We start from the raw sequence: 51,088 nt of genomic DNA, 5'->3' as shown, positions 1-51,088 counted from the left end.
TTATCAGGTGTTTGATAAAGGCTGTGAAGCGGCCGAAACGTCACAACTTTTTTGCACGTTAAGTTCACTTGGCTGTGCCCATTAAAGGGTTTTTTTACCGGACATGCTGCCTCCATTGCCTTTTTTCGGATTTACTATGAGGGAGCCCTAAAGAATCTTGGACTCCAGGTGGGCTGTTGCATTTCGGTTGACCGCAAGATCTGGTGAGTGCGATTCCAATACTTTATTTTTTACTACTATATAATTTAATGTGTCAGTTTCCTCTGTTACATCTGTAAAATATCTGTGATTCCAGCAAGCGAGCCGAGGGGACTTCACTCTACAGGAGACACTGCTGAGAGGAAATGTTGAGGGCTTGTTTATAGATCCATAAATATACTTGTCAGTCACTTACCAGCTCATTTATTATTTTTACATTATTTCCATTAATGTATTATGCCTTTTTTTCTACCCAGCTTCATTTTTAGATATCATCGATCATTGACGATTAGTGTAATCACATGTACGTTTAAACACAGATTTACGTTGTGTTTCTTTGAGTTTAGCAATTTACAGTATATTTTTATCAAAGGGAATCTGTACATTTACTATATTAAACTCGTATTAATAAGTTTTATACAAGCTAGTGCAAAGGAACAGTAAAGTAGTGGCCTATATAAACTAATCAGATTCCGCCTTCTATATTTCAGAATCAGTTTTCTCTGCACTAGTTTGGATAACTCTCCCCTTGTACGTCTGTGTGATCACCAAACCTCGATCTTAGGCCTCATGCACATGACTGTTGTTGTGTCCCTTGTTCCGTTTTCCGTGATTTTCTGCGGACCCATTGACTTTCAATGGGTCCGTGGAAAACTCGGCTAATGCACTGTTTGTCATCCGCGTCCGTGATCTGTGTTTCCAGTCCGTGAAAAAAATATGACCTGTCCTATTTTTTTCACGGACAACGGTTCGCGGACCCATTCAAGTCAATGGGTCCATGAAAAAAACACGGATGCACACAAGATTGTCCGCTTCCGCGTCCATTTTTTTCCTATCATTTGCATGGCAAACTAAACTTAGATTTTTTTTTACTTTCCTTCATGTTTGGAGATTCTCCAAAAATAAAGGAAGACACACGGAAACAAAAACGGGGACGGATCACGGAACAACGGAACCCCTTTTTGCGGACCACAAAAAAATACTGTCGTGTGCATGAGGCCTTATAGACAGACCGGGTCGGACTGGCCCATATGGGAACAGGTGTATCCACCGCTGGCCCCCTGAGTAAGCCCGGCCCCTAGCCCCCCACGCTCTGCACAAGTGACACATGGCACAGTAGTCTGACTGCGCTTCATATACACAGGCAGCACAAAGCATCTGTCAGCCTATGTTCATATAAAAAACTGGGTAGATATTTGACAAACTGCCCAGTTTAATGTTATAGATGCATTGAATGGCTCAGGTGACTTGTAGGCACAGAAGCAGGCCAGCCAGTATCCTCTTTCAGAAAAAAACGGACAAGAATAGAATATGTTATATTTTTTGCGGGTCCGCGGAACTGACGTGTTGATCAGTAGTGATGAACCGCAGGGGCAATATTCGAATTTGCGATATTTCGCGAATATTAGGTAGAATGTTCGTCATATATTTGCAAATTCGAGATTATTTTCTTGATCGCGAAAAACGGCAATGTAATATTCACGTAATGCTCGCAAAATACAGGCGTGGGTCACTATAGCTACATTTTTCAAGCTGCTAGAAGTTTCCTGAGACTGGAGAAAATGGTTGGCACGGCAGAACCTTACAATAGCTTTATATGCAGATAGAGTGCTCCAATATATTCGTGATTGCCAAATCGGCACCAATGATGCAAATATTTTGGCGCAATACGTGCAACTTCACATTTTAACAGGTCTGACTACTTATTAGTGATTGGTGCACTAAGTATTGTCGTGAACTTGTGACATCACAGCACTATGTATGTATGGACAGCAGAACAATCAGCTACACTATATCAGGATATAACCTACACTGACTATCTCCCCCTAACTATCTGTAATATATATATATATATAAGCTAACTAACTATCTAATGTAATAACACTGCTGTCTCTCTCAGATCTGCAAAATACTGCATACAAGGGCTGCTGGGAGGTTCTTATATAGTAAAGGGGAAGGCAGCTTTCCTATTGGTTGCTAGGGATGTTGCTAAGCTCAAACAAAGACATTGCAGCCTTCTCATTGGCCCACAAGCAAGAAGGGAGGTTACTGATGAAGAAGAAAAAAAAAAAGACTATTCAAAATTCCGAATATACAGTATATCACTATATTCTAAATATTCGCGAGTTCTCAAAGTGCCGATATTCACGATTAATATTCGCTGTTCGAATATTCGCGCCCAACACTATTGATGAGGACAGCACACTGACAGCATTTGTGGCCCCATTGAAATGAATTGGTCCGCATCAGATCCGCATAAAAGGCAGACAAAACAACGTTTTTGTGGACAAAAACTACAGTCATGTGTATGAGTCCTGTATGTTGGTTTATACAGGGTCAATGAAGGGATTAACATTAGACTGATTTTTGCGCTTACAAGAAGCAATCGCTACCCACTCAACCCTTTTTGTCGTTGTATGATTTATGTAAGGTAGATCAAGGCACACATGTTCTTGCTGTGGTGTTCCTGCTCGTTCTCTGCTTAGGAGTCCAGTCGGCGAAATTTTTTACTGATTGACAGCCTTGCTTGTAATACATGTCAGTCACTGCTAAATCCACCCACATGACTCCTAAATCGAGAAAGAGCAGGAATTAAAATACAAGTTTGTATCACTCTATAACATGTGGCCTTCAGACATGTTCCCCTTAAAATGTACCTGTACTTTTGATATGTTATAGTGACATATAACGGTTTTGATTAATGGGGGACTCCGATTGCTACCAATGAGGAGCTACTGTCACAGCTGTCATGGTCTGGTGGTAGTGGACGGTGACACTTTTGTCGTGCATGCTTGTTGCTGGTGGCAACGTGTTGTTAGCATGATTTTAAACGTCCCCTTTATGGCTGGTGTTCCTTCCCATTTTGTTTAGGGTTAAAGGAGTGTGCAAGGTGGAGCTGGGTGTTGCCTCATGGCTCTTCTTATACTGGAGTTGTGAGCGTGAGGTTAGTGGCATGTCTACCTTTGTATGACTGTGTCACCTGTCCATGATGGCCTCCTTGTGGAACATCAAGGTCTTTGGCAATGTCATCCTGATGTTTCCCCTTACCCTTCCACACCTGTTTATGATGTTTGGTGTGCGTTTATGTACAGGGTGTTTGTTGTATGTCATTTGGTGTTCCATGTCTGGTCTATTTGGTGTTTTTAGTCCAGCATGGTTGTTGGACATTTCCCCTGTCTGTGCCTGTGGAAGTGGGCTCCATGGTTTCCCGGAGGGGTGAACCACAAGTCAGCAAGCTGTAGTTGTTCCGCCCAGTAGTTGTGGCAGGAAAGTGGTGGTTGTTCCAGTGCGTGTCGTTTGCGCTGGGCTCTTACCTGTCGTTATGAGTTTATGCTTGCTCTCTGCTCCTTCCTTGTTGCTAGGCCTGTGGGAGACTCTGGTTCTTCCGTGTCTTGGAGGAACCGGTTGTCTCTTTCTCCTGTCAATAACATCAGGGATCATCAGGGCGAATTAGGGTCCTAGGTTCCAGGTATGAGCCCCTCCACCATCAGGGTTGGCTCATACAGTCAGGAGGTCAGGGATTGTATTTAGGGATGCATAGGAGGTGACCTCTTATCCTGGCTTCCAGGCCTAGTGGCATGGTCTATATAGACATTGTGCGGTGGTTTTTTTCCCCCCCACTCTCCACCATGACAGCTTCTGTAGAAGCGCTCACTGTTTCTACTCACTGCTGAAGAAGGGCTTCGTAAAAAGTCTATGAGCTCGTCTTTAGTAGCAAAGAGAGACAGCCCTCTGTATGAGTCCTTTTGTCTCCATGTTTCAGGGATCCATGCAGGTCTTAGCACTCAGACCCTCACCAATCAAAACTTTTGATATGTCACTATGACATCAAAATTATAAAAAAAAATTTAAGTACACGTGCCTTTTAAAGGGGTTATCCCATGATTAATAAAAAATAAATAAAAAATGAAAATCAGACAGCATATAGTACATGACAATGTATTTTTCCAAAGTTAGAACTAGTTCTATACCTCACATAGAGCCAGTAAACAAAAGGGCGAAAAAGCAGGCGGAAAAAACGTCTTTGATGTGATGCATTTCTGGTGAAGAAGGTGGAAAGAAAGGCATGCAAATGAGCTCTAAGGCTACTTTCACACTAGCGTTCGGGGCTCCGCTTGTGAGTTCCGTTCAAAGGCTCTCACAAGCGGCCCCGAACGGATCCGTCCAGCCCTAATGCATTCTGAGTGGATGCGGATCCGCTCAGAATGCATCAGTCTGGCAGCGTTCAGCCTCCGCTCCGCTCAGCAGGCGGACACCTGAACGCTGCTTGCAGCGTTCGGGTGTCCGCCTGGCCGTGCCGAGGCAAACGGATCCGCCCAGACTTACAATGTAAGTCAATGGGGACGGATCCGCTTGAAGTTGACACAATATGGCTCAATTTTCAAACGGATCCGTCTTCCATTGACTTTCAATGTAAAGTCTGGACGGATCCGTCTGAGGCTACTTTGACACATCATTTTTTTTTACAATATAATGCAGACGGATCCATTCTGAACGGATCCACCGTCTGCATTATATGAGCGGATCCGTCTCAGACGGATCCACTCTGAACGCAAGTAGCCTTAGCAAGCTCTGCCTCTAATGCCACCAGATGTAAGGCAGCTATCCTAGAAATCAATGTTAGACTTTAGATAGGCATTGAGACATGACTCAGATATTAACTACACCAGCACCTCATCTGCAGACAGCTGTTTCAGGGTGATTACCCCTTCTCAGTGCAGAGCAGAGAGTATTGGCTGAACTGGGTGTGAGGACTAAGTCAGGATTTGGGAGGTACTAGCTCTCCTTGGGGAGACAGCGCCTAAGTCGACGTGAGGAGACTTATAGGCCATACATGCTCCTCTGGAATTCTGGGAAGAAAGGGATGCAAATGAGCTCTTAGCAAGCTCTGTCTCTAATGCCACCAGATGTAAAGCAGCTATCCTGGAAAAGAAGGTGGCACGCCTTCAAAACTTGTCACATTAAAGAAGTTACCTTCTGCGGTTACCTGCTGTTCCCTTCAGAGTACCTACATGTGCTTTTCAGAGTTGTGCCTGGATTTGCACAACTCCATCTGGTGAGCAGTAACCTGTTCCCTGTCGGTCCAGAGCCCCGATTGAATGTACATCATGGAGCGCCTTATGTCGTGATTTTCTTTTCTCACATTGACCCAGGGCTCTCCCCATTCATTGCTCCAGTTGCTCTGAGAGATTTACTTCAAGCTGGTAGCTCAGAGGGAGTGTCCTTTCTGCTGTAGTTCTCTTCCTATCACTGTCATAGCTTCTAACAAAAGATGGGGCTGGTGGCAGTTAAAAGATGGAACTGAGCATATGCGTCCACCTCAGTGAGGTGGACAAAGAAATAAGGAAAATAACAAACAACAGATGACCCTACACAGATACAGTACATTTTATTGAATAACTCAGCGGCTATACTAAATTTTTAATTAAATGCAATTATGAATGTTTTCAAATCCAGGTGCTGGTTTGAAAAAATTATGAATATTTGTAGTGGGAAAACCCCTTTAAATGTAATATAGTGTAGCTTCTACTAGTGTAGTATGTATGTTTTGATAGGAAGTCAATTGAAGAGCAATTAATTCACATTTACAAATTTTTCAACACAGCTCAGAAACAGTAGTAGTCTTATCTGGTGCCGAGCAATCATTCAGCACCAGTTCATTTTATAAATGGCAATCTTTCTCATATACTATTAGGAAGTCATACTTGAGGTGTATATGCATATACTGGCAGTTTAATATATTTTTGAAGATTATTCCTGGAAACATGGACGCTTCTCCTTAATTCTCCCTTTAGAGGAAAACAAAGCCGAGAACAGATTATCTCTGGGATCAGGTAGCACAATAACAAGAGCATCTTATCATGGTGGCATCCGTACGACACCTCTGACCTACTATTGGCAAAGCATTATCAGCAAGATAAAATAACAGACAGATGCCATTTCCCAAATGTTGCTTTTATTAAAAAAATTTAAAAAAATGTTCTTACTTGGAATGTTATTACATAGATGGGATCTCTCAGTCTCTATTCAGAAATCCTTAACCACTTCAGTGCAATAGAGACAGCAAGGACAAAAGGTGAGCTCACTGTAGCAAGTGTTAGATTATGCTTATTAGTATTGGTATTGTAATTACAATATTGAAAAAAGCCCATGAAACCCCCCAGGGGTGGAATAAGCTCTTTTGGCATTGCTGTGTAACCTCTCCGGCACATATCAGTATTTCTATAATAGTACAAGTGCATTGCTGCCATCCAAATTACGGTGCCAATGTCAGTCACATTGTTTTATAAGAGGCTACAGTACCTATAATAAGAGTTTCAGCTCCATAAGGCCTCTTTCACACGGGCGAGATTTCCGCGCGGGAGCAATGTGTGAGTTGAACGCATTGCACCCGCACTGAATCCGGACCCATTCATTTCTATGGGGCTGTGCACATGAGCAGTGATTTTCACGCATCACTTGTGCGTTGCGTGAAAATCGCAGCAAGCTCTATTTTGTGCATTTTTCACGCAACACAGGCCCCATAGAAGTGAATGGGGCTGCGTGAAAATCGCAAGCAAGTGCGGATGCGGTGCGATTTTAATGCACGGTTGCTAGAAGACGATTAGGATGGGTAACCGATCATTATTATTTTCCCTTATAACATGGTTATAAGGGAAAATAATAGCATTCTTAATACAAAATGCTTAGTAAAATAGGGCTGGAGGGGTTAAAATAAAATAAAAAATAATTTAACTCCCCTCATCCACTTGTTCAGCTCGGCTTCTCTTCTTTCTTCTTCTTTGAGGAAAAGGACCCGTGGTGACGTCACTGCACTCATCACATGGTCCGTCACATGATCCATCACCATGTGATGGTCCGTCACATGGTGATGGACCATGTGATGAGCGCAGTGATGTCATCAAAGGTCCTTTGCCAAGGTCCTGAAGAAAGAAGAGAAGCCGAGCTGCGCGAACAAGAGGATTAAGGTGAGTTAAATAAAAAAACATTTTACCCCCCCAGCCCTATTTTACTAAGCATTCTGTATTAAGAATGCTATTATTTTCCCTTATAACCATGTTATAAGGGAAAATAATTACATCTACACAACCTTAAACCCAAACTTGAACTTCAGTTGAGAAGTTCGGGTCTGGGTACTACATTCAGTTTATCACACGCGTGCAAAACCCATTGCACCCGCGCGATAAAAACAACAACAGAACGCAATCGCAGTCAAAACTGACTGAAATTGCGTACCTACTCGCACATGTTTGCCGCAATGCACCCGGGACGCATCCTGAGCCAAAACGTGACGCCCGTGTGAAAGAGGCCTAAGAGTGCCATCCACAGTGACCCAAGAGTGCCAGTAGCAGTGACAGAAATGAGGAAGCATAGCACTCAGCTTCTTGCTTCTGCCCCATCATTTTAGGTGTTGGGAGTCGCACTACCCTGGCCCCAACTATTGAAGTCTGTAAAGATCACAGGCACACTTCATGGACACCACACCGATGTATCTATGTCTACCAGTTTTTTTATTTGTGTAGGTTAAAAATACCTGGGTCTTCATTAAAAAAAAATCACAATTCAACCAGTTATATTCGGTTGCTTTTTAATTCACATTTGGTTTGGTGCTGCTAAAGAGACCAGGGACGGCGATTGCGTGTTCTGCATTTTCTGACTGAGTTCCATCAGTGAGAGGCAGGTGAAAGCCCAGTTGTAAAGATGCTCTGCTGGGATAGAGCCATGTTTCCAGACCGCTCCTCTGGGAATACCTGAAACATATTGCTCATGTATTATAAGGTGTCTTTGAAATCTAAACCAAAAGAACTCAACTTGCAATAAAATCCCTTGGTTTGAACAAAGGAATTCTTCTTCAACCCCATAAAAAAAAACTATGTGTAACTGGCCAAAATGTGTGGCTAAATCATCACTGTGTGGTGAACACATTTTCCTACCAGTTTACCTGTTGCCGCCCTAGCAATGTATTCCTGAGTATAAATTGCCAAATAAGACAAACATCTTAAAGATTAGGCTACTTTCACATTGGCGTTTTCTGCGGATCCGTTATGGATCTGCAAAAACACGTCCGTTACCATAATGCAACCGCATGCATCCGTCATGAACGGATCCGGTTGTATTATGTCTTCTATAGCCGTGACGGATCCGTTATGAACACCATTGAATGTCAATGGGGATGGATCCGTTTTCTATTGTGTCAAAAGAAAACTGATCTGTCTTGCTTCACACCACATCGCGGACAAAAAAACAAAACTTGCAGCGTTATTCTGTCCGCCATGGGAGTGCAACCAAACGGAATGGAATGCATTTTGGTGCATTTCGTTTCGTTCAATTCAGTTTTGTCCTTTCGACAATGAATGGGGACAAAACTGAAGCGTTTTCTTCTGCTATTGAGATCCCATGACGGATCTCAATAGCGGAATTGAAAACGCTAATGTAAAAGTAGCCTAAGGGTACTTTCACACTAGCGTTTTTCTTTTCCGGTATTGAGTTCCGTCACAGGGGCTCAATACCGGAAAAAAACGGATCAGTTTTATCCTAATGCAGTCTGAATGGAGAGCATTCCGTTCAGTTTGCATCAGTTCAGTCCCTCTTACGTTTTTTGGCCGGAGAAAATACCGCAGCATGCTGTATTTTTCTCTCCAGCCAAAAATCCTGAACACTTGTCGGCATTAATTTCCATTGAAATGTATTAGTTCTGGATCCGGCATTAAAATTGCTGCATTGACGGATCTGATCTTCCGGTCCGTGCATGCGTAGACCTTTAAATCCATGGGAAAAAAATACCAGATCCGTTTTTCCAGATGACACTGGAGAGACGGATCCGGTATTTCAATGCATTTGTCAGATCCGTCTGACAAATGACACCCGTTTGCGTCCGGATTGCCGGGTCCGGCAAGCAGTTCCAGCGACGGAACTGCCTGCCGGAATCCTCTGCTGCAAGTGTGAAAGTAGCCTTAGTTAATAAGACAATATCAATCTAAAAGTCAAATGTGCAAATCCAGCCCTGGGGCTAACATTTAGTGCCAATGATGAGATCAAATTCCATCCCATAGGATTAGGAGGTCTTCCCCAATTCAAACTTTGGAAAAGGCTTTCCTGATCGAATGGAACAAGACAAAACCCCATACTGGGACCTAAATACTGTATATTGTTCCTGCATGGAGCAAAATCAGTTCAAGGGTGCTCTATATTTACCTTTAATATACTTTGCCAGGATCTCTGGGTTCAGCTGTACAGACTGGGCAGTGGGGTCAAAAGACAATATCTTCCGTATCAAATCACTATTTACCTTCTACAAACATAAAAATAAATGATTTTAATGTTAGATTATTATAGGGACCATTCACCAAGGACTTCCAATGACCACATCATACACAGGTTGTGTCTTATAGAGCAATCAATTCTCTCCTGAGAAGGTGTGAATCCAACGTCCACTACGTTATCTATTTTGTTAATTTAATCAGTGGAGCTTGTAACAGATTATTCCTAACATTACCAGTATTTTATTACTTTTTCTAAATGTTGTTTAGCTGCAATTTCACATTGAAACCCAATTAAAAGGAACCCCTCACCAGGATTTACCCCTTTCAGGCATCACCACCACTTTGTCAGACATGAAAAGAGCTTCCTAAAGGTATATCTATTGGACCATCTATTACCACATATCTTAATAAAGTAACTTTGCAAATCTCACAGACTGTATACTAATGATTGCTCAAGTGTCATTGGGTGTATTCGGACCATCTAGGTGTTGAAACTTCATGGGTAGATCCTGAGGACACGTTCCCCTTAACATGCACTGATACTGTGCTGCAGTCTGTATTACAGTCCAGAGCTGCGTTCCGAATACCGCTGGTTGCTACTGGACACATAAATCAGGTTGGTCAAATAAATCACTAACAGCTTACAACTCCCATAACTGAAAATGACAATTTTGTCTACTGTACAGTGCCCAGTGTGAAGTCTACACCCAGGGTCTACATATGATCATTCCATACAGTATCTACAATCTGTGCCTATTAGGAAAGGGCCACATGTGCCATCTTAAAAGCAGTTTCCTACTGGTTACATTTATTTCATAAAAAGGGTCTAAGCTAATGGATTTCATGCCTCACAATTACTTGTGAACTGTTGGATACATAATGGAGTGTGTTATACTGAGCTATTTAAATGCAAGAGGCCCAGGGGCAGAAATACAGCAGTAGTAGCCATAGCGGTTGCTACTGGGCTGGCAGTATCAGTAGCTGAAACCACAGCCTGGGTTGCAGTACTAGCCAGAGATACAGCCTTAGAAAGCTTAGATTGTCAGCTTTAAAACAAGACCAAGCACATGTCTCTAGGTGCTATACAGTATGAGATAGAAAAGGTTAAAGAAGCCCCCCTTCTTCAGCCTTCTTTGCTCTTAACCAGCGTCAAAGAGGAGAGGGGAAGCCAGTGAAGAACGTGATGATCGGCTGACGGGAGAGGACAGACATATAGTTCCTCCTTTCCATGTGTAACTATTGTACATAATCACGGTGGAGAGGGAAACATGGACTTCTGTGCAAAATTAAAAACTGCAAATATTTGTTATTGCTATAATTATAACGACCTAGAGAATAACACATTTATGCCACATGGTGGGAAGGAATCCATTCAAAAGTTTGCTGCAGGATCCAGCCATTTCTAGTTGGGCCCCTGGAGGGGCTCAGAAAACCTTGCTGTTTGTTCTCCACCCTTGACTACACCAACACATCCAAGGAAGCAAATCACCAGACCAAGCTCTGAGCAGACATCCGTAATATGGCATTGAAATGTTCTTTATTATTTGTGAGGGATTATGTGCACTTATCTCACATTTGACTTACCAGTTTGCACTGATTCCAGCTGTGAATCTCCTCGGACTCATCCCAGGCTGGACAGAACAGGAGTAACACAGCCTTGAGGATACTATGCACCATGACTGGAGGCTCCTTGTAGCTCTTCAGTTCAGCAAATGACTGGTGGTCCAGCTTACTGACGCACTGTCTCAGGTCTTGCAGCATGAAGCGATGGAACAGTACTCCCACTCTCCTGTCTCCTGGCCCTCGTTCTGCCTCTGCAGTCATATAATACAAAAATGAGGAAGGTTATAACCATTTTCTTGTTATCCTGCATGTCAGAAGATACATCCTCATTTGAAACCAAATCATCAATTTTAACCATAGTATTAGAGCAAAAGTGAAGTTTCACGTTAAGGTCCCTTTTGCTTTCTTAACCTGGGCAGCATTTTTGATTCACGTTCTGTGTATTTTTAAAGCATTTATCATTAGTATAGGTCATCACTATCAGATCGCTGGAGTGCCGAGATGCTCCGCCAAGTGCTGCATCCTCTTCATTGTTTACCAGGCAGAACGCCATACTTTTCACTTGAACGGGTCAAAGTTGCAGTAATCTGTAATACCGGGCACAGCCACTAATCAAGGTATGGAGCTGTGTCTGATAAACTATGAAGGGGACACTGGACCACCATCACCTCTTCAATACTGATGGCATACCTGGAACAAACAAAACCCCTTTTAATTTTGTGTTACATTTTTTTAGTACCAGTAGGAGACTCAAATTTTTTGTATCTTTTCATTTTAATGGTATCTCTATATTCCAGTACATTATTGCCTAGAAAATAAAATATAAAATGCGTTTTGTTAGGATATACAGAAGGGTATGTCCCAAACACTACCAGAAAGTTATGCTGCCTTCTGCTGGCAGCTGTTGTAGATATATCGTAGAGGTGGTTTCAAGCTAAACAATAATTAGTGACAATAATTGGGGTCAGAGGGTTTTAAAAATATAAAAGAAGAGATCCTAACTTCTACCGATCCCCCTGCTACTGCCCAGGTCCCCATTCCTCTTTACATTCCTCTTTATGGCTCCTGTCTTGAAATGTCCTCAAAGATAATCACTGGCCACAGCAGGAACCCTGCGGCTGAGAAGACGTTTTGAGGTATCTCCTGCATGTGGAGATGAGAGCAAGGAGTAGACCCAGGCCGGGTCAGACTGGACCAACAGATTATCAGGGGATCCTCTGGTGGGCCCAAGTTCTGATACAATAATGGATCCCTACGCAGAAAATAAACTCATTTGGAGTTGACCTTGGACTCAACTAAAATACCAGTACAGTCTTCATTTTAGGACATGGTCAGATATCATGGTCAAGTATCAAAATAATGCCAATGTGACACCTGACCCTGACACTACCAGATATCTTATCCTTATTCATATGTCCCGCCTGTCCAACGATAAAACTTATTTGAGTGAATGAGTATACGTCCTGTGTACACAGAAGGTGGGCCCTCAGAATATATTCCTTTGGTGGGCCGTCTGACACTAGACCCAGGCCTTGGAAAAGCAGCGGGGGGAGATCAGTGGAGGTGAATGTCACTTCTTTTATGTTTTTAAGCCACTCTGACACAGCTGCCATTATTTTGTTTTGCTGGAAAACACCTTTAAAGGAATTACTATTTTTATAATATCAATTGGTGTGACGGGCTGTAGGCGCTTGGAAGGCATAAAGGAGAGGGTTAACCCACTGTAACCCCTGCCTATAACTGTGGATGTCATTCAATTTACATTATATTACTTGACGATTGCCTAGACCAGATCAGTTTTTTTTTTAAATCCAGAGGTAAGAGAAGCATTAGGTGGGAAGAGATTTGAAACCCCTGAATGTACATGAAAATATTACCATTCATTGACACCAGCAGAGATCCTGAAAATGTATATTTAACACAAAGTATATTACAGTGCTGCATACATATTCATTATACAATGATTTCCCTTTAATTTCATAAGATTGGACAACCCTATAGCGACATTCTCTTTTATCTTACATGCTTCTCCACTTTCAAACAGGATAATACTGCTCTCTAGTGGTAAGTATAAAAAATGCAAGCATTATGATTGTAGGCAGAAAAGATTTTAGGTCTCTTTTTTTCCTCTAGGTTGTATGTCTCACCCAGATGAGGATTTTGTCTCAAAAAGTTGATGCACTTAAATAATCCAGCAGTAACATGTAGAGCTAATTAAAATCTTACCTAAGACTGCCTTGTTTTGGATATCTGAAGATGGTTCTTCCTCCAAAATTTCATAACAAGCTCCCTGTAGCATCTGCAGCATTTTCTGTAAGTCCTGGTATTCGTGGGCTGGTAAATCCCTGCAGTGACCTGTGTTTAGATCCAGTACTCCCAGAGCTCTTCCTGATGGATCACGGATGGGTACAGCAATGTGGCGTTCTCCATAGGCATCTGTTGTGATAACCTCTGAGCTATCTGCACATTTAAATAGATAGTCCCTGTCCAAGCAGACATCCATTATTATTCTCATCATAGCACATAATGATGTCATGTTGATAGGAATGCAGAGTAAGCCTAAAGTTAAACTTAAAGCCATTTGTGATAGGACAATATAATAATATTTGCAAATATTATTATATTGTCCTATCACATCCACATAATTGCTATCTTGTGTAGGATGTTTATTAGGGTCCGCTGCGGGCATCCTCCATTGTATGCATTTTTGCTGGGGATCACCATTAGCAACCGGCTACAAGTGCAGGATTTGCTCCCCTGTATATACATACACAACTGCATATGGGTTTGAGCACTTCCTTCCTGTTTAACACCATGCCATTTTTTCAGTTCATTTGTGATAGGACACTGACCTGAACAGGTTGTCCCTTCTACGCAGAGTGGCTGGAGAACTGTAGATTTCAGACACTCCTGTGTTGTTGTCTGTGTGCATCATGTTTCGAAATACATATCCTTGTGCCTATGTAAAGATTAATAAGGAAGTTTGAAAACTTGAATTTTTCTGTACAATTATACACATAAGAGTGCCAACTAGAAACAGCTTGTTATGGCAGCAGTAGATGACCAAGTCACTCATCTCCAAACTAGTGCTGCTCCGTCCGCTCCATGCAGGCTGCAGCCTGTTTCCTGCTGCTGTGCCTACTCTTGCCTATAGGAAGCTCACATACTCTCTAGAGTTCTTAGAGGATCTGCGCAAACGCCATAATCCGTTCCAGCCTAGGGAAGACCTCCTTAGGGTATTTAATGAACCTTCCCACGGAGGGTGCCTGAGCAATAGGTTCTAGTTGTCAAGGTGCGCTGCTTAGTTTGTTTCATTCACTACAATTTTGCCTGACCCTCCATGGGTCAGCAGTCTACTGAGCAGAGACTACTCCAAGAGGTAGCAGCTTTGAGGATCCCACGCAACAAAGTTCAGATCCCTGTTAAAGGGTAAAGACTAGGGGAGCCACCTAGAGTACGTCCTTAGGAGTAGCACCAAGTTAAAGGGCATCTGTCAGCAGATTTGTACCTATGACACTGGCTGACCTGTTACATGAGTGCTTCGGAGCTGAAGACATCTGTGTTGGTCCCATGTTCATATGTGCCCGCATTGCTGAGAAAAACTATGTTTTAATATATGCAAATGAGCCTCAAGGAGCAATGGGGGCGTTACTGTTACACCTAGAGGCTCTGCTCTCTCTCTCTGCACTTTGATTGAAAAGGCCAGGAGTTATGATGTTTTCCCTGCCTGGCCCCTGTGAATAAAAATGCAGAGGGCACCGCAGTTGCCGATAAAGTCTGCTTTGTGACACAGCTTCATGTCTGTCGCATACAGTTATACCCAGTATACCAGCCTGATAACTATGATTAGTCCGTTTACATCTCTCTCTTGGTTACCACAATTCTGTGAACAGTTTATATTTGTGTCATGTCCTGCACATATTCCCAATGCAAACCCTATTCTAAGGCCATACAGAAATTCAATATCTTGGATCTCCATATAGAAAATATCAGTGGCAGACTGTATGACCAAATAGTAGTACCTTTTCTGCACACGGTTCCATTAGGTAGGTGTTGATGGCCCGAATATTGGGAGCACGGCTGTAGATCCAAGCGAGTGCACTGCTCACCAGCTGTACGAGATTTCTTTGCCTCTGGACGTGGTGGTATGCAGTACTGAAAGCATTTGTCACCCCCTAGGGAAATGAAATCAACAATACGATATTCTTTCCAAAACAGTTATTGTTTTATAGAAAGAGTGTTATGAGAACCAGGCATACATAAAGAACACCAGGAGGTACATTTACTATGAATTATACGCCACTTTTTGGTGTATTAATGTCACAGATTTTGTTGCAATGATTATTTTCAGATTTTGCCACTCAAGCCACTTTTCCCGAGGGCTGAAAAATGACTTAAATCTATGCTAGGGAGCTGGCATAGATTTTAGTATGTCGCACGGCTTGCTGGAGGAAGTGCCAAAGTTATTTAGAGGCCTGCGCTTCCACATAACTTTGGTACATCCACCGGCAGTGCAGAGGTTTTAATAAATGCCCCCCTAATACTTTACAATGATATCTTAAAGCTTAACAGGAGTTCTACTTTAAACACAGTTCACAAATGACACCCTTTATTGCCTTGTCTACTGCTCTGATGGTCCAAAAATGAACTTTGAAGCCAAATGCAAACGAGCTTAAAAAGTGCCCAGGTGCATTGTCTTTTGCTGAAATTGCTCAGGCCCCCGCATTACTGGGTGCTAACAACTTGGTAGCCCACGATCTTATTTATGGGATGCCGATGGGAGACCACTTTGATGACACAGTCATTATTAACCACGACATTTAAGGGGCTAAAAGGCCCCGATATGCATTTCTGCCGATCCAGACCGTTAGAGCAGGGGCCCAGCTCGCGTGTAAGAGCTGAGCCCTCGCTGCATGGGAGCGCTGTGCAACGCTTAGACTAGGCCGCTGTAAAAAAGATTGTGGTCTAGTCTAAAACTCCTTAGTGACTCTGGTAAAAAGGCATATTGGTGATCATTAAGGGGTTAAAGGGGTTGTGCTGAGTTTTGAATTTATCTCTTCTCCACAGGATAGAGAATAACTGACTTATCTATAGGACCGCTGGAAATAGTTGAACGCTCTACTTGGCTATCTCTGACAGTCCCATGGAGAATGAATGGAGCTGCATGGTGCATGCTCAATCTGCCGCTCCACAGCGGTCGGACCCCCACTTATCGGTTATATCCTGTCCTGTGGCTAGGGGATGAATTTTGAAGTCACAACCCTTTGCACAAGCCCTTCAATGGGCCAATGTTTTTTTTTCAAGTGAAGCGACTTTTTTAATAGTCTTTATATCATACCATTTTATGTCTACAGCTCTAATGCTCCCTCCTTCTAAACTAGTTTGATGCCACAGTCGCTATTTACCATGGCAATTAAAGACTTAAACGGCTTTGATCTGCATTTCTGGGTGGGGGTCCGACTGCTAATGCTGAGTTTAATATTGTGTCCCATTTGTTCTCTGCTTTCTAACTTACTTGCTTGATGTACAGTCAGGTCCATAAATATTGGGACATCGACACAATTGTAACATTTTTGGCTCTATACATCACCACAATGGATTTGAAATGAAACGAACAAGATGTGCTTTAATTTGAGGGTATTTACATCCAAATCAGGTGAACGGTGTAGGAATTACAACAGTTTGCATATGTGCCTCCCACTTGTTAAGGGACCAAAAGTAATGGGACAATTGGCTTCTCAGCTGCTCCATGGCCAGGTGTGTTATTCCCTCATTATCCCAATTACAATGAGCAGATAAAAGGTCCAGTGTTCATTTCCAGTGTGCTATTTGCATTTGAAATCTGTTGCTGTCAACTCTCAAGATGAGATCCAAAGAGCTGTCACTATCAGTGAAGCAAGCCATCAATAGGCTGAAAAAACACAACAAACCCATCAGAAAGATAGCAAAAACATTAGGCGTGGCCAAAACAACTGGAACATTCTTAAAAAGAAGGAACGCACCGGTGAGCTCAGCAACACCAAAAGACCCGGAAGACCAAGGAAAACAACTGTGGTGGATGACTGAAGAATTCTTTCCCTGGAGAAAAAAACATCCTTCACAACAGTTGGCCAGATCAAGAACACTCTCCAGGAGGTAGGTGTATGTGTGTCAAAGTCACCAATCAAGAGAAGACTTCACAACAGTGAATACAGAGGGTTCACCACAATATGTAAACCATTGGTGAGCCTCAAAAACAGGGAGGCCAGATTATAGTTTTACAAACGACATCTAAAAAAGCCTTCACAGTTCTGGAACAACATCCTATGGACAGATGAGACCAAGATCAACTTATACCAGAGTGATGAGAAGAGAAGAGTATGGAGAAGGAAAGGAACTGCTCATGATCCTAAGCATACCACCTCATCAGTGAAGCATGGTGGTGGTAGTGTCATGGCATGGGCATGTATGGCGGCCAATAGAACTGGTTCTCTTGTATTTATTGATGATGTGACTGCTGACAAAAGCAGCAGGATGAATTCTGAAGTGTTTTGGGCATTATTATCTGCTCATATTCAGCCAAATGCTTCAGAACTAATTGGACATCACTTTACAGTGCTGATGGACAATGACCCAAAGCATACTGCAAAAGCAACCAAAGAGTTTTTTAAGGGAAAGAAGTGGAATGTTATGCAATGGCCAAGTCAATCACCTGACCTGAATCCGATTGAGCGTGCATTTCACTTGCTGAAGACAAAACTGAAGGGAAAATGCCCCAGGAACAAGCAGGAACTGAAGACAGTTGCAGTAGAGGCCTGGCAGAGCATCACCAGGGATGAAACCCAGCGTCTGGTGAGGTCTATGCGTTCCAGACTTCAGGCTGTAATTGACTGCAAAGGATTTGCAACCAAGTATTAAAAAGTAAAAGTTTGATTTATGATTATTATTTTGTCCCATTACTTTTGGTCCCTTAACAAGTGGGAGGCACATATGCAAACTGTTGTAATTCCTCCACTGTTCACCTGATTTGGATGTAAATACCCTCAAATTAAAGCTGACGGTCTGCAGTTAAAGCACATCTTGTTCGTTTCATTTCAAATCCATTGTGGTGGTGTATAGAGCCAAAAATGATAGAATTGTGTCGATGGCCTAATATTTATGAACCTGACTGTATGTTAGCAAGAATTATAGGGCATTTTTTTGTAAGTATGGCTAAAGGATCAGACACACAGGGTTTGTTTGTAGTCAGTTACCATGGAGACACATTTTGAATGCAGTGGAGCAATAAACTTTTGATTGTAAAGGTGGATAGATATTTTTTAGTAGTTTAATATTCTAAAAAAACATTTGCTTTGACATCATATGATCGGTGATGACCTAACCATCATCCCGAAGCAGAGGACTGATGATATACACACCTGATAAAAACTGATTTCGTGTGCGAGAAATATGTTCCTGTCTCTCAGTTCTCTCAGGGTGTCAATGCTCAGGGTACCGAATACTCTCTGCTGCACGTCCATGAGGGGCAGCACAATGAGTGAACCCTTTCTCTCTTCTAGAGGCCGCTCTGTATTCCAGAAGTGAATATTACCGTGATATTGAACACGAGGCACGTGTTGTGGTATACCACTGTCCACTGCTGCAAAACTGAACAATACATGGAGTGAACATAGGGCATACATTGGTACAAATAAATCTCTACCAAACCTCGAAAATATTAAACAATAATCTAGAAAGCAACACATATTACAAGAGTATTACTAATACAAACTATTAGAGGAAATAAATATAATAAGAATTGGGCCAACATGTAATGAAACAGAAAATTATGAAAAACTGTTAACAAAGGATTCTTATTCACTATTATATGACCATATACAGTATCGGGTTTGAATTTTCTATGTCTTCCAGGTTCTATTGTGTCAGGTTCCATCTTAATAGACCCTTGTTACTTTCTTACCTCACACCCTTCATATCTCTGGTCAGTGTCTTGTTTAGTACATATATGGCATCTTCAGAAGTACATGCAACGTAACGTAGAACTTCATTCCATCTTTCTCTCACGGAGCTTTGCTCTAGAAGGGCAATATTGGCACTAATCTTCTTGTTGTTCCCATGAGCCTCTGCGTCCTGAATGCAAACAGAGAATAAAGCTTTAGACATTTACAGATGTTGATGTTTAGAGCATCCTTCACCATGTTGATCTAGACATGCCTTATACAGGGCCTCAAATACAGCTTTGTACACTGGCTTAATTCTTCCACCGCTGGTTTCAGCCACCGTCTGAATGTGCTGCAGCCACTTCCTGCGAGAAGCTCCTCGTAGTTTCTCTGCCTGAGTCCGCTCAACACTGGTGGTTAGAAACTCGACCATATTTTCATATACTTCTTCTTCTGGACCTGGAAGCTGACGGATCAAACCCAGGATGTACCTGATGAACTCAGTCACTGACAATTTTCTTGATCCACGCTGAGACTGTGATGAGCTTAGATTTTCCTTTCCTAAAACAGAAGAAATTATAACAAATATTTTCCTGGACAAATATTCATCTATGTGATCCAGCTAGAATTCATATACAAAAGCAATACATATTTTTTCCCTCTTCTGGCTGCATAGCTAGATGCATTTCTCTCACAAATGGGGGGGGGGGGGGCGCTCCCATCTATGGGATCTGCCAATACTGTACTACAGTGACCTCACTTCCTTTACTTCTCACTCACTATAGGTGTTGAGGAAGTGCTTCTATCAGACCCAGGAGCTTAGCTAGCTCTGGCACGCTCATTGCCTGCCTGTGAACCATCTCTCATACCAGGGACGGATCTTGCCTGACAACAAGCAGTGGACTGAAATAAGCTAGAAGTGAGACCCCTAGTTGCCATGACTTCACAGATTTTTTTTCGGGTGAATGCAGGCAGATTTTTTTTAATGACGTGATTAAGAAATTTGCTAATTACACCATTTCTATTAAATTGTGTGAAAGTACAGTGACTCTTTAAAATGTCAGGCCTATGTTAGCTGGACAGTACTCAGTTTGTAGCTGATTACTTCAAGTTATATAAACCTGCTCAAAACTACAGTGGCATGCATGGAGATAATTTCATCTTCAACTTGCTTACCTGTTCACAGTAACAGTAATTGTGGACTAAACTTTCGCATGCCACTGTACATACTGTACCTTGCCCCAGCAACAAGGTTCCTGACTTTGCCTTTGGATTGCTGCCTATATCTGTCTTACCGTGTTGCATGAAATCTGCTAGCCCTGGCCCTGGATTTGTACGATCATGCTTCTATTTATCAATTCTGGTCTTTGCTTGAAAAATCTGAATGCAAGCCATCACCAGTTTCTATTGGTGACCATTACAGGGATGTGGGTTGGGGATTCCTTGCACAACGGCCATTACCCTCATGAGATTGCAATGTCCCTTGGACTCTGCCCCCTGGTTTAGCCAAAATAAATCTAGTAGTGGTCCATGCTACTGTACCTAGGTCTGACCCTGAAAAAAATATTGTAGCGACTGTGTATGATGTCTCCATCACAAAATTTAATATGACCTTGACTTTGATGCCATGTAGTATAAAAGTGTGACTCTAATATGTTTAACGCAACTGGACATAAAAAGTGCGTATCTTCTGATATCCCTAGTCGGCTCTTAATCTCATTCAGTTCAAAAACCGCATATTTCTTTTATCATTGCTTCTTAATCCATATAAACATCCAAATTCACTTTAACAAGTGCATATTCCAAAATAGAGGATGTCCATACATTACATAGGGTCCAATATGTGTCCTTTGGGTTACATCAGGGATCCAGCGCCTGTAGCGCACTAAATAACAAGCAGGTAGCAGCTATCTTTTGGGGGTCCGTCCACCCCCTTACTTTCGGGCAGAACCCCAAAACGTATCTCCTAGTGTACTTTATGTAATGTATGGACATTCTCTCATTTGGAATAGACGCTTGTAAAAAGTGAATTTGGATTTTTTAATATGGAATTTAGATAAAGAAGTGATGACGAAAGAAATGTGCGTTTTCTTTAACTGAATGCAGTAAGCTTGTACATGAAAACAACGTAGGTTTAGAGAAGCATCTCACCTCTAGTCACCGCCTCAGATTCCATCCCTTCTTTATATTTGGCTAAGACTCCTTCTATCTCTTCCAGCTCTAGGAATCCTGAACCATCGTTGTCCCATTTCTCAAACAGGGCCTGTAGAACTAGCCTCTGTCGTGCAAGAAGAGCATCACGCCGCACCTTTGGGATGCAATGTAGAATATTATAGTTAAATGTTATCCTCTAAACAACAGACAACGCACTTTGTGATATGAAAACAATAAAATGTAACAGTAATTTTGTCTAAATTACATTTTGTTACATTTACATTCATAACATATTCATTAAAAGGGTTGTCAACTCCTATACTGTTGATGGCCTATTCGCAGGATGGTGGGGGTCCGTTACCCTCACCAATCAGCCGGTTGACAGTAGCTCAGGCACCAGAGGTAGATACTCAAACTACACAGCTCCGTCCATTGTGTAGTGACCGAAGCTGGTTTCTGTAGCTGAGGTTCTTTTTAGCCCTTTATGCTCTAGACATCCTATAAGTGGTGTACAGAAATCGTTGTAGGTTGAGTACCCAAAGGCTAAAAGCCCAAAGGAAAATATGACACAAAACCAAATATATTAGAGCATGTATTCTGAAGGAAATGTAGCATACTTTAGCCAATAATGCCATTTTTTCCTCTTCTGTCTCCACATATTCCCTCTGTATCAAAGATGTGAGCTCCTCCACAACTGCCAGTGGAGCATCTTCTCCCACAAATGTCTCCATCAGCTGAACAAACTGAGGCAGGTTGAGGGCACTGTCATTGAAAGCACTTGGGATATGTGATGGACCACGGGTATTAATATCTGAGATGATGGTTCGTAAGTCTGAAAATTAAACAAATTAAAGTTCACTTTAGAAATATATATAAAATATTATACATTATATCATTATAATTTATGTATAGGATAAATGATTTATACAGAGCTGTAGCTAGGATTTGCTTCACCCAGGGAACAGGTTCAGTTCACTGCCTTAGGCCTCATGCACACGACCATTGTGTGTTTTGCGATCCGCAAAACACGGATGGCGTCCGTGGCCTTTCAGCAATTTACGGAACGGCACAGACAGCCTTTAATATAACTGCCTATTCTTGTCTGCAAAGCGCGGACAAGAATAGGACATGTTATATTTTTTTTGCGGATCACGGAACGGAGCAACGGATGCGGACAGCACACGGAGTTATATCCGCATCTTTTGCGGCCCCATTGAAGTGAATGGGTCCGCATCCGAGCCGCCAATACTGCGGCTCGTATGTGGACCAAAACAACGGCCGTGTGCATGAGGCCTTAGTCCTATATCTAAATACTCTATGCAAGTTATAGTGGACTTTTTGCCCCTCTGACACCTGGGTTTCTTGCCCTGGTAGCCCCTCCTCTAGCTTTGCCCCTGATTTATAAATCAATTATAACTTGAAGTACGAAAACTGTAGGAAGTGTAAAATCCTCTTTACACGGGCCGACACAGCAGGCTATTATTGGGATCAAACCATTCATAGTAGCCATCCCCTATACACAGGTTTGGGGTGGAAAACTACTCTGTGATATACTTGAGAACTGTGCCTACTGTTTGTATTTACACTATGACCCCTATCATCTACTCAGACCTTATTTTACTATAACAAAGCTGGCCTGGTCATTGGTCTACACTTCTGACCCTGGGCCCCTGTTTTCCTGCTTTCCACCCCACTACCTGAACACAACACCAAGGGTATCCCAGCCTCCACCAGTCCAAGGGTGTGACCCAAGCCACTGCACCTGTGGCCCGGGGAGGGCACTAGAGCAGGTTTAGCCACTGTGAGGAATAATACCACCCTCGTTGTTGCTGTCACCACTCCTATCTTCACACCCTCTACCTGTGGGCTGTCAAACTAGACTTGTATTAGATGATTGTCTATCTTCCAGTCATGGGAGTTAAAACATTGAAACATTATAAGAGGGACATTTAAAAAAAATAATTTTGGAATATTTGCTGTGGAGTTAGGCTACTTTCACACTTGAGTTGTTAATTCTAGTATTAAGATCTGGCAGAGGATCTCAATACTGGGATTAAAAGGATCCGTTTTTATTTTGCACATCAGGATGCATCCGTTCTGTTAGGATGCGGTTGTGTGAAATCAAAACTGAAAAAAACGGATCCGTCACTAAATGTATTGAAAGTCAGTGGGTGATGGATCAGTCACCATTGACTTACATTGTTTTCAGTGCCATCATCGTTTTTTTTTTCCCCCCGTTTTTATGACCGGACGCAAGACCGCAGTTTGCAACAGTTTTGTGTCTGGTCAAAAAATGGAATGCTGCCGGAACGGAAGACATCCTGATGCATCCTGAACTGATCTCTTTACATTCAGAATGCACGAGGACTAAACGGAAACGTATTTTTTTTTTCTGGTATTGAGATCGTCTGCCGGATCTCAATACTGGAAAACAACGCAAGTGTGAAAGTAGCCTTAGTCTACTTTCAGAAAAAGGGGGGGGAGAAGCTTAAAGTACCAAACTTATGATTAGAAAAATACAAAATGTTTTTATTATGAAATACATGATAAAAAAGTACACATGTAATACATGCCACAGACAGGGTAAGGGAACAGGGAAGAAAAAAGAACGCCACCCTGGAAAGACACACTGGTCACAATGGAATATATAAGGCATATAGTAGGAAAAGATTATAATGTTGTGAGCATGAGGAACATACAGCAGTGTGTGGTACAATGACCACCTCATGAACACACAGTATAAAGGAAGAGTAAGTAAATGGATAAATGGAGGGTGGGTGAAGATCACAGAGTCTCAACCGGCATGGCAGTAATGCACAGAGTACAAAAAACCAGATAAATGCAAATATATCAATTGCAAAGATGATGAAGAGCCGAGTGAGGAATCTCAACAACGGCAGCATAAAGTCATGACGGGAGAGCTGCGATCTAACACTCACCTAAGAAGGACCAGATGTGAATAAGAAACAGGGTAACGCCACCCTGTTTCTTATTCACATCTGGTCCTTCTTAGGTGAGTGTTAGATCGCAGCTCTCCCGTCATGACTTTATGCTGCCGTTGTTGAGATTCCTCACTCGGCTCTTCATCATCTTTGCAATTGATATATTTGCATTTATCTGGTTTTTTGTACTCTGTGCATTACTGCCATGCCGGTTGAGACTCTGTGATCTTCACCCACCCTCCATTTATCCATTTACTTACTCTTCCTTTATACTGTGTGTTCATGAGGTGGTCATTGTACCACACACTGCTGTATGTTCCTCATGCTCACAACATTATAATCTTTTCCTACTATATGCCTTATATATTCCATTGTGACCAGTGTGTCTTTCCAGGGTGGCGTTCTTTTTTCTTCCCTGTTCCCTTACCCTGTCTGTGGCATGTATTACATGTGTACTTTTTTATCATGTATTTCATAATAAAAACATTTTGTATTTTTCTAATCATAAGTTTGGTACTTTAAGCTTCTCCCCCCCCTTTTTCTGTTATTACGCTCGGAGCTTGTACCGAGTCACCCTTTGTCGGGTACCCCCCAGCATCTGTATGGTACACACATAGGCACTGTCCCTGTATTTTCATCGGGGGTTACCTGGGGTCATTCCCTTTTTTCTACTTTCACACTAGCAGTTTGGATTTCCGTTTGTGAGATCCATTCAGGGCTCTAAGACGCTGTCCAAAACGGATCAGTTTTGCCCTAATGCATTCTGAATGGAAAAGGATCAGCTCAGAATGCATCAGTTGGCCTCCGATCAGTCTCCATTCCGCTCTGGAGGCGGACACCAAAACACTGCCTGCAGCGTTTTCTGTCCATCCTGGGATGCAGAGTGAGATGGATCCGTCCTGACACAGAATGTAAGTCAATGGGGACGGATCCGTATTCTCTGACACAATAGAAAACTGATCCGTCCCCCATTGACTTTCAATGGAGTTCATGATGGATCCGTCTTGGCTATATAAGACATAATACAACCGGATCCGTTCATGATGGATGCATGCAGTTGTATTATTGTACAAGAGAAACACTGCAGATTATGCACAGTTTTTCCCTTCATGGATTTACGTGTGGAAAAGGCCTCATGTACACGACCGTTGTGTGCATCCGTGGCCATTGTGCCGTTTTCCGTTTTTTTTCGCTGACCCATTGACTTTCAATGGGTCCGTGGAAAAATCGGAAAATGCACCGTTTGGCAGCCGCATCCGTGATCCGTGTTTCCTGGCCGTGAAAAAAATATGACCTGTCCTATTTTTTTCACGGCCAACGGTTCACGGACCCATTCAAGTCAATAGGTCCGTGAAAAATCACGGATGCACACAAGATTGTCATCCGCTTCCGTGATCTGTGTCCGTGATCCGTGTCCGTTTTTTCCTATCATTTCAATGGCAAACTTGACTTAGATTTTTTTTTTCATTTTTCGTGTCCGTGGATCCTCCAAAAATCAAGGAAGACCCACGGACAAAAAAACGGTCACGGACCTACGGACCCCGTTTTTGCGGACCTTAAAAAAAAAAACGGTTGTGTGCATGAGGCCAAAGCCACAGATTAATACAGTACCTGCAAAGTATATGGGATTAGACAAATCTCATCTACACTTTGTGGAAATTGACCTGCAATGCAGACTTAGAAACCCGCAGCAAGTCAAATGTTTGTGTGATTTTTTTATTTATTTTTGCCGATTTCACCGTTTTAAATTAATAGGTGAGATCATCGTCAAAACCGCATCAAATCTGCACCAAAAACTGCAAGTAAGGCTACAAGCACATGCCGCAAAAGATGCAGACAGCACTCCGCATGCTGTCCGCATCCGTTGCTCCGCAAAAAATAAAAAATAACCTGTCCTATTATTGTCCATTTTGCGGACAAGAATAGGCAGTTATATTAATGGCTGTCCGTGCTGTTACGCAAATTGCAGAACGCAAACTGACGCCATCCCTGTTTTGCGGATCCGCAATTTGCAGACTGCAAAACACACAACGGTCGTGTGCATGTAGCCTAACACAAACTTTTTTAGCGCGAGAACAGATTTTCTGTCTTGTGCCAGCTTGCACATAACAAAAAAGTTTCATTTTAAAGGCTCTAGGATCTTTATGTTGTGAAGCAGTTTATTTCTGAGAATCCATTTTCTTCTAAAATGGAGAGATTATATTTACATTCACTCTGCCAGATGCTTCCTTTGATCTTGTTACTAATGAAGCAGAAGAATATCAGTGAATGACCACTTCAAAGTAAATGTCAGAGGGCGCACACACTAATTTCACATGGCATACAGCATAAAGGGCTGCAGATTTTATGAACAGATCCTATTGTTGTGGCCCACCTGCACAGATGAGGATAATACGTTTAATCATGTAATATTCTTAAAAGCCGGAGCTGAAATCACTGCAGTTTTCAGAGCAAAAATATTATAAACTTTGCCTGCAGCATAAAATATTAAAGGGAACATGATCTCTAGACTTACAATAGAGGAGCACTGGCATCAAATTTTCCTGCCGACAAACCATGATTTTATGTGCCGCCTAAAAGGTGATCTCCCAATGAACAAGGATTTCTTCGCTCATTGGGTGATCGGCAGCACATTGACACAGGGCAATTAAGGGGAACGAGCATCTGTACAAATGCGCATCCCAGATAATTGCCCCAATCCTCAGCCCATGTAAAAGTCCCTCAAGGGGCATCTCCTTCTCCCTGGCTGCGACGCTCTCCGCTTCGATTGGGCAGCTCACAGCCAGGGAGAAGGAGATGCCCACTTGAGAAACGCAGCCGTATAGATTTTTCTCCAGCATGGACTGTAGTTGCAAACCAGATCTTTTCTCACATTGTGTAAAACCATACAATGTACATCTTAGAATAAGGCTGAGTTGCCTTCTGCAGCGGAGGTTCTGGATAAATATAATGAATAAGATCTGACAGTGTCCTGCATATGCCAGATCTCGCGGTTTGAGTATTCTTTTCCTATGCTGAAACTGTGGCACAGATGAGCACATAGGGCCAGACTTATCATTACACTTACATCTTACTCCACTTTTACATATGTCCAAAGTCACTTTTGGTTAAGTCAGATTTATTAATGGTCCTTTAAAGGGCTTCTGTCACCCCGCTAAAGTCATTTCTTTTTTGGCTACTTAAAATCCTTAGCCAACAAATGAACCAAACCAATAACCCCCAAAAAGGATAAGAAAACGCACATATAAAATATATGTAATTTATTGAGACATGATCAAAATAACAATAAGATATAACATAAGGCACACTTACAGTTCTCACATGTCTATGCTGCTCTATACCCAGGGCTGTGACCCTTTTCCCTGTCAGCTGGGTTTTTGTGAGGGAGGTTGTATATGACCCCTTTACATGAGGTCTCTCCCCCCCTCCTCTACCTGTGTGCCTTATGTTATATCTTATTGTTATTTTGATCATGTCCCAATAAATTACATATATTTTATATGTGCGTTTTCGTATCCTTTTTGGGGGTTATTGGTTTGGTTCCTTTGTTGGCTAAGGATTTTAAGTAGCCAAAAAAGAAATGACTTTAGCGGGGTGAAAGAAGCCCTTTAAAAGACCATTAATAAATCTGACTTAACCAAAAGTGACTTTGGACATATGTAAAAGTGGAGTAAGATGTAAGTGTAATGATAAGTCTGGCCCTAAGGGCTCATCTGTGCCACAGTTTCAGCATAGGAAAAGAATACTCAAACCGCGAGATCTGGCATATGCAGGACACCATCAGATCTTATTCATTATATTTATCCAGAACCTCCGCTGCAGAAGTCCCCAGGGTTATTTATACACTGTTTGTGAGTTTTTTCGTATAGGTTGGTCTAACTACATAAAATCCTTATACTGCGATATATCACTATATAGTGTTCTTACTCATTTTCGTTTAGTAGTTTCTTAAAAAAACTGACTTTTATATTATGTAAATTACCTCACTACCAGCAAGTAGGGCGGCTACTTGCTGGTAGCAGCCGCATCCTCCTTTCATAAAGACGCCCCCTCCTCATGTTGATTGACAGGGCCAGCGAACGCGCTCGTCTTCTGGGTGGCCCTGTCTGCGTTGAAAATTTTGCGCCTGTGCCGTACCGGTCTTCAGTCGGCACAGGCGCACTGAGAGGAGGACGCTCGCCGCTCCTTCCTCAGTGCGCCTGCGTCGGGTGTAGATGTGACGTCATCGGCGCAGGCGCATTGAGGATGGAGCGGCTGAGCGAGCGTCCTCCTCTGTGCGTCTGCACCGACTGAAGACCGGTACGGCGCAAGCGCGAAATTTTGAACGCAGACAGGGCCACCCAGAGGACGAGCGCGTTCGCTGGCCCTGTCAATCAACATGAGGAGGGGGCGTCTTTATGAAAGGAGGATGCGGCTGTTACAAGCAAGTAGCCGCCCTACTTGCTGGTAGAGAGGTAATTTACATAATATAAAAGTCTGTTTTTTGAAGAAACTACTGAACGAAAATGAGTAAGAGCACTATATAGTGATATATCGCAGTATAAGGATTTTAAGTAGCCCAAAAAAAAATATGACTTCAGGGGGGTGACAAAAGCCCTTTAATACTGTGATAAATGTGGTTTGGCGGTAGCAGTTTATCCTTCAGTAAGCGGCTTTACAAAAATCGCACGTCTTTACTAAAAAGTCGCATGTTCTATTAAAAAGTCGCATAAGATAAGCATGGTCCTCACTGGACTTTTTAAATTGTCGCAATAGTAAATCTGTCTAGAGATTCATTTACATAAGAAAACACGCCCACTTTCAGAAAACTGGCGAGCATAAAAGCCAATAAAAGTCGCAAATTTTTGCACAGTTTTAGCGATTGCGCAAAAATGTGCGACTTTTTCACTCCATTATTTTGACCTGAGCTAATGATAAATCTGGCCCATTGTCTAAATCACTTATGCATTTCAAAGTTATGCTTGGTTCTTGTTCCTAGCTATGAACGCATAAGTCAATATCCTGGAATGTACTTTCTATGTTTTAAACAATGTGACGTAAAGACCTGATTTTAAAAACAGTGGATGTGGGGGAAAAAATGACTTCACTTTATTTATCATATTACTTATTCCGTATACATTGTTGGGTGACATCATGAGGCAGCCTATATTAAATGTAACATTAGTTTGACAGCCTAAAGGAGCACCCACAGATCCATAATACATCCATGAGTATATTCTCTCTTTCTGGTAGTTTAAGTTACCGCACTGTGCAACCACTGGACTTCCTAACCGAGAGACCACCACATACGGTAAGTGTATACTGTACAATATACTGCCTGTCTAGTCCTCTTACTGCCTGTACTAGGAAATTCTGAAGTGCCAGGAAAAGTCTTGTACATTCAGGATAATAAGCATTTCATGTGCAACCTGTATTCTGCAGGAAGAAGGCATAGACCTTTATTACCTGTGAACTTAGAAGCAGCCTCCCGCCATTCTTCTTCACTTCTTTCTCCATATGAACTGTACCTGATAGCCAGATCTGAAGTCAGCAAGTCACCTACAAAGATATTATATTATATATATATTATAGCTACAGAGATGGAAATCTCATAAACCAACTAGACAAGTTAATCATACATATCACATGTAATAATAAAGGATAATGAAAAAGAGCCTTCTGCCTGCTCCAATCATCCAGTCGTAGATTACCACTTTCTAACATTTGCCTTCAGTATTTTATTTTTGATATTTTCCTTAGTAATGCTATAAGATTTGGTTGCTTGATGTTTAGTGATGGAATCTGAATAAAATTAAAAATTTAATTAATTTTTTTTTGGAAATTCTCTATAATAATAATGTTGTCAGAGCACCAGGAATGGGATGACCAAATTTACCTTTGCTACCCTGCAAACCCTCCAGAACAGTATGCAGACTACAGTAGCTAGATGTCAGTGTATTACACTGTAGCTATAGCCACCTGGTAGATAAGAGAGGCAAAGAATTTCTCCTCCCAATATGAAAGAAGAACAAATGAGAGAACTGCGGTAAATTTAATTCCTAAAAAGTTGATTTAGGTTTGGCCATCACTATTGGCAGGTCCACTTGCAATGTTCTGAACGCATGGCCCATTTACTCTCCCCCAAAAAAGTAAAATTTTATTCTGAATTGAAAATTGTAATTGATGATGTTTTTCCACACAGATTGAGGCCCAGGTAAACCAATGTACAACCACCAAACGTAAAACAGCCTCTTTTTGGTGTATATTTGGCCAATGGGTTGAGAGAATTTCCTTTTGTATCCCTCAGTGTAGTTTAGCCTAGAAAATCATATCAAATTTTATCTTTTTATTGCCTTTAATTTTTTTTGTCCTTTAGTAACAATGATGTACAGCTAAAGATAATTCTAGAGCTGGTTCTTATTACGGAGCCTTAGGATATGTCCACGCTGCAGATTTCCGGAGACGGATTTGTGTGCAATTTTTCACAGTAGCAGCAAAGCGGATGAGATTTGAAGTGTATATACATGTCAAGCATGTTTAACTTTACCTACTGTAGATCATTTCCTCTATTGCTTTTTCTTTTTTAAGCCATGTGGTACTGGTAAAGTTTGTTATAATGTACCTGACCAGGGTTTGCCCTCAATAAAGTGCGCATCTCTGCTTCTGGTGTCTTCAGCCTGACGGCCTCTTGTCTCCTCTTCTCTATGTGCTGCACCTGTACAGTTACAGAATAATTAAAATATATTGATTATTATTATTTCCGTGGGACATTCCGTGGGGTCATTTTTGTCATCAGTTGTTTTTGCTGTGGTTTTGCCATTTTCTTGGCACACGTTTTAAATAAAGGAAAGATATTTCCCAGTATAAAAAAAAAAAAAAAAAAAAGCCAAACAGTTTCAATAGGGAATATAGCCCAGGAAAACTACTTAGGCTACTTTCACACTAGAGTTTTTGCTGGATCCAACAGGGTTCAACAAAAACGCTTCCGTTACAACCATCTGCATCTGTTATGAACAGATCCGGTTGTATTATCTTTAACATTGCCAAGACGGATCCGTCATGAACTCCGTTTTCTATTGTGGCAGAGAAAACTGATCCGTCCCCTTTGACTTGCATTGGTCATGCCAGATCCGTCTTGCTCCGCATCCCAGGACGGAAAGTAAACTACAACATGTTGCGCTTTGCTCTCCGGTATGGGAACGCAACTAAACGGAACGCATTTTGGAGCACTCCGTTCTGTTCAGTTCAGTTTTGTCCCCATTGACAATGAATGGGACAAAACTGAAACATTTTTTTCCGGTATTGAGACCCTATGGCGGATCTCAATACCGGAAAACTAAAACGCTAGTGTGAAAGTAGCCTTATCACTCTAGGTTCATAAGAAATTCAGCAGGTATCCTGAGTTGCTTAAATGAACAGGAACAAACTGTAAAAATTGGAAAACCTCAATATTTTAGTCTAGTTGCCACTCTGTACATGTACTATATTGGATAGTAGACCGACTTGAAGCCCTATGAGCAGCTCTTGCTCTCTAGGACCCAACCCATCTAATATATAAAATGTCTGACCATTCACTCGAATGGCTGGTACGTAATACTTAATTACGTATTACGTACCAGACTGTGGATGGAGGAAAACTTACTGCGTCAAATAGTTGTGTGACAAACGTCATTGTGTAGCCCTAGCCATAATATGGTATAACAGTTCATCACAGCCACAGATTTCTATGAGCATTTGTATACTTTACAATACTTTACATTTCATCATTGTCATTTTTGTGTTCTACCTTTTCCAGTGTCCTCTGACTGTGCTTCCTTCTGTTCTTCCTCTCCAGAACTACTGACTATAGTTGAAGCTGTAGTAGCAAGGTTTTCTCCTTTCTCTTCAGGTTGATTATCTCCTTCCTGGAACTCAGCCCAAAAATCAGCTGGATCCATCTCCCCCAATTCAATTACTGGCCCTAAATGTAAAAAAAAAAATCAAATCAGATATGAAGAAATGTGTTTACTTAAATAATTGATCACAGACTTAGGCCCCTTTCACACAGGCGTCACAGATTTTGTCCGGATGCATTGCAGGTGCATTGCGGGAAAACCGCGCTAGTGCACACGCAATTTCATTCAGTTTTGTCTTCGATTGCTGTTTTGTTCAGTTTTTTCCGCAGTAGTGCAAAGCGTGTGATACAAAACTGAATGTTCGTACCCAGACCAGAACCCAGACTTCTTCACGGAAGTTCAGGTTTGGGTTTGGTGTTCTGTAGATTTTATAAAAATAATAGCACTCTTAATACAGAATGCATAGTAGAATGTCCATTGAAAGTTAAAAATTATAAAAAAATGACTCACCTCATCCACTTGATCGCGCAGCCGTTATCGTCTTCTTACTTCTTCTTGCAGGACCTGCAAAAGGACCTGCGCTGACGTCATCGCGCTCACCTGAGCGCTGTGACATCAGCGCAGGTCCTGCTGAATGAAAATAGAAGGTCCTTCTATCTTCATTCAGCAGAACCTGTGTTGACGTCACCGGGCTCACCACGTGGTGAGCGCGATGACGTCAGCGCAGGTCCTTTTGCAGGTCCTGCAAGAAGAAGAAAGAAGATGATAACGGCTGCGCGATCAAGTGGATGAGGTAAGTAATTTTTTTATAATTTTTTGACCCTTAATGGACATTTTACTTAGCATTCTGTATTAAAGAATGCTATTATTTTCCCTTATAACCATGTTATAAGGGAAAATAATAAAATATACAGAACACCTAACCCAAACCCGAACTTCAGTGAAGAAGTCCGGGTTCGAGTCTGGGTACCACATTTCGTTTTTTCTCACTCGCGTGCAAAACGCATTGCACTCGCGCGGAAAAATATGAACATCAGAACACAATTGTAGTCAAAACTGACTGCAATTGCGTGCCTGCTCACGTGGTTTTCCCACAATGTACACGCAACGCATCCGGAGCAAATCCGGGACGCCCCTGTGAAAGAGACCTTAGGGAGCAGGATCTCCTATTTATCTATGTCCTGTGCCTGGGCATACATGAATTTACCAACCAGTCTCTACCAACCAGCTCAGGAAAAAAAAATTAGAATTAGGCCTCTTGCACACGACCATAGGGCTTTTTCTATATTTTGCAGTCCGTTTTAAATGGATAAATTTTTCAGTTTTTTTGTTTCAGTAGTGTTTCCGCTTCCGTTCCGTTTTGCTATTCCGTTTTTCCATTTGGTTTCCGTTTGTGATCCGTTTTTTTGCGGATCGGAAACAGAAGCATATAATAATGTTTAAACAGTAAGTACATAAAAAAATTGGGCTGGGTATAAAATTTTCAATAGATGGTTCCACAAAAATGGAATGAATACAAAAGACATACGGATACAGTTTGATAAGGGGTTGTCTCACCTCCTTATTTACAGGCTCCCTCGCAGCTCTTGGGGCCTCAGTTCCCTGCTTGCTGAGGGCGGAGATGAAGGCACAGTGAGCAGGGCAGGGAGGATGCAACCTTGCACCTTTTTGCTTGTGCGTGCGCGCACCCTGTAAATCCTATGAGCTTGTAGTAAAGCTCAGGCGAGGTGGCCGGGCCGGGAGTGACTGTACATGCACAATAATTTGCGCGCGCGCGCTCCCATGAACCCGGCCACCAGATCAGCCGGCCGATAGGGTATCTGTGCGCCTGCGCGGCCACCGCTGATATCATTACAGTTGTGGCCGTAACCCCTAAAAACGAGCATGGAATTTGGGGCACTATAAAGAGGAATAAGAGGTGACAGAGGCAAATTGGAAAATGGATCTATATTACAGAAATCATCCTAGAACTACAAGGAAGTGATTAAATGGTGATTACTGAGGTGAGACAACCCCTTTAAGTCTAACACTTCTATCTTAAGATGTTACTCCACTTTCTACGTAACCCCTTGATTGCGACAACTTTTAGTTCAATTGATAAATCTGGCTTAAATTAACTCGACAGGCTAACCAATACCAATGTCCCACATACTTTTTAAAACTGGAGTCAGGAGTGTAAAAATGCAAAATGTCGCAAAATTTTGTGCATGTCCAAAAAGGCACACAGCTCTATTTTGCGACTCTTTGTAGCCGGAATTCAGAGTGCAGAATGTAATAAATTCCCCCCATAGTCTCACATTGTCGAGGGTTGCGTGGCTGCCAAGTCTCTGTCTTTGAACTCATAATGTCATAGAATTTTTCCAAGAGAGAAAGGACTCTCTGCCTGTCTAGGAAGCCAACCTAGAAACACAAAGGATACACAGAGTTAATACAACTTCTCAAAATAGCTAATTTACTGATTTTGTTTTTAATTGTGATAATCTCTTATTATCATGAAACGTAGACTGGATGAGACCATATGTATTATCTAAGTAGCATCTTGGAGCTTTCGCAGATGCCTCTTTGATGCTGTATTTTCGTGCCGTTTTATAAGCTAATGCCAGGAAGGCATCATAAAACTAAAGGAAATATATAGAAAATATTCTACTTTTGTACAATCTACTCCTACTTTTGGCTTGAAAACTGGCTACAAAACTGCATCTAAATGCCAAGAGAAAAAGCACCCTTAAAGTACATTTTCAAGTTGTAGTGGTCTATCCAGACAAAATGTATGCTTGTGAGGGGGGAAGGGTGTTACAAAAAGCGTGTTAACTGGCTGCCTGATTTTGCTGATAATACTGTAGTGTAGTTTAACACAAAAAACATGGTTCTCTTGGTAAAATCATGCGGCCAATTAACAAGCTGTTTGAAAACCCTGCCCAATACATTAGGCACCGCTATGTGCGTGCACACCGTCAGGGTGAGCTACATTTAAATGATCTGCCTAAAGCAATTAACTGATGATCAATTGAAGCTAGTCTTTGCCATGTTAACAGGGACCTTTTTCAATCAGCAGTAAAGCTACGTTCACATCCCGCTGCCTAATCCAGAGCAAAAACCTGCAATGGTTTTTGTCTGGCCAAAACCCTCATTTATGCCAGAAAGCGCACAGATCACCGCTGGATCTCATTGCAGTCTATGGGGATCCGGCAATGTGATCGAGGAGATGTGATTGAGGCCTAAGATTGAGTAAAACACAAGAATCTACACAAAAGAGAGGAGAAGTATAAGGGCTATTTCAGATGAGCGTGTGCAGTCTGGAAATCACACTCCGTTTGTGAGCGTGATCCTCCATTGTGGGCACTGCTCGTCTTGCAGGAGCACATGGCATTATACTAATTTATAATGCTATGTGCCTCTGCTTGACTGTATTTCTACAGAATCATAGTGACAGCGTTATTTCAGTATGATCCTGTAGCAGTAAGGTCATGCAGAGGCACACAACACTATAAATCATTATGATGCCGTGCGCTCCTCCAAGACGAGCAGTGTCCAAAATGGAGGATCACGCTCACAAACGGGGCATGATTTCCGGACTGGACAAACTAATCTGAAACAGCCCTAAGGGTCCCATTTATACAGGCCATTGATCAGGACACTAGTTCCAATCGTTGCCCTGTGAAAACATGCTGCCTGACAAACGAGCAAATTTTTGTTCAGGTCATTACATCTTTTATCCGACGTGAAAAACCATTGTTTGTTGGCAGCATATCACGCCGTGTAATGAGGGATGTGTTCCCAACAAATAAATAAAATTGTATTAACAACTGCTTGTCCCCAAATTCATATGTAATGAGCATTTCTTACAGGGACTCAAAGCGCAGAGATAGTTGTGTGGTTGAGGAAGTCAGTAGCTGCCATATAGGCGCTCGACTCCAATACACACAAGGGTTAATGTCGTAGAAAGCCAATTTGCCTATTTGAATTTTTTTCAAGAAACTGGAGTACCCAAAGGAAACCCACACAACAAGGGGAGAACATACAAACTCCATGCAGATGTTCTCCATGGTCAGATACAAACCTAAGAGTCGACCACAGCGCTGCAAGGCACCAGTGCTAACCACTGAGCCACCATGCTGCTCCATGTATGTAAATGGCACTTAATGAAAGTCAACCAACATGCTGCACAGTGAGTTGGCATTCATTAATGGGCAGAAATCTGCCCAAGGGCCTTAAAGCTAGGCATCATGTTGTGATCCAACATGCCCAACCATTCTCTTCCCCAACATTTGCCTACATACATCTAAAATGTATGGCCAGCTTTAAGGTGGGTTCTCACACAGGTTTTGTGGCAGCCTGTGGGTCCAACCAACAGGAGATTTAAGAGACTTTCATTTAGCTTTTTCCATTCTCTTCCAACCTACCTATTGCTTTGGCTCAAAAGAACTACCACAAAACTCTACCCTAATATTGAACCAGCAGATGCTAACAATGCATGACAAATCTGTAGATCTCATGGCCTGGCACTTCAAGCAGTGCTATTCTTGATCTGTAAACTATGGAAAACCACAACAGAAATATGCTGAACCCTAGTAAGAGTCAATGCAGTTCCAATAGCCATTGGGATCAGTGGTATGACAGATCTGGCACAGCACTGCATCATTATGAATGTGAGCCAGAACATGTGTGTGAACAGAGCTTTAAAGGCTATTTTTATTTATTTATTATTACTGCATTGTAGTCATTTTGAGCTAAAAATATTTTTTTTAAATTGGTCTCTATTAAAAATATAGAGTCCTTTTTTCTGTACAGAGCTGAGATGCTCTAGTAGCACTCTTTGGATGTTCAGTCTTTTCCGTCAGACCAGGAGCTGATGTACTCCTTATCTCTACTCTCTGACCTCCTAAACACTCATTATAGCAAAGTTCTTATTTTACTATAAGAATGTGGCTTAAATAACTGTTTATGACATCTCAGTAGTTTAGAGATAAGGTTTATTAGATGACCAGCACAATATGAAAGTACCAGTCACATGGCCAGAAAAACACTTAACCCTTTGTTACAGAACGGCTCAATATTTTTAATAAAGGCCAAGTGAAAAAATTATTTTTAGCCAAAAATCAGTAAAATGCAATCATTAAAAAGATGCCTTTGAAGGTGTACATAGCCTTTTAATAAGTATATAGACAAAATACACTGAGCCTACCTTTCCTGAATCACATGCCAGAAAGAGATGAGAAAACTTCTGTCTCCAAATATCATGGCGAATGGTCTCACGGAACATGTCAGCGCACTGTGCCATGTGGTGCAAGAATTCCTGGAATAAATCTGTGCTGAGGTGACCGATAAATGGATGTACATACTGCGGAGAAAGAAAAGAAAATATACTATTGGTATATGATACATTAGATATACCTGAACCTGACACCACAAAATGCAGTGTATTCGGCAGGTTATAGAGCAGGAAAAGCTGAGCAGATCGATATATAGTGTTGTGGGAGAAGATTCAGTAAAACTTGAAATGTACACATTTAAAGGGGTTATATGGTTATAGATATTGATGACCTATCCTCATTCCTCAGGATCGGTCATCAATATCAGATAGCTGGTGGTCCGACATCCAGGACCACCGCTGATCGGGCTGTTTAGAAGAGGTTGGGCACTCAGTGAGCGCCGCGGCCTCTTCCTAGGCCATGTGATGTCACCATACATCGGTGACACATGGCCTAGTTGCCGCTCAGCCCCAAAGAAGTGAATGGGAATGAGCTGCAAGACCAAGCACTGCTGCTATACTATGTACGGTGCTCTGCTTGGAAAGCTGCTCCAATGAGCACAGCGGCTCCATGAAACAGCTGATCGGTAGGGGTGCTGGGACTCGGATCACCGCTGATGTGATAATGATGACCTATCCTGAGATGACCATATCTGAAGGTGGATCTCCTGTACTGAACTGAGTTCAGTAGAAGAGATCTGTGACCAGATATGAACTGACTGCATCATGAAACACTAAGATACAGTACAGTCAGTTTAGTACAGTGGAGCCATGGCCGGCTTGGAAGATCTGGCAGACACACGGACCATGTCTCTGAGGCCGATCCCAGTTGTGTGCATAAGCCCTAAGACCTTTTTTTTTACACATCTGTGTCCATTATGATGACCATGACAATGCGGTCAGTGTTTCCCCCGTGAAGTTGTCTGTGAAGGGTCCTTTGTTGGTCTGTGTGCCAATGTTTTGCCCTCTCTGTGTGTGTCATTTGTATTCCACGTACACTGCTAGGCTGAGAAAGGGATTTACAGAGCATCACCTACCAATAGTCAGTGAAAACCACTGAGAGAACACTGATGCTATCCGTGTTGTGTCAGTGGTCTTTATGGACCCGTAGACTTCATGTGAATGTCTGGTCTGCATCTGGGACCAAAGTAGTATACGTCTCCATTGTAGTGGAAAAGCAAGGATGTGTGAATAAACACATTGCTGTCTATGGAGAAAACAGCACGTGTGCACCATTTCCTGACACGTGAAATAGGCCTTAATGCTATCCATCGCAGATTAAGTTTGGACAAAAAGAGCAGAGATTTAAATGTTTAAAATTATAAGTTTTTCTGAATCTTTTCCCACAAAACTATATTTCAATCTGCTTCCTCTTACTGCATAAGAAAATAGCATGTGTGGCCGTACCCATAGGCCTCATGCACACGACCGTATTTTGCATCCGATGCACAGAGACCTTTTCATTTCTATGGGTCTGCAAAAAAATCTAAATGGACAGCACATGGAAGTCATAGCAGTTATGACTAAGGAGGTTTAATATGTCCGAAACACGTTAACAGGAGCAACAGAGACTTTGTCCCCACACGTATGTATTGATTTGGATCTTCAATAAAGAACCCATCGTTTTTATGACCTGCGCTGGATTTTTCGAAATGTCATCTGTGTACGGTCTAGATCTGTGTGTCTGTTTTGCAAATGATAGAATATGTCCTATTCTTGTCTGTATTGGAGACGAGAATAGTCATTTCTAGTAATGGTGGTAGTGAGAAAAATTGCAGATTACACAGATGTCCGTAGCTTGCAGACCGCAATACAGACGCCCAATATGGCTTCAGAGACTGGGCCCACCAGTGGATCCTCTGGTACTTTGGTGGGCAAATCCGACCCTGCGTGCAGGTAAATCGACCAAGTTAAACAATGAAGAAGCTTTAGCACAGTGCCTCCCAAAACAGCTGGGCAGCACAGAGTCAGACATGCCCCCACACCAATCTAATATGGATGCTGTACCCTGAGGATAGGCCATTAATAGCCTCAGCAGATGAATCCGTTTTACTTTAAGCGTCTTAAAACATGTAAATAAGTTGCACATACTGTACTGTGCAAATGTTTTAGGCAGGTGTGGAAAAATGCTGCAAAGTAAGAATGCTTTCAAAAATAAACATGTTAATATTTATCAATTAACAAAATGCAAAGTGAATGAACAAAACAGAAATCTGAATCACTTCAAAACATCATCAGTTCTTCTTGGTATACTTGCACACAGTTTTTCAAGGAAATCAGCAGGGAGGTTGCTCCAAGCATCTTGGAGAACTTGGAGAATCTTCTGTGGATATAGGCATGCTCAAGTCCATTGGTCTCTTCATGTAATCCCAGACAGACCTAATGATGTTGAGATCAGGGCTCTGTGGGGGCCATATCATCACTTCCAGGACTTATTGTGCTTCTTTATACTGAAGATAGTCCTTCATGACATTAACTGTATGATTGGGGTTGTTGTCCTGCTGCAGAATAAATGTGGAGCCCATCAGATGTCTCCCTGATGGTATTGCATGCTGGATAAGTATCTGCCTGTACATCTCCGCATTGAGGACACCATTAATCCTAACCAAATCCCCAACTCCAATTGCTGAAATGCAGCCCCAAACTTGCAAGGACCCTCCACCATGCTTCACTGTTGCCTGCAGACATTCATTATTGTACCGCTGTCCAGCCCTTCGGTGAACAAACTGCCTTCTGTGATAGCCAAATATTTAAAATTTTAACTCATTAGTCCTCATTAGGCCATTTCTCAGCACCCCAGTTCCTACCTTTTTTGTACATAGCGGAGTAGCTTGGCTTTGTATATGGACCACTTTTGGCCAGACTTCTCTAAACAGTAAACGGGTAAACTGGGTCCCACTGGATCCTGCCAGTTTTGAGCTGACGGCATTGCTGGGCATCTTCCGATTTCAAAGGGAAACAAGCATGATGTGTCTTTCATCTCCTGCTCTAAGTTTCAATGACTGACCACTGCATCTACGGTCCTCACATTTCTTAGTGCTGAGAAGTGGTGTACCTGCAATAGAGGCAAACCATGCGACTGCTACAGGGACTGAGGGAGGAGAGGCCCAACACTAAACTTCTCTCCCCTGTGAAATATGTTGTTCAGAATGAGTGCCATATTTGTGAAGCACCTCTTCCACTTTTTTTACATAAAAGTCAGATAAAGTGGGTGAGGTCAAAGGCAACTTTATAAATGATAGTTTGTATTTAATTAAAATTTCCTTTAGTTTATAAAAAAAATATTTAAGTAGGTGGGGCAGGGGGCCAATACTACGTTTTGCTATGGGGCCCTATGAGATCTATACGCCCCTGATGCTGAGAAATACAACCAGATACATATCCATCATGCAATACCATCAGGAAGGCTTCAGATTGGCTACAAATATATTCTTCAGCAGGAAAACGACCACAAACATACAGCCAATGTCATTAAGAACTGTCTTCAGCGTAAAGAAGAACAAGCAGACCTGGAAGTGATAATATGGCCCCCCACGGAGACCTGATCTCAACATCATCCAGTCTGTGTGGGATTACATGAAAAGGGAGAAGGATTTGAGCAAGCCTATGTGAGCTTGTGAAACAGCTATTTCTGCATAATGTCTGTATTTAAACTGTCATTTGGCATTCCGGGCACTAGAGGCCACTGTTTTGCAGCTACAGCAAGCACACTCTGAGATTTGAATATGTAAAACAGATGATGACTCATGCTGCTGCCTGTGAGTGAACCAGGAAGTGTTGATCTGGCATGGAGGAAGGATTGTGCGGTGAGGGACTGAATCCGATTCCATCCTGGCTTGCAGATGTCCGGCAGTTAATGGACACTCAGAAGGAGGAGAGTAGCTGTTATAGCCTTTCTGTATCCAGCTCTTTTGAAAGAGAGGTTGTCCCAGGAGACCAGTCCAGTGTGTGGACAGAAGGCCTCACTATCAAGCAAGGCCGCACGGTTGCTGAGAAGTTGGTGGCCATCTCTGGTAGGCTGCATCCTCGGGCCCAGAACGGACACAGGTCAGTACACCTGGTTACTGATTGCAATATATTGTGTGGCGCCTGAAGTTACAGAGACTAGCCTAGGCCTAGCATTAGTTACTTAGTTAGGATTTATATCATTTTGCCAGGCTGTACTGTACTGGACTGCAGCGCAGTTATTGACTTGCAGGCTCTGCTGCGTTTGCCACCGGCTAGGGGTGTCCTCTGTAGCGGCACAGCACGACTTGCAGGCTCTGCTGTGTCCGCCATCGGCTAGGCCTGTCCATTGGGCAGGGACATTTACTGTGGGTCCGGGATATAGCATTTCTATGCATGTTTGTATTGCTTTGGTGATGCTTATGTTATTACTTAACAAAGAGTTGTGAGACGCACAGGACTGAGGAAAAATATGGAGGAGGTGCTCCCAGTAAAGAGGATCCGCCCTTCCTCTAGTAATGAATAAATACAAATTAAAAAATACTGGGCACTCTCACTTATGTAGAAACATACAGTTTATTTAAGTACATATACAAAATAGCCAATTTATCCATAAACGCATAATCCCAATAATAATAAAATAGAAAATAGATAAAAAATCTTAAAATCACAAAACACTAAAAGATGGATCCAAATGGGGGATAGTCAATCCATAAGCATAGCACTGGTGGTTTGCGATAATTGATGACTACAGATGAAATTTGCAATGTCCTATACAATTCACAGTCCTAATCCTTTGGAAAAGAGTATCGGTACTGCGGTTTAGAGAAATTCACTTAAGTGAGTATATTCGCGGCGTCCCGCTTGTACTCACTGTGCAGTGTAGTTTTTTTTTTTCAGATCATCGGCTTGTAATCCAAAGGTCACTCTTGTCTGCTCCTGTCGCCACTGGATGCTGCTGTAACTTGCTTGCCTGTGTCTAGTCCTCTGGCTGCCGCTTCGTAGTGTCTAAGAGCCGGCAGACGCTGGGACTTGTATTTGCTCTCCCCACGTCGGATAACCTGCGCCACGATACTGTGTTGCCTCGTGTGTTGCGCTTGTAGCTGCCGATGTGTCAGGGATTTGATAAGGCACGGGATCCTCGGTTGGTCCGAAATAGCGGCACAGCCTTTAAAGTTCCAGTAGGACTTACTTTGGGATTACTTTGGGGGTCTCTTCACCAAACGCGTTTCGGGGTACTTGCCCCTTCCTCAGTGGTAGTGACCGCCCCGTAAGTGTCTACTTTTATAGAGCCCGCTGTAAGGTCACTTCACAAGCGCTACCTGCAGCATCAGCGGCCGGCGATACCACCCAAAGTAATCCCAAAGTAAGTCCTACTGGAACTTTAAAGGCTGTGCCGCTATTTCGGACCAACCGAGGATCCCGTGCCTTATCAAATCCCTGACACATCGGCAGCTACAAGCGCAACACACGAGGCAACACAGTATCGTGGCGCAGGTTATCCGACGTGGGGAGAGCAAATACAAGTCCCAGCGTCTGCCGGCTCTTAGACACTACGGAGCGGCAGCCAGAGGACTAGACACAGGCAAGCAAGTTACAGCAGCATCCAGTGGCGACAGGAGCAGACAAGAGTGACCTTTGGATTACAAGCCGATGATCTGAAAAAAACTACACTGCACAGTGAGTACAAGCGGGACGCCGCGAATATACTCACTTAAGTGAATTTCTCTAAACCGCAGTACCGATACTCTTTTCCAAAGGATTAGGACTGTGAATTGTATAGGACATTGCAAATTTCATCTGTAGTCATCAATTATCGCAAACCACCAGTCCTATGCTTATGGATTGACTATCCCCCATTTGGATCCATCTTTTAGTGTTTTGTGATTTTAAGATTTTTTATCTATTTTCTATTTTATTATTATTGGGATTATGCGTTTATGGATAAATTGACTATTTTGTATATGTACTTAAATAAACTGTATGTTTCTACATAAGTGAGAGTGCCCAGTATTTTTTAATTTGTATTTATGTTATTACTTGTTGTTTAAGTAAAGTTTTCTGTTCTTGCATATTAAGCTGGTGTCAGTGTCGCTTTCCTTGTCTGTGACTTCGCTGTATTCTGGGGAGCCCACCCCGGTACACGGCTTACACCTACATCCACGGAAGATGTGTGGTTAGTTCTCCAAGATATTTGTAACAACCTGTCTGCCTATTTCCTTCAAAACCTGTGTGCAAAGTGTGCCTAGAACTGATGCTGTGTTAAATGCAATAGATGGTCACCCCAAATAATTATTGGATTTAGATTTCTCTTTTGTTCGTTCACTTTTACGGTATATAGTATATGGAATATCAAAAAGAAATCAGACAGATTGGATTATTTTTTCACCTCTACAAATTCTTCCTCATTTAACTTCTGCTCCATTGTGTCTGCAGTCACCAGGTCTTTACTGTATGCTACCAAAATAAAATGTTATTATGATTGATTAGAAATATGTGTAAGCCAGTATATCATTCATTCTTGTTAAAGGGAACCTGTCATGTCCGATCTGTAGGCAGCATGTTATAGAGCAGGAGGAGTTTAGCAGATTGATGTATAGTTTCAGTATATCTTTTAATTTATTAATGTAAATTCCTGCTCATTTTTGGCTTATACTTGGGAGTCCAGTGGGCAGTCCTACTCAATGATTGACAGCTACCTCTATATGCACTATGTAGGGGAGACAATCATTGAGTAGGACCGCCCACTTGACTCCCAAGTATAAAACGAGCAGAGATTTACATTGAAAAAAAAACAGGTTCTATTTTCCTATAAAACTATATATCAATCTGCTCAGCTCCTTCTACTCTGTAACATACTACCTGCAGATTGCACTTGATTTTTAGTGTGACAAGTTCCCTTTAAATAATGGTCACTGAGGAAGTATATTAAAGAGGTTATCCGGTAAATTATAATAATGACCTATACTCAGGATAGGTCATCAATATCGGATTGGCGGGGTTCCCAGCTGTTAGAAGATGTTGTGCACTCTGTGTGTGCTGCCGCCTCTTCCTAAGCCATGTGACATCACTGTACATCGGTCACATGACCAAGTTGCACCTCAGCCCCATTGAAGTGAATGGGGATGAGCTGCAATACCAAGTTCAGCCACAGAACAATTTACAGCGCTGTGCTTGGAAAGTTGTCAGAAGCAAGCTGCGCTCACCAAAGCTCCGGTAAGCATGGCGGCTTCTTGTAACAGCTGATCACTGTGGGTGCCCGGACTTGTACACCCGCCTATGTTATAATGATGACCTATCCTGAGGATAGGTCATCATTATATTTACCAGGATGACCCCTTTAAAATTACTGTTAGTGAATCTTACCTGGTTTGTTATCCAATGCATATTGAGAGATGAGCTCAATAAAGGATTTTAAAGCACTCTGTACCTAAATTTGAGGTAGAACACAAGAAATAATTAAGGAAGAAAATATAATATCCTTAAGAAATAGCATATAAAGATCTCTATTACAACTTTTTTAAACATAAAAAACTCTATGCAGTTTGAGATTTTCATTGTGCAGATCTCTGCAACTTTCCCTATGTAACAAGTGCACCTCTAGCCTTGGCAGATTTTCATCCATTATGCCTAAGGCTACCTTCACACTGGCGTTTCTGGGTCCGATTGTGAGATCCGTTTCAAGGCTCTCACAAGCGGCCCCAAAAGGATCAGTTTAGCCCCAATGCAATCTGAATGGATGCAGATCCGTTCAGAATGCATCAGTTTGGCTCTGTTCCGCCTCCATTCCTTCTCCGGAGGCGGACACCAAAACGCTGCTTGCCAAACGGATCCGTCCTGACTTACAATGTAAGTCAATGGGGACGGATCCGTTTACATTGACACAAATATGACTTCCACTCAGACTTAGATTTTTTTTTTACTAAGTTATGCAGACGTATCCGTACTGAACAGATACCAGCGTTTGCATTTATAGGTGCGGATACGTCTGTCCAGATACCAGACGGATCCGCACCTAACGCAGGTGTGAAAGTAGCCTTATTCACAATTTAAAGAGGAAGGAAGAAATTATACTATGTGACACAGATACATACTGTATGTATCCTTGTATATTTTCACTTACCAGCGCAAGTGGAATCCTGCCGCTAACATCCAGGGTCCATTCTTGAAACTGCAAGGACAAGGCTTCTTTCCTTTTCTCCATCACCTGGCTCTGGATGCTTTGCACTTGTGATCTATTATCTTGGTACTCCTTCAGTTCCTCTTTTAGTTGACCAAGCCTGCCAACAACAAAGTCATGACCAATGCTATATGAAGCATTATCTATAATATCAGAAATCAATGAAGTGGAGTACAGCAAAAACAGAGTAAAGCGTAGACCAGGTGAATAATATCCAACTTGGTCAATACTGGGAGATGCATAGTTTGTAGTTGTAAAGCACAGCTTCATACAAAACCAAAATGTCATTAAGGGAGTATTCCGATCTGGACATTTATGGTATATATCGACAGGACATGCTATTAAGGTCCAATTGGTGGGGTCCCATCTTAAAACGGGGCTCTGTCTCTCAGCCATGGTAGTTCATTGGATTTTTATTTATTTTTTACATCTCAACCCCTGCAGTGCCCTCATAATATTATATTTCCCCCCACAGTGCTCCTGGACAGCAATTGCCCCCTCCCCCCCACAGTGCCCCCAGTATGAATAATGGCCCCATAGTGTCTCCCAGTATAAGTAATGGCCCATAGTGCCCCCAGTATGAAAAATGGCCCTATTGTGCCTCCCATTATGAATAATGGTCCCATTGTGCCCCCCCAGTATGAATAATGGACCCCTAATGCCCCCTAGTATGAATAACAGCCCCATAGTGTCCCCTCAGTATAATTAATGGCCCCACAGTGCCACCAGTATGAATAATGACCACATGGTGTCCCCCAAAATAAATAATGGTCTCATAGTGCCCCCAGTATATATAATGGCCCCAAAGTGATCCCCAGTATGAATAATTGTCCACCTAGTGCCCCTTCAGTATAAATAATGGCCTCTTAGTGCCTATATATATATATATTTAATTTTTATTTTTTTATTTTGGGCCTCCTTTTATCTCCAGTATATATAATGACCATCCAGTCTTCGTACTGTCCACAGATCCAATTTAAAAAAAAATACTTACCTTGTCCACCAGCACATGGATGAAACACTTGCTCCTCACTGTAGGCAGCAGGACCTGCACTCCCATCACATCATGTGACGTCACCATACTTGGAGTGTCAGGTCCTAAAGCCTGCAGTAAGAAGCAAGTGTTCCCTTGTGTGCAAGAGAATAGGGTATTTTTTTTATTATTTTAACCTCTCAATGGTTTTTGGTGTACGCATTTTTAACAGCTGTTAGACGGGTGCACTCTTGTCTAAACAGCCATTACAAAAGGTTCTATGCATTTCAATGGGGCCCATCTGGTGATGAAAACGACCAAAAATAAGGCACGTTTTATTTTTTGATGGCTGCTATTAACTGGCTGTTAACAAAATGCCCATACGAACCTGTAACAGTTTTCAGATCGTATGGCCACGATTAACAAAAAATGAAAATATTGAAGATATCGGCAAATATGAAAAACACATCATACATGTATATTCGCTCTCACCTGTTGAATTCTAAATCAAAAACATTGTTTTTCAGATCAGCAACTACTTGCTCCAAGCCACGAACGTAGGCCGATTTCTCTTTGCCAGAAAATAAGTCAGGATTTTGTCTCATAAGGAACTCTCCAAGATAGGTAACTGGGTCAAACTTAACAGAATCATCTTCGAGAACCTTTTTCTTTTCCAGCTCCATGAGAAGGGACTCAACACCGTGCACAACTGAAGGCATCAAATGGTCAAGAAGATAAGTTCTTGTGTCTACAGAAGACTTGTCCGGGCTGAACCACTCCCTCGCCAGTACATCAGCCGGTGCTTCCTTCTCCACTTTCTCCCTCTGCTCTCTTTGTATCTTTATGGTGTTCAGTATTTTCTGTTGCACTTTTAATCCTCTTTCTTGCATTTTATCTGTAAATATCTTTTTATATCCAGCCTCTGTCTCAACAGCATGGAAACAACTGTCTTTCGAAATATCTGTGAAGCCATTTCTCACTGAATCACGGTTCTCCATGGAGTCACAACTGAACCTTAGTTTCTTTAGGTCTGTAGGGTAAACAATATAATGAATGTGTATTAGATCACAATATATCCTAAAAGACAATAAAATAACTGCCTACCCCCTACAGATGTGACCGCCTACTAAATTTGGCATTTTTTACAACTCTACTTGACACACTTTACAACTGTGGAGGGCGGTATAAAATGTTTCTAAAACACATAATAAATGTGATGCACACCATCTCCGTGTTCTTTGTTGCCTAGGGTTTGAAAAACATGGCTGCTGTCTTCCAAAAACTATTATAGCTCAGCCTCATCGATTTTAGTAAAGTCGAGTAGCAATGTGAGAATCATCCTTGGACACATGTGGTGGTCTTTTTCTAAGGGTCTATACACACATGCATATGGCACTGGCAGTTTTAGGGGGGGGGGGTTCTAAAACCTCCAAAATAACCACATACATTTTTTAACATTTTTTTTTTTTCTTCATGACTGTTTTTCCTTGATGATATGAAAGGTCTTGAAAAACACCAAATACCACAGCAGTCTGCATATTAGAATAGAAGCTAGGGGGAAAAGGACAAAAAAGCCACCTAATGAAAAAAAAAATGCTTTTGTGTCCTGTGTTTCATATTTCCCATAGATCTTTAGCTAACTTCTGAAGCTGGCATTTTCACCACACACACACAAAAATGCACCTAAAAAGCAGGTACAAACCCCCCCCCCCCCACACACACACACTAAAAATGCGCAAGTGCAGAAAAATGTGAGGAAACATTTATCACACTGGTGTAAAGTAGAACTGGCTTAGTTGCCCATAGCAACCAATCAGATTCCACCTTTTATTTTTGACAGCTCCATTGGAAAATGAAAGGTAGAATCTGATTGTTTGCTATGGGCAACTAAGCCAGTTCCACTTTACACCAGTTTGATAAAGGACCCAATATGTGTGCCGCTATTTTATTTATTTATTTATTTGAATTTTGGGGTTCTGTGGCATTTTTTCCAAAATGCAGCATGATCTAGCTATGGTGTGTTTTTAATATGCCTTAAAAATGCATGTGAATAACTAGATATTGATGAATCTCCTATGTTGGTGTTCATTTATCCATAAAATTGCACAAATTATGCCCAATTTTTCACAATGTGGTACACCTGACTAGACTTTTTGTTACATCCCCTACTGACATGTATTTTGCTTCAAAAGTGGTGCATGATGTAAATAAATTTAGCACATTTTACCGCTCCTATTAAACCTTTCTTAGGCCTCTTGCACATGACCGTATGTATTTTGGGGTCCGCAAAATATGGATGACGTCCGTGTGCATTCCGTATTTTGCGAAACGGAACAGCTGGCCCCTAATAGAACAGTACTATCCTTGTCCGTAATATGGACAATAATAGGATAAGTAAATTTTTTTGCGGAACCATTGAAAATAATGGTTTTGCATACGAACCGTAAACAGAAACTGCAAAAACGGAACGGAAACGGAAATAAAATATGTTCATTTGCAAGAGGCCTAAGGCCTCATGCACACGACCGTTGTTGTGTTCCGTGTCCGTTGTTCCGTTTTCCTTGATTTTCTGCGGACTCATTGACTTTCAATGGGTCTGTTGAAAACTCTGATAATGCACAGTTTGTCATCCGCATCCGTGATCCGTGTTTCCAGTCCGTCAAAAAAATATGACCTGTCCTATTTCTTTCACGGACAACGGTTTGGGGACCCATTTAAGTCAATGGGTTCGTGAAAAAACACGGAGGCACACAAGATTGTCGTCCGCGTCCGTTTTTTTCCTATCATTTGCAAGGCAAACTTGACTTAGATATTTTTTTTCACTTTCCTTCATGTCTGGTGATCCTCCAAAAATCAAGGAAGACACACAGAAACAAAAACGGAAACGGATCAGGGAACAACGGAACCCCATTTTGCGGACCGTGAAAAAATACTGTCGTGTGCATGAGGCCTTAGGATGTGTTAAAATGTGTCCAACACACACAAAAAAATAGTTGCAAGTGATCTACATATACTTTAACAAATCCCCTCCACAGTATTTTAGTTATGTTTTTTTTTTGGCATGGCATGATCTAGATATAAATTTGCTCGGGATGCGGCGCGTGTGCATTGCGGGAAACCCACGCGAGTGCGCACGCAATTTCAGTCCGTTTTGACTGCGATTGCGTTGTGTTGTTCAGTTTTTATTGCGAAGGTGCAATGCGTTTTGCACGCACATGATTAAAAACTGGATGTGGTACCCAGACTCGGACACGGAATTCTTCACTGATGTTCGGGTTAGGTGTTATGTAGATATTATTATTTTTCCTTATAACATGGTTATAAGGGAAAACAATAGCATTCTTTATACAGAATGCTTAGTAAAATGTTGATTGAGGGGTTAAAAAAAATAAAAAAATTTACTCACCTTATCTACTTCATCGCGCAGACGGCATCGTCTTCTTTCAGGAACTGCAAAAGGACCTTTGATTACGTAATCGCGCTTACCAAGTGGTGAGTGCGGTGACATCAGCGCAGGTCCTGCCAGGGGCCTTCATCGGGCTGTTCTCGGAACTACCTGCTCCCGGTGACCGCATTTGATTTCAGACTGGCTCTCGGCACAGGCACAGGTAAGGTCTTACCTGTGCATCGCTGGACGGGTGAGTCTACCTTACTAAAGATGACAGCCCGCATGTGTTCGCTGGCGAACACTGCGAACTGACCATCACTGTACAGTACCAGCAAAGTGTATGAGATTACACTAATCTCATGTACACTTTGTGGATTTTTTATGTGTGGAAATTGACCTTCTGTGTGGATTTCAAATTATTTATCATGTCAGTTATGTTTGCGGTTTTAGCTACGGATTTCACACTTTTCAATGGAAGGATGACATCTGTGTCAAAACGGTATAAAATCCGCACCAAAACTGCAATTAGACATTACAGATTTTGGTGCGGATATGCTGCAGAAACTCACATAAATCCACACGAAAGTTTGTGCGGGTCTTACGTGCGTTCACCGCACCCATGTGCACACAGTGGTTCCATAACAAATACTTACAGATCCTGACATGTATTTGTCCCCAGATCTCAGCCTTTGCATTGCAAATCGCACAATTAACATTTCATCTACTCACCTGATAGTGTACTATGCTGCGGATTTTCAACATAAAAAAAATCAGAGCGTAATAGGAACCGTGTGCATGTAGCCTAACAGGTTTTTAATAAATCTTAAAGGGGTTATCCCACAAAAACTATTTATCACCAATGCACAGGATCGGTGATAAATATTGGATCGTGGGGTATCTGACCACATAGACAGCGCACCGTCAGTCTCATAAAAGGGTGCACTACCACTTAAATTAGAGAGGGGGCCCTGCCTTCTTCCAATCATAGGGGTCCCAGCGGTCAACTCTGCCCCCCCCCCCCCACAACCAATCCAGTGTTTGTCACTTATCCTGTGGGTAGGTGATAAACAATTTTCATGGTTAACCCCTTCCTGGTGTCAGACGCCCTTTAAAAGCAAATACATACATAGAAGAGTGATGATTTTTGCAGTACCTGTATAGTGAAGGTGGAGTGCAGACTGCTATGATACCACAGAGGCTCTCCCCATGGAAAGGCCTGCGCTGTCAGCCGGGATCCTGCAGCCTCCTCTGTGTTTGGCTTGCCTCGGTTGCTAAGCGACGAACCAGGAAGTGGCTGCTGTCAGTAATGGGCGACCTCCCTGCTCAGAGACCTGTGAGAGACACCCTGCAAAACGTACTAAAAGCATTGGGCTACCATCACACGGGGGAGATTTATCGAGCCCTCCAGATTTCTGGCTTGAAAATGTTGCCAGAATTCTGGCTTTTAGACTATTTGGGCTTTTACACCACTCATTCCAGTTTTGGAAAGTGGGAGGGG

The 51,088-nt window shown here is 42.1% G+C and overlaps 1 protein-coding gene across 1 annotated transcript; it reads right to left on the bottom strand.

Moving 5' to 3' along the window:
• Positions 1-7,500: 7,500 nt before the first annotated feature.
• On the bottom strand, positions 7,501-50,863 carry EFCAB5 (EF-hand calcium binding domain 5). The gene is made up of 21 exons (XM_044287213.1): positions 50,744-50,863; positions 46,695-47,232; positions 45,173-45,329; positions 44,416-44,479; positions 43,439-43,506; positions 37,039-37,194; positions 34,151-34,253; positions 31,805-31,978; positions 30,641-30,733; positions 29,485-29,577; positions 21,715-21,929; positions 21,095-21,251; positions 19,218-19,504; positions 18,964-19,133; positions 18,422-18,650; positions 15,047-15,199; positions 13,877-13,983; positions 13,251-13,507; positions 11,046-11,275; positions 9,394-9,490; positions 7,501-7,949 (listed from the first exon to the last, which is right to left on the bottom strand). Exons 2-21 carry the CDS (start codon positions 47,198-47,200, stop codon positions 7,792-7,794), a joined length of 3,474 nt encoding a protein of 1,157 aa, XP_044143148.1. The 5' UTR covers positions 47,201-47,232; positions 50,744-50,863; the 3' UTR covers positions 7,501-7,791.
• Between the last annotated feature and the right edge of the window lie 225 nt (positions 50,864-51,088).

This window comes from Bufo gargarizans, chromosome 3, assembly GCF_014858855.1.
Source record: "Bufo gargarizans isolate SCDJY-AF-19 chromosome 3, ASM1485885v1, whole genome shotgun sequence".
Taxonomy (NCBI): domain Eukaryota; kingdom Metazoa; phylum Chordata; class Amphibia; order Anura; family Bufonidae; genus Bufo; species Bufo gargarizans.
The sequence above is the reverse complement of the archived record's forward strand: the minus strand, read 5'-3'. Positions and strand labels throughout refer to the sequence as shown.

What these genes read in the sequence shown, in the direction of transcription:
- EFCAB5 (XM_044287213.1), bottom strand. Translation starts at nt 47,200, where the DNA reads ATGGAGAACCGTGATTCAGTGAGAAATGGCTTCACAGATATTTCGAAA. An exon ending in GGCTGCTTCTAAGTTCACAG is followed by an intron (nt 21,930 to 29,484) that starts GTAATAAAGGTC and finishes TTTAATTTTCAG; the next exon opens with ACTTACGAACCATCATCTCA. An exon ending in TGGAACCGTGTGCAGAAAAG is followed by an intron (nt 13,984 to 15,046) that starts GTACTACTATTT and finishes ATCTTTACATAG; the next exon opens with GCACAAGGATATGTATTTCG.